At 40.0% G+C, this 72,089-nt stretch overlaps 1 protein-coding gene across 1 annotated transcript; it reads right to left on the minus strand.

Moving 5' to 3' along the window:
- Positions 1 to 15,395: 15,395 nt before the first annotated feature.
- TMEM47 (transmembrane protein 47) lies at positions 15,396 to 39,136 on the minus strand. The gene is made up of 3 exons (XM_058018824.1): positions 38,697 to 39,136; positions 24,952 to 25,092; positions 15,396 to 19,170 (listed from the first exon to the last, which is right to left on the minus strand). The coding sequence occupies exons 1-3, from the start codon at positions 38,920 to 38,922 to the stop codon at positions 18,992 to 18,994; spliced, it is 546 nt and encodes a 181-aa protein (XP_057874807.1). The 5' UTR covers positions 38,923 to 39,136; the 3' UTR covers positions 15,396 to 18,991.
- Positions 39,137 to 72,089: the final 32,953 nt, after the last annotated feature.

Below are 72,089 nucleotides of genomic sequence, written 5' to 3' on the forward strand. Positions count from 1 at the left end.
GATTTGTTAACCTTATAACACTGACATTTTAAAAGTACAGATAATTATAAACAAGGTGACAAAACCCTACCAAATGGGTTTAAGTGGAATACTTATAAGGTCTCTTTTTTTTTTCCAGCAGCTAAATATGTACTAGACAACTTTAATGAGGCAGCACAAACAGGAACTATCTCAAAAGACATTCACCCAGAGATAACACAATCCAATTTCTGTTTGGTACAGAATTTAACTCACAGTAGCAACCACTTATCCTGTTTAATTAAAAGAAACATTCATATAAGGAACATTAAGTTCTTGAATATGAATTTAAATATAACAGCCTAAGAAAGCAGTTAAGATTAAGAATGGACTACAATTACAAGTTAAATTATCTGCAATCCTTACACTTCAGAAAATTCAATAGCCATACAGATATCATAAGCTTGAATACAAGGTATCAGATCTCAGCTAATGCAATCTGTTCAGATCAGTTGATAGCATATCTTTGGCTCTTTGTATGTATAAGGAACCTGAAATTATTCATACTGGAGTTGTGGCCAAATCCTCCAGTTACCTCTGCAGTTATGTGACTCCTTTTACCACAAAGCAAAATGTGGTTCTACTCAGAAATAGCTCAGTAGATTTGCTCTGTCAGTGTTTAGCCAGATTTTGTGACTTTGGTACCAGTTTCTTAAACAACACTAAAACTAAGGCTCAAAAATAAAGCTTAAATTTTTGCTTCCTTCCAGGCATATCAAGAAGGTGTCTGGGAACAACCAGACAGAATTATCAGAAATGAATCATATTTTACCAACCTGATTGCCTTCTACCATCATCTACCAGCTGGGATGACTGGTAGCATGGATGATGGGAGAACTGTGGATGTGTTTATCTTACATTTATTAAGGTCTGCGAAGTTGTTTATCTTGGATTTATTAAGGTCTGTCCATTTTCCTGCAGCAGCCCTATACCAAAATTAGAGAGATACAGATTAGAAAAACAGACAGTAAATAGCCTTGAAATTTGCTTGGACAGCCCAGCTCAAAGGTTCATCTCCAGACTTCAAAGTCCACCTAGCGGCCATTAACCAGACAAACTAATTCTTCAGGAGCCAGAACTGGAACCAATAATGTCCAGTAGTTTTATTAATTACCTAGATTATAGGACAGAAGGTGCTCTCAGCAAGTTTTCAGATGACACAAAAGTGGGGAGAATAGTAAAATACAGTAGGGAGCAGGGCTTCCATTCAGAAGGACCTCAGTAAGGTAGAGAATCTCACTAAATTCAACAAAATCAAAAGCAAATCCCTGCACCTGGGATGGGACAGCACAATTCACAAGAGACAGGATAGGAATGACTGATCAGGGAGTAGCTTTGCTAAAAAAAGCCTTTGAGTCCTGGCGGACAAATTCAACATGACCCAGAAATGAAGACCGACGAATGAATGAAGACCAAATGAATGCTGAAGACCAACAGCACCCTGGGCTGGTGCAAGTGCAACCAGGAGGTCCAGGAGGGTGGTCCTTCACCTCTGCTCAACACTTGTGAGAGCACAACTGGAGCTCTGTGAGTTTTGGGCTCCTCAGTAGAAGACAGGGACATCCCAGAGCAAATCCAGCACAGGCCAGCCAGGGTGGTCCAGGGCATGGAGCATTTGGCAGAGGGGATGAGCTGAGAGATGTGAGTTTGTTAAGCCCAGATAAGAAGACAGGTCAAAGGAACCTACTGCAGTCTAAAGCTAATTACTTGCAGGATATGAAGATACGAACAAAGATGGACAGTGGAAAGATGCAAGACACCATGGACATGCTGGAATACAGGAAATTAGACACAAGGAAAATGGGTGGTCAAACACTGGAACAGAGATCCAAAACTCCATCCTTGAAGTTACTCACTTTTCAGCAGGGCAACTTTGTCTAGCTGACTCTTTTATGAGTAAGGACTGGACTAGTAGGCTTCCAGAAGCCCACCCAAAAACCCCATGATGACCATGATTCTGTGATTCCAGCTGTGGATTCAGCAAACAAAAGAAGTAAATGCGGTATATCTCAGCATATCAGCACCTTGATGTTTCTACCTAAAATATCTACAGATTTTTTTTTCTAAAATTCTAGTTTATGTTACTCTTAGAAATGGTCTCTGTCTGCTGAAATAATCATTGGGCTCCCTTTACTTTGCTTATCTGATCATGTGGTGTATTACAGCAACCTGATGAAGGTCTCCAGGGTGAGAGAAGGATGAGAATCTTGTTTCATGATCAGAAGGCTAGATTAATTGATATGTGATATATAATACATTATAACTATACTAAAAAGAATAAGGAGAGAAGTTGCAGAGGCTGCTAAGCTAAGAATAGCATAGAAAAGAATGAATAAAAAAGTTCTGTGTCCAGCAGAAAGCAAGGACAAACTCTCCTGTAAGTGGTCAGCAAATCCAAACACTCACAGAAGCCCAATCACCGCTGCACCTGTTGCATTCCACACCAGCTGATAACAATTGTCTACATTCTTCTTCTGGGGCCTCAGCTTCCCAGAAGATGAACAAATCCCAAAGAAAGGATTTCTATGAAAAAATGTCTGCGACAATGCTGTATATCCTCTTACTGCTGCCTCCTAAATTAATTATTTAAAAAGGTACCAAACCATCACCCCATCACAAGAATGAGGAAGAAAAATGTGAAAAGATCCAGAGATGCTCACAGAACCACACAAGTTTTTGGGAAATCTTGGAATTCCACACATGCTCTCTGAATCTTTAGTGCAAACCTAAACTTAAAAGTGTTCTTTCTTCTTCAGGAGGTGAGAGTAATTTTGCAAAGGTAAAGAAACTTCTGAAAACCCACAGCTCTCTCAAATTACCCAAAAAGAAGGCAATTTAGTGTCAGATTACTGTAGGTGACACTGTCTGACTACCATGGCCAGCGTGCAGGACTAGAAAATGAAGGTAGGAATGGAAGTAATGAAAAAGCAAAGTGGAATGAACACCATAGGACATTGCACATATGGCAAGCCCCCATCATATACTTTTACAGCATTTCCAGAGTCCAGTCTCATTTTAGGCTCTGTGTGTTGAATGAGCCAACCAGTCAAGGGTGCCCCTAGACTGAGAGCATCTGTTTTAAAACAAAATCCCTGTGTTTTGACTCTGCCTTTAAAAGGGGTGACTGGACCAACCAAATCCTGTGTAGCTCCATCCTTTCACTGCACCAGGTAATGTGAAAAGCTCTTTAAGGTAAGCCTACAGCTGTTAGCTAGCAGTGATAAATGCTTTGAGTGCATTAGCATGAATATATTATCCTCACCCTCTGATTCCCACAATAAATTAAAAACTGGATCTGCTCAAATTGCATGCGTGTGGGGAGAAAGTTCAAAATCAGCAAAGTGTGACTGTATTGTAAAGTTAAATTTGTAGGTAGTTCTCATTTAAAGTTTTATGGGCTTGCAAAGATTGGATAATATGTCAGAATAGTTAGGAGGGGACTGGGAATCCTATTTGCAGTTCTCCAGCAGGCTCAGTCCTCAGGCTGATCTGCTAATAAAGGCAACCCTTGGACCATGGAAGAACTACTGAAGCAAAGAAAGGTGTAATGGTCAGATGCAGTATTAATACCAATTGTGAATTACATATTACTTTGGCCAAGTAGTGATATAAAAAAGGATGTTTCCTGTGCTGGCTAAATGAGGAGAGAGAAGAGGAAACTGCTGACTTTAATCATTACTTGGTATGCTTGGTTTCTCTGTTTATGAACAACAGGAAAAAAATATACATTTCTCACTTAAACTTATTCATACAAAAAAGGGAGGCCAATAATGTCAGGGTGCTACATGAAAGACTGCTGAATTATTTCAAAAAAGATGATGTACTACTAGGAATTCAGTTAGAGCAAGGCAGAGACAAAGAATGATGAGAAGTGGAACCAGATCAAAGAGGACAAAGCTTAAAACTGTATTATCAGTAAAACACCAGCAGTATCTTTACTATGTACTTAATATATGTGACATTAGGGTTAATCATCAGTGTGGGGGCTTGCAAGGAATCCCTTGACACTCGCAGAGGGACCTGTCCAGCCTGTGGTTGGAGACAAAGGAAACACCTAAACAAAGGCAATTCCCCTCAGTGTGCTGTACTCTGGTATTTCACTTCACCCAGGGAACATCAGGCTCCTCTAAGCACTGTGGTCCTTGCACTGTGCTGTAGTAGAAAACTTATAAGACTCTGCCTGTGCACAAAAAGGAATTTGCACCAGACTTTTATGAAAAAAAAAATATTCCCAGCTCTAAGCAAGCAAGCAAGATAGGAGAAACGCTATGGGATAAAGATTTGAAACACTGCACAAAGCACCAAAGCTATAAAATCCTAGTTAATATACATGGAAAAATAATTAGTATGCATTGAAGCCTTGGGAAGAAAGCAGATGCACAAGCATTTTTACTGTAGATAAACACAGTGTGGCTGCTGCTGAATGTAAAATACAGAAGATAACTTTTTTCCTTCTTATCCCTCGTCATGCTTGATGATCTTGCAGCAGTTTGGGATGGTAATTAAGTAACAAACTCGTGGAAATTAATGTTTTACCTAGTCCATTTAATCTCATTCCTAGCCTGTGAATGTATGGGATGAAATCAAGTATCCCTGTGGTGTCCCTGTTGTCTGAAGTACACTGTTGCTCTATGCTAAGAAAAGATGCAGGTATAAGGATTCTCTACATTTGGATATGAAAAATTGCTGTGAAGTGTGTGGAGAGGTTGTGTACTAAAGATCTGTAATTAACTCTGGAAGTCTTCATCAGGCATATACTGTTATAAAAGGTAATAAGAGGTAATAATTTTAATGAAAGGTAATAATAACAATGATTTCCTTTGTTTTCTCTTCTTTTCTTGTTCATTCTTTTCCTTGTTCTCCATTGCTCACATTGTTCATTAGTGATCTTTTGAGGGTGGTTCAAGACCATCCCTGTCCAAGAGTTCCAGCTTCTTGAATTAAAAGTAGATAAATCACTCTAGCCCTAGAAAAACCTATGAAGAAAATAATTTTCTTTACCTTTCCCAGAAATTAATGTGCAGACTAGACCAGGAATAGATACTCTGAGAAGCTGCTATTATCTTGGTATTTGAGCTTACTAGAGATATTCACAACATATGGGGTCAAATATAAACTTTCTCATTTCTCTTGACTGTCACTATTGGATCCATAACTAAAAAGAGGTTGAGCCATAATAGTTGCTTTCTTATCTGGCACTTATAGAACATGCTAAGCAAAAGCAGGATTTGACTTGATTCAAGACTTGAAGTGCAAGAAACTCATTACATGTCATAGCAGTGTGAAATTTTAAAAGTAAATAGAGATCCAAAGATGCAGCCTATGGCACACTGAAATACTCAAGAAATATGGAAAAGCAAAAAAGGGAATTAAAGGTTTGGTCTATTCTCTGTCATTGTTGAAGAGACATCAAAGAGAAAGGAAATGTTGGGTCAGACTGTAGCTTACACTGGAATTAAGGTGATTGATTTTATATCATTTGCAAGTGCTCATGTTTGAAACCCAAATTAAGTCTTGAGGTGAGGAGCTTCCATGGACTCTCCTCTTGCCTGGTGAGGCTGCCCAGCATCCAGCGCACCCAGAGCTCACTTCTCCCACTCAGGACTGATGGCAGTGCACTGGAAGAAAGGGACAAACCAGCAGAGACAAAGGGCTTTTGTGTGGAGACAAGAAAGAGATAAAATGTGATTCTCTGACAGACTGCATAAATCTGACCATATCTCCAATTCCTTAGCAGCCCTGGCGAGGGGAGCAGCATCAGAGGCTGAATAGGGGATATTGCCCAGTCTCCTGTGAAAAGCTTTGCCTGTGCCACCCACAGTCCTGCTGAAAACCAGCTCTGAAATGCAATCACTCCTCTTGCCAAAAGCATCCTCTTCCCCACAGGAGTCCAAACCTTCCTTCTCTCTCCCCTTGTCATTAAGCAAACATTACAAACCAATTCAGCACTTTCTATTGTTGCCAGAAGAGCATTTCTGCTACTGACTTGTACAGCAGAAGAGGCACAAGTAGCCACATGTTCATCAGACATCTTAATTTACACTCCTTCCAAAACCAGCACGCATCTGAGAGCTCGTCAGTTTCTAAAACAAATTACACATCACTTATGACATATCAAAACTGAAGCAAAGCTCAGCAGGACTTATCAATTCTCAGCAAAGACTAAATAGCATGGTGAGAGATTTCTAATGCCTGTTTAAAGGGTTTTTTAAAAATATGCATATGGATACCTTTAGCTAGAACATTTCATCATGACTATCTAAAGACAAACTGCAGCTGTCAAAATCAGAGGACAAAAACATCTTTGTGATTTTTGTTGTTTAATGATGAATTTGTCTCTTGCACACAGAATATCACATCTGTCTTATCTTGCTGGTATTTCAGGGCACATTATTTTACCATATAGGAGCTGAATTCCACATTCTTTGTGCCCCTTCAAGTATCAAGACAAATTTGTCTTTGTCCTGCTGCTCTGGGGTACAAAGAATTTTCCAATACCTTGAAATAAAATTGCAAAAAAAGAGAAAACCAGGTGAAAGAGGAAAAGAGCTATCTCATGGTCATTGTGTATGTATTGCAAAGAAGAATCTTCAATTTTAATTCAAGTTGCTGTTAGAATCAGATGCAACCAGAAGTGAAATTCAGTAGCTCTTCCAAATATTACCTAACGTGCATTTGCTCTGGAAAAAACAATCTACCTCAAGATATCAGTGGAATAAAAAAGCAACAGAACACATATATTTAAAATCAATGTCTCTGCAGACAGCATCCATTCTCCATTGTCTGCACTTTGGCTTGGGAACTCTTGTTTTCCTCAGTGTTAGGCTTACCTTCAGACTCTTCAAACACTGGGGAAGATGGCTGAGAAAATAAATTCCTGCCTGCTGGAGATGTTCTAACCAGACTCAATCACAGGGGCAAAGGATACCCCTTCTGATGGCCCTCATTTCCCTTCCAGCATCCAGTGACTGGTCTCACAAATACCATGATTTTTTCTTCAACTATATTCTAAGTGCTGTTAGTCCAGGCACAACCCATTTGGTATAATTCAAATTAGCATTTAAGGTTAATTTTGGGGTCACACCAATATCTGGGAAGTCTCATTCTAAGGTGGTGGACAAATTTTTCCTCTAGCATCTCTTTCTGCCACAGATTCATCTTTTTAAACCCACGTTCTACAGGCAGCCGTGGAAGTCAAGGCTGGAGGATACAAGAATGCATCTCTGAAATTAAAGACTGCAGTTTTGTTCTATGTGATGAGGTTCATAGAAGAAAAGTGTAGGAAATTGCTGCAGTTCATTTGGGACAGAGAGAGAATATTCTTCACTTTGTTCCAGGATTGTGCAACCAGTTTACATGGACTGGGCAACTTACACTTCACTGATGTTTGCTGCCCCTAAAACGTAAAGAAATCTTTTCATTGACTTCAGTGGTTTTGTATCCAGTTCATACTCTACAGTGCAATCTGTATTTCCCACTCAGATCAATAAAACACAAAGCAAAATATTCACTGTGTCGTGTAATCCATCCTGTTCCAGCTCTGTAGCAGACAAATGAGATGTCCTTTATTGAAGCTCACAATGAATAAATGAGACTTTCTGCAAGTTTTATATGTTCATCAATGATCATTACTTCTCAATTGATTTTCTAAGGTCTGAGATATTCTTCTACCTGCATTTAATATATGCCCTTGGTTTAGTTTTTTTTGACTGCAGTTGAAAGTCTCCTGGCTCTGATTCCAGGCTGAAAGTTCCCTATTTTTTATGACTACAAGATGAAATAGTACTACTTGCATCCTTCACTAAAGAGTGGATACCTTGTCACTCATCAACATTTTACAGGCAAATGAATGAGCTTACTGAACAGAATATCTCTATTGAAAAAAAATTCCAATTACTGTTATAGAATATTCACAGAAAACAAGAAATTGAATCCACCCATAGGGTTGAAATTGAGAAATCCTTTTTTTATTAATCTTGTGCATTGAATCAAGGAACAAAAATGGTGGCACTATGAGTCACATTGATAATTTAAATTACCTTAAAATTCCAAAGCCAAACATTCAGAATGGCCATCTGACTTGCATTTTTCAGACCAAAGGCTGCAAGAATTATTAACTAACTATTTTGAAATATACACTAGTTTTCACATTTTCATCCACGGTACAGTTTGTTGAGGCCACTGATGCAATAACATATCCGTAAGAAAAATGACAGGTTTCCATCCAAAGTGAGCCTTTGGGGAGAGTATCTAATGGCCTGTTGGGTCAGATTGTATCAGAATACCTGATTCTTGTTTCAGACACTGATTTTTTGCTTTTTTTAACATTTTACAAAGCTTCTGTTTCATCTGCCCAGGGAAACAGACACAACCTGGGACTTGCAACAGCAGCAGTGAAGGAACAGCTGCTGTCCTGAGTGTCACAGCAGAGGCTGGGGTGTGACAAGGACAGGGCACCTGCCCAGCAATGCGGCCACAGCTCCCTTCATAGACAGCAGCAGGCACAAATTCCCAAGGATCTTTCCTGGGAAGGCAGTGAGAAGCACAGAGAGAAGAAGAGGAAACAATTCCTATCTCCATTCATTGCTCCCGTTTTTGCACATGTGGAATGTGTTATGAAGGTTGTTTACCCAGAGTGATTTGGTTAATTGGATATGGGTGAAAGTGATTAGCCAGTCACTCAGAGCCGTGTCCTGGCTGTCTCAGACAGTCACGGGCTTTTCTTTACTACAGTGTATTATCTCCTGAGTATAGTTATAATATAGCATTAGTGTAATATAGCATAGATTTAATAAAGCAATTGTTCAGCTTTCTGAACCATGGAGTCAGAGCACATTATTCCCCACATCAGGAGCTCCCTGTATCGATACAGGAGTGCAGCTGGGGCCAGTTCTCCCCTGCCCACCCCTCCTGGTGTGCTGCTGCAATGGTCAGAGCTGACACTTCCCAACCACTTCACTGTGCAGTGGATCACTGAAATTATTCACATTTACCATGCAATCATGGAAAAATATTGTATTAGAACATCAGAGGTTGTGGTCATGGTATGGTGGGCAGGAACAAGAAGCCAAAGGAAAATATGGCATTAGAGCCTTGAAAACAAAATCTGCTGCAAGAAATCAGGAAAGACCAGAGGACCTTTTTCTATATTCTCTCTTTTAGCTCAAAAGGAATTTTTTCCTCCAGATGGTAACTAATTAATCCCAAGTAAATGTCAGTAAAGGTGGCTAAAACACTTTTTGGAGCAGCCATTCCTCACACAAGTCACCCTTTTTTCTTTGACCAGCACTGCCCTACTTAGAGAACAAATCTCACTGCCATCTTAATTATGAATTTGACTGGAAACTCCACAGTATAGAGGGACTGGAAATTTTCAGGGGCTCTCCTTTGGTGTTGGTTGAGTTCTAACACAACAGAGCCTTAGTCTCAGATGGAATGCCTAGCTATGATGAATTTACCAGTAACTAAAAAAATATTAATTTCAGTAATAATAGTACCCTTATTCTGATTGACCTCAATCCAAGAATACAAGTCCCAAAGATACCAGAGGAAAATTTAAACACTCTTTTTTTAAACAGTGCTGTTTTTTGCCCTGAAAATAGACTCTTACAGATGCTATAAATACACTCAGCATAATGGTCAACAGTTTCTAGCACTGCTCTGTGAATCCTTTTAGCTTTGCTGCTGACTCCTAAAATTGAAACCAATTTAATTTTAATTTTACTTCATTGTGCTCGGAAAGATTTTTCAACATAGGGTTTTGGGTTTTCGTTTTGTTTTGTTCTTTTGTTGTTGTTTTCAGTTTTTTTAAAGCACTGCTGTTTCAGGTTTTGCTGACAAATAGTGCTGAACTCATTCAGTCTGTTTGCCAGAGTTAAGGTCAGTGCAGCTTTAGTTTTACAAAGAACACAATTTCTCTGTTTCTCTGCTAATCTTGGCCTGAAAAGACCACACAGTTCCCTTCCCAGCTGAACAGTTTAGCCTTTGTTCCTTTGTTTGGGTTGTACTATTAATCTGCCAGGTCGATAGCACAAACGTGTGAGCTGCTGGTGCACCAGATGACTGACAGGCAATTAGCAGCTTCCAGAGAGCCCTGCTCTGAATTCCCCAGATATGTGGCTGTGTTGGGAGGCAGAGGCTGCTGATCTGACTTTTTTTGTAAACTTTTGCTGCAGCGCTAAAAACGAGATCTGTAAAAGAACCAGTGTAACTGTTCTCAGGAGCTACAGCTGCATGAGACCCACAAAACTGGACCAAAGGTGTGAAAAACTTAACTGTAAGCAAATAATTAACCTGCATCTATTTAGATTTCTCAGACAATAAGGTTTGCAAAGCAGCATTAGTTTTAATCTTTGCCCAAAGAGCAAGTAAAATTCCTCATTAAAGCCCAAATCTGAGAAAACATTCTTCTCCAACTTTGTCTGAAAAGGTATGTAGCCTGTAAACAGTGAAACTTTTACACTTGTTGCTCGTGAAGTTCTCATTTTTTGTCTTCCTGTTGCTAATTTCTTATTAAGATGATCACTCACTTTATGTTCTGTTAAGCTCTGCTAAAAACTAGTAGTGGGAACAACATTCTATAATAGCATTTCTGTACTCTCCAATGATATATATTCTGGTTTTTTTAAGTTTATACATTTGAAAGCATGTAAATGTGTTCAATGCTACTCCAGTTCTCTGTATTCCAATGATATATATTGTGTTTTATTTAAGTTTATACATTTGAAAGCATGTAAATGTGTTCAATGCTACTCCAGTTCTCTGTATGTAGAATAAGTCTAAGACATGAGAGTTGCATATCCTTCTCTGCCACATAATAAAATATTTTATTTCCTCAGAAGATTTTTAATGTGTATAAAACTTCATCAACTGAAGTGTGTGAGTGTAGGTCATTTCTTACAGACACACGTGCCCCTGAGAATCGCCAAGTGACAATTTTATCATTTTTTGACAGGGTTTGGACTTGGTCAGTCACCACCAGAAGATCAGGTGACACCTTTACCAATTCACAGTTAATGTGCACAAACCCTCACGGAGCCAAGCAGGGGAAAATCTGCCCACCTGTGAGAGCTGCTGGCCAAAGGGGTCCAGGAGCAGCAGTGCTGGATCACATCCCCCTTGGAGAGCCACATCCACAGACATGCACAGCTCTGCAAACCACTGCAGGGACACAGCGGGAATTTGTGATGTGAGAAATGCTACTCACTTCCAAAATTTAGAAAAGTTTATTAGAACCTTATCAAAAATACAACAGAAGACTGGATAGAGAAAATACTACGGGGCCAAGAGCACAACATTTTCCCCACCATGTGCTCATCCACACAATGGAGGTTTCGCTTTTTAACCCTTTTGCCCCCCAAAGTTCTGTCCATCAACTCCTTTTCTGCCATCCAGTGGTGGAGTTCACTTCCTCAAATCCTGATGGGAGGTCAGATATTGCCATAGTGACAAGCTGACCCTCCCAAATGTCCCAAACCCAGGCTGCCCCCTGATAACAACATAATAAAACACAATTATAAATCTGTAAAACTTTTCCTAGCATGTATACATGATATTTGCCTTTTAATTGTGAGAGTCAATCTTCATATTACTCATCTGTCACAGTGAGAAGATTGGAATGGTTCCCTCCCAATCCCCCTCCCACATCTGCTGCAATGATTGCTTCTGTACAGACACACAACAGCCAAACTCTTGGGGGTTTAGCTTTAGTCCGTGAGGCTCGAGAACCAGAAGATGCAAAGAGCATCAAATATAGATGGATAGTTATCATTGTTATAAATGGATAATGAGATGATTGGCTCTCACAATTAAAGGATAAGAATTGTGTGAATATTAATAAAAGCTTTAGTGATGTATAGTTATGTTATTGTAGTTTAGATGTCCTCTGCTCTCCCCATAGCTCCCTTTCCCCCCTGTATTGTTGCCATCAGACAGCCTGGGTTGCCTAAGACAGATAAAAAGAAGGTGTGTACAAATTCCCCTTCCTGAGGGCAGGTGGGAATGGCAAAGGTTGGTGCTTAGGGGGTGAGGCATGGCAACACCTGACCTCCAATCCAGTGACAAGAAAGCAGTTTGCACTGATAAATGGCAAAGAAGAGCTGACTGACAGACTTTGGGAGGGGCTGATGCAACCCCCAGGGGTATAAAAGACTGAGCATCCAGCTTGAAGATGAACTGGCCATGTGGTATGCATGAGGTAGTTCCTAGCGCTGTGAATTTTTCCTTACATAGACCTTTTGTTGTATTTTTGTCAAGGTTTAATAAACCTTTTTAAATTTTCAAAGTGAGCAGTTGTTTCTCACAAAATCGACTTTGCCAGGATAAAGGCAGGAGCTGAGGGAAGTTTGGATTTGTGCCTTTGGTTCCCAAGAGAAATGGCATTCTAAAACCTGAGGCTGAAACATCCATGTTGTCACACTCTTACAGCTTTAAAAACAGCCATAAAAATAGGCTGTGCTGGAATTGCAAGATGTTTGGAAGGGAGTATAATAGCACTGCACTTCCATCAGGTAAGGGCTGTTTTCAAACAAATGGAGCACAATCTGTTCACTCTTACGCTTCTCAGAATATCCTTGCCTGTTGCTTTTGTGAGCTGCATGATATTTTATGTTAAAATGCCCATGTGTGAAGAGATTCAGAAAAATTCATCAGTGTTTCTTTTAATCCAACATCTGCAAAGCTTTTCAGATGTTCCACAGTGAAAATCATTTTCTCCAGCTAGAACTTTCTGTTTCATTACATGAATCCCTTTTGGCTTTCCCTCAAGCAAATTTTATTGATGTAATAATTTAAGTTGTTTCCAATTAGGCCTCAGAAATTAGGTATTCTAAACATTTCCATTAGAAATTCCTGATATTAGTTTAACAGCTACTTTGTTAAACAGCTTTGCAGCAAGCACACTTACTTCAAAAGATAACCAGGACAAATCCTGAAATAAATTCTTCTTTTCTTGTAGCATCAAGGGAAGAAATGGGAACAGATAGAAACAAAGTGTGTGTGTTTAGGAAAGAGAGGCCATTTTTTCTCAGTTTCTATTCATTTCACCATTTTTTAAGACATTTTTATTACAGAGCTATCTGCTGATACAGCTGAAATTAGCCCCCCCACACTCCTGTTATTCCAAGATAAGTGTACTGCTCAGCCTTGCCCTCCTATTCTCTTAACTTCCAAGTGGCTCAAATGTTTCAGCTTTCTTTTTCTGATTGATGTGAAAAATAGATAAGTAGTAGAAAGGGAAATAAGAAACCAAAACCTAAAACAGATGTACCAGCCAAGAAATTATTTTAGAAGAGATGAAGTTTCACAACCTGAATACATCTAAGTATTTTAAATCATTCCAATATTATTAAATTTCCTGAGAAAAAAACTTGACTTGCTCTCAATGAAAAAACTTTAAGAAAATGGCTCTGATTCTGCCTCCTGTGACACCAACATGAAGACAAAGGTATTTTAAGCCCACAGCAGCTCTGAGTCAGAAAGTACTCCTCATCATTGTTATATACCAAGGCTTCTCCTGCTGCAGAAAATCTTTTGTACCTCTTGGTACCGTTACAATTTATCTCAGTTCCAGCTGGTTTCACATTCACCAGGAGTCCCAGCTGCCTGCACCTAATCTTCATCTGTGGGATCCTGATTGTGGCAGGGCTGGGGAGCATCCCAGAGCCCTCCATGTCCTGCCCAGCTGCAGTGTCCCAGCACAGTGGGACAGGGCTCTATCAGTGATGCACAGAGCAGTGCAGAGAGCTCTCACAAGGTCCTCAGTGACCAAAGGCACCCACAAGGGCAAAAGCACCACAGGGAGCTCACATTCAGTGGGAATGCATCAAGGGTTTCAGCGCACAAAAGCCTCCAAAGCTGCTTTGCTGTCCAGTTCCTCTCAGGGGATTGAAACTTAGACCTTTTGTGTGTCTTTGTGACCCTCGAGGCTCAGCTCCCCAGGCAGGAAGGTCACTTACTTCTCCCAGGTGTCTGTCACCTTGACCTGAGCCCGAGGGCTCCCTGTTTAATGCTCACTTGTGCTCCCGTTGTTTATTGTACCCCAACTCCAAATCCTTATCCATGCCTGGCTGCCTGCAGGGAAGGGCAGTCTCCTTTCAGCAGAGGATTAGATCCCTCACAGAGTGCTGAGGGTAAAAAGACAAGTTCTCTCCCTACTGTCCTCTTTTACAGACCCATTAGTGTGACATAACATACATGGCACCACAAAGCAGCCCCAATCAGGTACCCAAAACAGCCCAGCTGCCTGTCCCAATAGCCCCACTCCAGGTGTTTTAAGTTGCACCACTATTCAGCAGCTTTGACAGAGTAAGTGCTGATTTGTTACCTCCCCTCTCATTGGAGAGAGGGAGGAGGCTGCAAGACCTTGTGCCAACACATAGGAACACAAATTAGCTAAAATTTGGGCATTAAAATAAGGTCAAACCCTTGGGTAATGTGCCCCTAAAGCCACACCTACAAGAATTTTAATGCAGATTTCAAGAAATATGCCTTTCATTACCCCTGACTTGATCCCTCAATCCCAGTGGATTCATAGTTCCCTATGAGCATCCTCTCTCAAAGCATTTCAAAGGAGAGCAAAGCTTCAGACACCTCCCATCCTTGTTCACCCCCATCATGCTTGTTCCCTGCTCTGAGTTCCTTTCCTATGAGTTGATTTCCACTCTGGGCACCCATCCTGGTGCCTGCACTCACTCAGCACTCATCTGCTGAAGCCAAGCAAGGCTTTTGCCTCCCATTCTCCCCTTGGTTTCTGCTGGCAGCCTCAGGTTGCTGCTCCCCCACTTGGGGGATATCCAGTGATGCAGTTTTCTACATTACCCAGTAGTAGAAAACACAGTATCATGTCCTTAGTGCTTTAAACGTGCTTTTCCTTTTTTGCAACACCACCTTTCAGGTTCGAAGCATCTGTGTTTTTTCACAATGAAAAGTAACACAGCTTTCAGAATCAAAATAGACAAAAGCATAAGTTATTGGAAATTGAAGAACAAAACCTGTGTGTAATGAATAAATCCCCCCACTAGAACAAGGTGCTCGGTAGTGATTCCCATTTCAACACAGCCTTGTTATTTACATTTAAAGCATTTGGTTTTCTCATGTTAAAATACTTGCATCTTCATAAAGGCAGTGTGGGCTCTGTGACACCCAGAAACTCACCCTGTGCTATTGCTTTATGGCCAGGTGAGATACAGGAACCTACAATGACACCCCTCCATCTCTCCCTCTCTCCCTCTGTGTATTTTGATAAGATTCCTTCAGCATGTAATTAACTGAATACCAGGAATATTCATTAGCCTAAGGAGCCTGTTCCTCCTCAGTAAACCACACCACCTGAGCTGCATACATCTTCTATTCAGAGCAAAACAGGCACATTTTCTTAGTGTAACAATTTTTTTTTTTATTTCAGTTACTTTTTCACATAAAACTTTATGTAAGCTACAAAAATCGTGAAATGCAGAAATGGTATTAAAACTGCAAACTTAAAAGTTTAGATAAAAAAAAATCAGTCTTTCCCTGCTAACAATGACCATTTAAAACGAACCATATTTTGATGGATTCATTTAATAAACATACCATACACTTCTCAAAAATAAATAAAGAACAACATCAGAAAAACCAATACTATCAACAACATGAAGCATTTAATCATCTCTTTTCTTTTCTTTGAAAGACATAAATGAAATTTCTAGGCACAGTTTTAGGCATTATAGAGGACACAGAGGCAATAGGTTAGTGTGCACTGCGCTGTACAAAAATACAGTCTGAATAAATTACATTGCTAGCCATAAGATTAGACTTCACTTACCAGTCAGTTCATTGCATGTTTAATAATATACAGTTACATGCTAATCCATATATATCATTTATATTTCAAACACATAGGTCTCTCTATATTTGTTTTTAAAATTTACAAAAGCTAAACGAAGTTGTGCAAGAAATCCAGGAGGTGCTGGGTATTTGTCAGCACCGGACGGTATACTTTAAGCTTAAAAAATACAAATAACTAGCCCTGCTTGCAAGTTTGCTATATATATATATTTATTCATATATATTTGGAAGAAAAAAAATGGATTTGTTGTGGGAGAGAATCATTCTGCCAGTGAGATAAAGTCCAAGAACTGAAATAATGGTGACATGACACAAGCACAACATACAAAATTATTAATTTGTCGTACGTACACTCAGGACACAGACTTGCATCTTTTCCGTGGCTAAAAAAAAACCCAAGAATCAGCACAGAGTTGCATTTACCTTTAGTTCTGTTCTGAGAAACAGAATGCTTGCCAAAATTTGCAATGGTAAAGAGGAAAAAAAAGACACTGCAGTAGCAACCTAAGCTAAACGTAGGTACCTAAATCCATATACTGAATGCCCAAACACAAAGGTCCTGAGGAGTCTGAGGTGGGTTCTAGTGGACTGCATCACCCTCAAGAGGAAAAGCAGACATTGGGACTGAAAATCAGATCTCTGACTCAACTGTGAATCAAGAACCTTGTCTTTAGGCATTCACGTTTGTAAATTGTTGTGCCAGAACGCCTTTCACATTAACAGCCAGTGCCTTGCAGAGCACACACCATTCATCTGCATCTGCCTTAGGCCTGGCAGCTGCTTTCACTCAAACTCTACATAAAGAAAAACAATTTGATAAATTAGTGGCTACGATGTGGGTTCAGCATTGCACCTTCTTGTCAGCACAGACAAGTGCCACAATGCTGGCCCCAAAACACCATCTCCTTAGAAAGGTACAGACATCTTCTCACAGTGGGCTTCTCTGCACTAATCTAATTCCCATGCCAAACTACAATGTTCTCCATGCTGCTAAATAAAAGCAGAACTACACAGCTGTTCAGAAAGATACTGAGTGAACTATATACTGAATATCTGCCTCAAGTCAGTTTCAGGAAATAAAGCAGAGTTGCAAATGCTCTCTTGGTGCCTGTGAAATAACTGGAGCCAAGTTTTCCTCCCATCCTTTTTGTTCTCCAGGCATTGCCATGCAGTCCCTTCCATGTCAAGCTGTCATTTTGCTCCATCTAATCTAATTAATCACCACTGCTGATTCTGAGTATTCTGCCACAGTAGTAAAGACTGAACTCCAGAGCGTGCCAGAGTTTTATAAACCATCTCCACAAGCCAGCAATACTTGCACAGTGACCTCCTAAAGGCAGCCCTGTGGTCATTGCAGACTCTCAGCACCCTGGAGATGGTGGCCCAGCAGAAACACAAGAGATGCCATCTTAACACCCATTATTTCAGGAGCCTTTTCCATGGAACCAGCAAAACCGTTTGTGTAGAGGTGGATGTGCAACCCCAGCATATCTGCTTGTGTAGAGGTCCACAGAGAATATATTTTAAATTTCTCCATTAAAAAAAATAGTTATTTCTAAAGATTACAGTTGTATAAAAATATGCTTATAATTAATTGAAAATATCCAAATAAGCAAATTGTAAACAAAAATAAAAGTGATGCGGATTAAATTCATGTGAAGGTTCTCCCTATTTTATATTGGGTTTAATTTCATGAGTACAGTCTCTGGATGTTTTAAATGGGAAACACACTAGGCAAGGAGTAATCAGATGTAGATAATCACCAAAAAGTCCATTAGAAACACAGTTTTTAAAAACAAGAGATTACCTCCTGAAGTGCTAATGTTTTAATATGGACATGATGGGGTCTCAGCTGTATTCTTGATGATCAGGGACATTCACAACCTAACCAGATTTTTAAAAAATGGCAGTTTTTAAATTTGCAACACCCTTAGAAAAGTATTTTCAGCAAGTATTATATTACACATGGAATAGCAAGAAGTTATTTTTCTCCAGTTCTACCTTAACTTGATGTGAACTTTTAAGCATTTCCCATAACACAGAGTCTGTACAAGGGCATATACAGAAGACAAACCATTGTGTGTTTATTTTGTAACACCAATCAAAATTGGGGGTACCAATCCAAGACTTTCAAGAATGTGTACAAAGTTAGTATTTTAACCACTGCATCACAGGTCATATTAAAATTTTAGGATGAATCATTTCTCTCCCTCTGCATATATATTTGCATTATATATATTCATTTATACTAACAAATACCTTTCAAAAATATAACTGAACTTGTTCCATATGCATTCGTTTCATGACAATGTTTGCAAGTTAAATGGTTACTCAGGACAACTGCAATTCATTCACACATTTTAGATGTCCCAGGGACAGAACAGGTCTTTTTCTATTCCCCTTTATCTTCACCCCTCCAGCAAAACACTGAGAGCTGAGACAACTTCCAACTACACAGTCAGAAGCACATGTCTCTGGGTTTGGACTTCCTTCAACAATCTGCTACAGCTGGCACGGTGATGTCGATTACTAATTCATGAAATCCTGTGTGGGTTGGTGGCTTGTTTGGGTTTTTCTTTTTTTTTAATTATTCCACCAGCAGACTGTTGAATGCAGATATTAGACAAGTCATTAACCAGTTACATTCACTGCCCTCAACACAGTCCCTTGCAACTAATTCCTTAAGAGCGCTTTTGAGCAAGTAACAAGGGGCCAACTCAGCCTATTGTACACGATGCCATTGCCTGCTTATCAGACATCTGAATCCTCTATGATACAGGGAAACTTCTAAATGGAGCCCATACCAGCTGCTCCCCTGAAGGCAATAGCAGATGCTGGCATTGCATTCTCATTCCAACTAGTTTTCTCACAATGACCGCTGTTACGTAGATCCTTTTGCTTGTTGTCAGGAAAAATGAAGTTTATGTATCAGCAGCTTGCAGCATCTGCCTATGAAAGATCAGCAATCCTAGTGTTTGCAGTTCTTCTAAATGGTTGTAAAAGCTGGTTACAGTGTTCACACCCAAAAGGCAAAGGCTATTTTATCAACAGAGCAGACTGTTTGGTGCTCCACAAGTGTTCTAAAAAAACTGTGAGCTAGAAAAGATGGGGTAATCCTTTTTTTAATTTTTCTTTTCATTAAATGATTCTAGTAATAGTCTTCATAGTTCTTAGGGTTCAGGCAATAAAGAATGGCACCCCCAAATGAAAATATAGTTGCACCCCATGCCAGGCCATAGCCCCAGTTGAATTCATGGTATATTTTCAAGCTGACCGTTTCGATGAACTTGATTGGGTAAAGGACTAAGCTGCAGACCTGGAGAACAACTGAAAGAGAAAAAAAAAAATACAAATGTCAGAAGAAGCCTTATTTTGCTTCCCTAAAACAAAGAAAATATCAAATAACTAAAATTCACATTTAGAATGCTTTTGGAGATTCTTAGCTTCTAAGTGCTGCCCTTTTTAAACCACCTTCATTTCATTCACAGACAACAGAGCAGCTCTTCCATACTCCCTTGCTGATCAACAAATATTATGGCTGTGATATAATGATGATCCTTCAAATGTCCACAAAATAAACAGTGAGAGTGGCATTTCCCAAATTCTTTTCAGTTTCTCCTTTGTATTTGAGTTTGCAGTCATTACTCCTTCCATAACAGCAAAACTTGTTCTATTGCCATTATAAATAAGTCAAAACGAGAAGCGAGAATACGTATTAAGAAATGTTGCTGAGAATCAAATAATTTACTTAGCCTAGAAATAATTCATTGTCATAGGTGATATATACTTGTGCTCAGTAGAGACTCAGTGAATCACATATTTCATATTCATTACTGTGTTCTGTAAGCAGAATTAATGACATTCTTGCACAGAATACCAAGGAAACTATAAAATTTGATCAGTCACTAAACTTCAAGCCAGCAAACTATTATGAATTTAGGGGGTGGATCAGAAATACTGTTTGATGAAAGAAGATAATAAAATAGGTCAAATCCAAGACATTAAAAAGCTTCAAAATCAATACTTCCTATAGCACTGCCTCTGAGATCTACAGACACACATTGGTCATTTCACTCACACACACCCTTGCCCAACTGGCCCCTTTCATTAGCCCTGGAGACAAATGCTCACCTGTCCTGAGGAAAGGGCTGCTGTGGGGAGATCAGACCCCATGTTCATCAGAACCTCAGTGATAAAACTCTGTAAGACACTCACTGGAAATTTCAGCTCATCTACCTTAGCCTACAGAGTAGTTTTTGGACCCTTACTTGAGACTGGCAATCTGAGTAATGTTTGCACAGTGGATTTTCTAATGTGGATATCAAAATCCTCAGGACTTTTATTTAATTCTACACTTATTGAAGTATTATTTAATATTATTCCATTCGAATATAATTTTTTGTCTGTCACCTCACAAAATACTGTGCAACATTTGAGAAACTCTGGCAGGCTACACTGGGAAAAGCACCTACTCTTATGAAAAGATTATGCATTCTAGTTCTGTATAATAAGAGCATCTTTACATCCAGAAACACCTCAACATATGCTCAGCTTTCAGACACATCTTTAAGACCATTCAAGGTCAGAAAGGATTTCTGAAAATGTATGGAAATATATGAGTTTTTCTTTAGTGCCTTCCTGCACTGGGGATGCAGCACCTCTGCTGAGTCAGTGCAGAAGCTGCTCCATGTGTGTCTGTGTCAAGTGCAAACCAAGGAAGTCTCCACCTTCCACACTGTAACATATGAAGTATGCTTAATTTCAATCTACAGATTGGACTTGTCAAAACACAACCGAAAAAAAAGTGATTCTCTTGGAAGAGGAACATGTTGCTAAAGCAGCAACACACACACAAGAGGGTTTTTTGACATTTCCATAGTGAGGGTTCCAGCTTTCCCTACGATTGATCCAGATTTGCTGTTGTAGAACTCAGAGCAAGTGCTGGCAGCAAGTGGCTGGTGGGAGCAGCCACCCTCCACAGCACTGTCATCACTTTGCACTGATTTTGCCTTCTGTCATTGTTTTTCCCTGTAGAGCAGCAAGGGAGCTGTGCAAGCTAGAGACAGCAGTCAGCAAAGTTATGAGAAATGACCAGCATGACCCCAAAAGATGTTGAAAGCAATGCCTGTAACTTCTGATTTATTTCTAATGAATTTAAAGGAACTCCTGCTAAGGGAAGTGTGTACTATCCTTCTTCAGAAGCACAATTCTTTTCCTGTAAGAAAAGCAGACTGCAAAGGAAATCTTTAAAAATTGGCTACTCAAATGCTGTTCAGAGAAGACTAATCATCTCAAACTTGATTGTTCACTCCAAATGTAGACAGATTTTTATGAAGCACAATGATGTTTGTAATATAGGAACAAGAATACCAGTTTTATTCCATTCACATGAAATATAAGCAATTATACATACTCATCATATTAAACATGCAGAAATCATGAGAAATGCTTTAAAAGTAGGAAAATATAATTTCAGTCATGCTTTTTTTTCTTTGTACAAATGTTTGACTGTAAATTTTGACATCAAAAAACCCACTTATGATGTGGCTTTCTAATTTATCTGTAATTATGAAAATGCTGGTGCTGGCTAGTAAGTTCTGTACTTCTGTTCTCTACCTCCTGCTCATTTCAGATGAGTAAAGCACTTCATTAATCAGTGCTGGGTGTTTCAAAGATTACCTGAAAAAGTAGCTGCAACAATGATAGGAAAAAGAAAATTCCTCTTTGCAGTGCCAGGCAAGCTGGCAGTAATGAGAGTGGACACTAATCTCAGAGATTCAGGATGGACATCAGCAAGGAAAAAAGTATCACAAGGAGGGCAGCAAGGGCCCAGGACAACATGCTTGGAAAGGCTGTGACATCTTCATGCCTGAATTTCTTCAAAACTGGGCCAGACAAAGCTGTCACTGTTAGAGACCATGCTGCCTCAAAAAGGAGACTGGAGCACATAACCTAAAGAGTATTATCCCCAACAGTATTTCTTTGATATTATGACTCTTTTTGCTGCCTTGTAGCAACCTGAACTACATTCTACTGAAGTCAGTCCTACTTTTTCAGACCATTCCATCAACTTCATGAAATCAAATTCTGGCTTTCAATGTTTTTGCAATTTTTCCTACATCCATTGTAAAATTGACAAGTAAACTTTCATTCTATCTTCCACTAACTTTCATTCTATCATTATGAAAATAGGTGATAGCACAGAACTAAGGATGCAATCCAACTGTGCTCTCTCTATCAGAAGTAAAAGATACCTCCTTAAGTATTCTTCAGTTATTGTCTGGCACCATTTTATATTACTCTCTTACCTGTAATATTTTCACTTAGCCACTGTTTTCCCTATCTTGCATGGAAAAGCACCTTGTGAAATGCATTAAAAGCTCACTAATGTCACCAGGATAGTCTTCAAAACACTGTCACAATTTTTGAAACAGCACCAAAAGGCAAGCATCTTTACTTTTTCTTTTGTTTCTTTTATGGACTTTCAGCAAGCACACTTCCTATTTCTGCCCCTAAGTTAGACTTGGTTAGCACTTAGTTAAACAGTAAGTGTATCATGAAACTCCTGCACTGACAAGTTTGTGAGCCTGCACTTTGAGGGCCAGTTTGATTAATGAGCTCTAAGACACCCAGCAGCTCCATGAGCTGGAGACTCCACTAGAGCACAGAGGCACACGAGCCGAGGTGGCTCCATGCAAGATTTCCTGCCGCTGCCTCCCTGTCTGCTCCACATTTTTCCACCACCTGAGGTGTTCCTCAAGTTCTCAACATTGAAATACATACTGTCAGCTCTAGGAAGACACATTCACATCTTTTCATTACTTGCTGGCTTATTTTCAGCATCTAGGTTGAATTTTGGTTTTTTTGGTCCCTTTCTTTGTCATCTCTTCCAGTCCCACTCAGTCAATCTTCTCCCTCACCTACAGAGTTGCTAACTGAAAGCTGAAGCTGAGGGAAAAAAAAATAATCAAAACTTGAAGGAAAAAAAATAGCCTGGAGCCAACTGTTTAGACTCCTATAAGGCACCTGGAAATAACTTTTCCATTTTGTCCTTTCTTCCACACAGAGACCTTTTCTACCCAACACCCATACATCATTAAATGTCTCTGGGAAATTCATACTGTGCCCTTTTTCCAGAGGCAGCTGATACACTCGCAAGCACAGTTACACAGAATATTTGGTCTTGCCAGCACATTCACAGGTCAGGGTGATGTTTATCCTGAAAGATTTGTGAAATCCACAGATGAAGGCTTGAATCCATGGAAAGCTGCATAATGCACAAACTGCTACAATTTAACCTTCCCCTCTTCAGTCGGGGATTCTTTCCATAATTCTTTCAAGATACATCATCCATATTCATCTCTACAATTGCTGACATCAAAGATAAAACCTGTAGGAAATATCTTCTAACAATGTAAGTGTCAAATCCTGAAAGGATTCTCCTCAGATTTGCTAGATAATGAAGAAGACTGGGGCAGGTTGTCTTGGGCTCATCATCTCTCCTCCAAAATGCTTCAGGTTATGGCTGCTCAAAACGCACATGCACACACATAGAGGCAAAGGGAAGATGTAAACACCATCAAAAGCTAAAGAACCAACTTAATTTCCTCTTAGATTCAAGTAAGCATTAAAAGCCTTCACCATCAACCTTTTGTAGTAAAGACTAGAAGCAATTTTATGCAGAGGAGAGCGCATGAAGAGAAACAGTAGGATTTGAGGAAATCTTTTCTTGTGGAAAGCAATTTCTTTTTTTAGTACAAACTTAACTACTGAATGAGCAACACAGCAAGACAGGCATGTATGGCTGAATAATTACCAAGTTAACTATACGATGTTATGAGAAATGAAGCCAAAGGCCAAACAAGAAACCACTACAAAAATTATATAACCCCATTTTCTTCAAAGTTAACTGCCCAGCATACCATATAAACCTCAGAATTAACACTTAATTTAAGTACTAGTACCTTTATTCATTTAACCAGTACCTTTATTCATTTAACCAAGCAAGCAATGCAACACACAGAACAAAACCAGATGATTTCCACTCAGGTAATCTGATCCTAGGTTGCTTTAATTTCCTAAAAGCAAATGAAATGCAGTCTAGGAATATGTCCAGAGCACATAAAAGCGCATCTCGAAGGGCTTGGTTCCATCAAGGCAATGTTATCAGCAGGGGGCAGCAGGAGCCTTCCCGGAGTTCTGCTTCATCCCAAACTCCTCCAATTCCACATTCTCATCCTCTCATCTCCCTCTAAGTGGCTTTTTTTAATACATCCCAAAGGTTCTGTCATCCTCTTCATTATGGGCTATCAGAAGGGGCTTAAGCTGCTGGCTCCAATGCAGATGTGAGTGACAGGATGAAGGCAAATCATGGTTGGTGAGTCTCAGGAGAATCTGAAACATCCATGCTGACAAAGCCCCAAAGCACCAGAATATATATAAAAGGAGATGATTTGATATTTTAATTGTACCTCACTGGACCAGTCTTACAGACAATTCAGATTCTTAGGTCTCCCTTAAGATTTTGTGATAGTTTATATAAACTGTTCCATTTTTATGTTTTTAAAACCAAACAGGGACTGCACTGTGACAGCTTGTTAAATTAATAACCAAGTGAGATGACACAACAAAATTAATTCCTTATGGCACAGGGGCATATATAAACACCTTGAAAGATAATCCCATTTATTTTCACATGTAGAGCTTCCAGGGCTCACCTTTGGGTATTAATTTCCCTGTTTTAAAATTGCAAAAGAGAGAACATTAAAATAAAAATGGCTTTGCACGAAGAATAAAAATGGGGACATCAAGCAGCACAAAGTCACAGATTAAAAATGGTATTTTAAGATTTATCCTCTGTAGTTTCTCCTGCTGCATGTACTTCATAAAACAATAAATATAATGCAAATAAATAATTGTTTATGAACTAATAATAGTGCAACTGCAAAAATGATTAATGCTGTGCAGAACTTACAGCCTGAGAAACCTCACTGGAGTTAAGACAGAAGTAACCAAACACCTCTGAATTAGTATGCAGAACGAGGCATATCTCCCTCCGTGAAGGTTCAGCTGCTCTCAGGAAATGTTTTTAATGATGCCAGTGCTTACCTGCAGCAAAGAGCATGACTGCAACTGGTCTGTAGAAGCGCCTCCGAGATCCCACGCAGATGGAGATCAGCCCAACCAGGAAAGCTATGAGAATAATGGCAGCACCACCCAGCAGGAGAGCCAGAGTAGCTATCTGCCAGTCTAGGGGGAAAAAAACACAAAGAGGTGAAAAAATAATTATATAATTTCAGTAAAACAAGCCCACAGGCCTGACAGAAACGAGAGAATATGAGGAACACAGAGGCTGCATTGAGGATTGAGTAAATAAAGAGCTGTGCCTTGAATTTCTTTTTCCCCTAATTACTGAATCACCTTCATAAAGCAGATGTAACTCAGAAGCAAAGTGCCACAACCTCCCACGCTTACTCAAGCCTTAGTTGGCTTCGTTGGGATTTTGTCTCAAGTAAAACTGAGTAATTTGGTCCCCTGGTTTTTATCCAATTTAGAATGAGAAATTGAGGCTGGCTCAGAATTAGCTGGTGTTATGTTAGCTGTCCCTCAGTCTGCTGTAACTTTCTCACAAAAGAGAGTGAAACTCAAACCTCTGCATGTGAGATCAGGATGACACAGCAAGGGAAATGCACAAAGCCCCATCATACACACCTGTCCCTTGGGAAATACCAAGGCCACAGTATGAGTAACAAAACTGAGGAGATGCTCAAAGGTTAAAAGAAAAAAAAAATATATATATATATTTTCAACACTAAAAGATAACTGCAAGTCAAGAATTTCTAAAGGCAGTAACAATCATTAGCTGCAGACCCAGTCAAATCTCAAGACCATTTTAAAATGTCTGTTATCCTCAAGAGTAAGTTCTTCTTCCCCCAAAAACAACCTCTGCACTTGTCCCAGACTATTTTCTAGTTATTCTGATATATAATGGATGCAGTTATAACAAAATATTTGCAGTCTTAAATCACATAAATCAGAATCCATTTGTAAGCTGATGGCCATGATGCATGCGTACAACTTCCAAAATCTAACTTAAGAGCTTCTGTGGGACTTTAGAAAGGCACAGGCACTGGGTTGTCTCTTTTCCCAAAAGAATATCTAAGACCTTTCCTCTCTCCAGTAGCAGGCATAAAGAAAAAGAATCAGATCACTATTTACTGCTTATCACTACTATTTACTAGTTCAAGAAGATGATATAAATTCAGCTCATGGGAAAAGCATGTATGGATCCTTTGCATCCCACTACTTTGAAAATGCCACCAGTCACGTGATACTCAGAATAAAATGCCCAAGTTCACAGAAAATAAGATTATTATTTCCAAATTAAATTTAGGTATCTTAAGGTTACTAAAACAACAACAACAATGAACATAGTCTTTTGGGAATGAGTAAAAAGCACTGTTTTAAATAAACATTGGATCCAGTTTCAAGAGGAATCTAATCTGCTGAAGATACAGACAGTGCAGCTGTGGAGTTTGGGAATGGAATGCTGGCAGCTATTATCACCAAAAAGCCCTCACATATTACATGAAACAAAATGAAGGAGATTAGAAGAAGAAAGTGGATAGAAGAGCTATAAAAGCATTGCTTGAAAAGAAAGTGATTTTAAAGGTGTGTTTGTGCAAGTACACACATTTATTTTCATTCTTTCCAGAAATCCAGGCATGTCCTTTACTAATAATTTAATTACTAAGTACTCAGCCTTCCAAGATATTTTACTCCGTGTTTTCTTACTGGACTAAACCCCAAGGCTGGGAACAATCTTTCATCCTATCATCAGCCTGCAATCTCTAAATATCTAATGCCAGTTTGTTGTGTGTCCCACTGCTACACCATCACTATTGGGATGGAAATATGATTTTAGGACTGGACAGAGATGTTTCAGTGAATGGTTTTTAATATTAACATGAGCCTTCAGAAACACCAAGAGGTTAGTGTACTGATGATTTAGAAAGGATTTTTCCAATACCAAAGTGCATTACAGATACAAAACTCAGAAATAAATAAACAGAATGAATCACTTTGGAACAATATGAAAGGAATCCTTGCACTGGAAAACTGCACAGATACAAAGACCAGCCACATAAATCCATATCACACCAAAGTTAAAAGACACATAAAATTGATGAAATAAATCAAAGGGCCAGACAGGAAAACTCAGAAACTAAAATGTTTTGAAAGTCACCACAAATAATTAAATATTAATTGTTGTCTTTGCATTGATCAGGTGCCAAACTCTAATGCAAAGGGATGTGTATGACACTGGAGTAGCAACTAAATGGAAAAAAAGGTTAAGCATCCTATTGCTTTCCAAAGCAACACTGGAAAAATCACCAAAAAACTGATAATAAATTAGGCAAAGATGATATAAGTGCAGGGTTAGAATAAAGTTTAACTTCCAGGACAAATATATAGATTTTAGAAAGGTTAAAAAATAAACAAACTACCTTACTATAGCACTGATGTGGGAGGTAAAAGGACAAATGAGTGTTGGGAGACACCTACACTCCTAACTAAAAAAGAACTGCCTTGAATAAACAAAATTAATTTCTTGAGTAAGACAACCTACTCAGAGATGCTGACTGCAGGACAAAACCAAGGCTCTCACTGCTCCTCACTACCAGCTGGGGACCAGGAACTGAATGCTGTGCTCTGGGCACATCTGGAATTGCCTGCTTATTTTAGTCCCTTTCACAGGAGCACACAGTGCTACCAGCCTTTGCCTTAAGCTGCAGGGACTTTGGCTGAAGAACATGGTGAAAGTCAGACATTAGTGCATGAAGAATACAGGAAGAAACTTTCCTATAGTGCCTGCCATAGTAACTAAATGTTTAGGTTTCCTTGTCTTCTCTGAAAAATGTTAACTTTCAATTCCAAAAGCCATTTATTAGGTGACAAAATAAAGCTTATGGTGGACTAAGAAAGCAAAATCTTCTGCATGGGTCTTCTACTTAACAGCAATTTTTTATCTTTTATTTTTTTTAAATCCAGGCCATTGGTCTTCACACAAAGTAAAATAAAAATCCAAAGAACCACTACCTCTGAAGGCAGAGCATCCTGTAAATCAAATATCTATAATATAAACACATAGAGGAAACAGAATTTTTCTACAAAAAGATCTGTAGTGTTTCTCAGACTACCCAAGAGTGATTTACAGGACACAGCACCAGAATGGGATCAGGAGATTGTTCTGTTACACAGTGCTACTGGTACACAGATCATAAACATCACAAGCCTACTTTAGAGCATCCAAAATATGCTTGTATCTCTTCTAGGCATGCACCAATCTTGCAAAGAAGTTACTAATAAGAACTGTAAGTTCAGGAGCCTCAGCAGTTCAGTGAGACTGCTTGTTCTCCCAGAGACAGAAATATGTAAAAACAGAGGTAAAATGGGCCTTACAGATGATAATTATTACTTTTCTGCATTCAAAACACAATTGGTTACACTTGAAGAGTACACATCAGTCTTTTTCACTGTACACCACTACAGGTTTTTAAACTACACATCTATTATCTAAGAAAAGCATTAGGAACTAGCAAAAACCTAGTAAAACTCATAGAAATGCTAATAAAATTTTAGACTTGAAAAAGCACTGTGACCTAATATCATGCCCAAGTAAGATTTCCTTTATTGGTTTAGATAAACTAGATTTTTCAAATGTTCCAACATTTTAGCAATACATTAAGAAGTACACTAGTAGTGCCATCTATCCCATGCAAACTAGAATTAAGACATTTTTGACAATTATTAGGTAACTCGAGAGATTTCTTAAGGAAAGTCTCACTTAATGTATCCTATTTTTAGGTCTGAAATTCCCCAAGAAGCATCCCAGAGTCTAGAACCATAAGAAAGATATACTGCAGTTCTGACAGGGATTACAGTGTTTGCATATTTTTAACTGTAACAATCTGCCCGTAAGTTTGGGGACATGGGCTTCAGTATTTGGAAATATATATAAATATGAACCTAGGCACTTGAGATCTATTTTCAATACATATTTGGTGAAAAAAATTATTAAAATTACCATCTTCAGTTAAAAAAAAATAAAAAGCCACCAAACCATGATGATAGAGTTTATTTTCAGTTAGTTCCTCATACAACAGCCTTTCTGGGGGGCAGCTTGGTCTCCTTCCTATTTGGAAATTCTGCCTGTTTCTTAGTGACCCAGAGGCACAGTGTCAACTGTACACTGACATTTCTAACTCTCCTCGCTTCTTTCCCCAAAAGAAATGACCCAAGGCTTTGAGCTGTGATTTTTAATTAAGAGCAGTGCTATTTCCTCAATTCCTTGCACAAAATAATACTTCGCCACTAGGAAAAAATCAGGGAAAGGCATAAAAGAAGAAGAAATCACATCAAAGTCCTGAAATGTCTATTTTAATAACTAGGTCCTTTTTTTAATACATGGAAAATCAATGCAAAAGGCTAGTACAGATGTCATGTTTTCAGTAAGGCACCCCAAAATTAAATTTTTTTTTCAACATGGTATTCTACCAAGTAAAAGAAGTAGAAGAAGTGGTGAAGCAAAGTGTAAATGTGAAGCATTTGTGTATAGGGCTATTCCAGACAGTGCATGTGAAGTGAATTAATTTCTTAAACAATCAAATACTCCTTTCTTCCATTCAACAGCTCTTCATCAAGTCTTCTCATAAAGGCTGAAGTACCAAAATGCATGCAGCTTCACACATGATGAAGGGAATGCCTGACCTTCTAAACAAAACAAAATCTGGGTAAGAAACGAAACCATAACACTCAAGTAAATTTTTCTGATTTATTGCAATGCTTCTATTTAACAAGTACCTGTTCTCAGATAAAATACTCGAAGAAATTGCAATATAGCATTTAAAATCAAGAATAATGATTTTGAAACAATGGGTGAAGCAGAGAAACCTGAGGCACCCACACATAAGAAATAAAATGTAACCCACTGAGTATCATAAAATCAACTTAAATAAATAGGATAGCTAGAGATATTCCCAATTGCTTCATATTCAGACTTAAATATCAAATAGCCAACAAAACTTTGAGAAGTGTAGTGCATATATAAAAACATAAAGACAAACTCTAGTTCCTAGAAGTGCTTTGGTTGCATGATCAATGAGATTTCTTCTTTCTTCAGCAGGATCCTGAGCACAGGCCTCCGTGCAAGGTGAAGGGCCACTGAGTTCTGTGGGAATGCTGAGGAACAGCAGGGGCCATTAAGGACTCACATCAAATTACTCCACAGAGGTCACCTCTGGAGCCCCAGCCTGAGGCAGAATGATGGTGTTCAAAGAGCTGCTCAGAAGAATTCTGCCCTGGGTGAAGGGGATGCTGGCCAAAGCTGGGAAGTGCCTGTGAGTTCCTGGGTTCCACACTCTGCTCCTGTAGAGCCAGCCTGCAAGTGCAGTCCTTTGGGATCCCACAATGGACACTTCTGCACACTGCGGGCACAAGTGCTTCCTGGCAAGATCCACACCAAACCTCCATAAACTGCTCTAGCCACAGCTTTTGACATTGGAGCCTTGTACAAAAATGACAATAAATAAGTATTTTCTGTTCACTGATTAATATAGTATGCTTACTAGTGCTGGCTGCTGCACAGACATACTCTGGCTTTTGTATTTTTCTTTTTATTTTATGGATTGAGAATAAGATTTTTCTGAAGTAGGAAAATTACTTGTGCACGTGGCTATTCCAGTCACTCGGACACTTGAAAAGCATTAGCATTACCAGAGCTACAGAAACCAGCCAGCTCTGGCTGAAAGCACAATTTCCTTGAGGAAACTCACTTTACACCAAAGCTTTCTTTTAAAAGCCATAAATTCAAACAAATGAAACAGCTACATTAAGTCATAGATATGTTAAAAAGAAGAACATGACATTTTCCCTAAGAAATCTGTCTTTATCCACACGCAGCAGCACGTGGGACAAAGCCCTGGGTAACCCAAGCGCTGCACAACACCCATGGGACCAACAGGAAGACTTTGCCATAGCTCCAATTCAGCAGGACACTGACAACACCCAAAGAGAAATTTAAGCATTTAACGCTGGATGCCAAAATCCTTAAGTGCCTCCTAAGGATAATTCAGAGGCTCCACATAAGGCATCAGTCATTTTGCATTTACTGTACAAGAGGCTTGTAGGATGGTTGAGTGTTCCTGATGCCAAGTGAAGAGTCACTTAGAATCAGTCAAAGAAAAAGAGAACAAGCAGAGAGAAATCCAAAAAAACAGCTTTCTGCTGCAGACCCTGCGTCTTACAGAGGTGCAGAATGCTAATGGATAATGAGGGCAGGCAACCAGTGAAGGAGGAAGGGCAGAGAACTCCTCAGCTGCCATACCCAGGAGCTAGAGAGCTTTCCAGAAGCTGCAAGGCCTTTGCTTCCCAGCCCTTGCTCCAGACTCTAATCTCACACCTCTGCTCCCTTTTCCCAGTGGGATTTCCTGACTGCTAGGGCAGGCTGTAACTGCCCTCCTCTGTCTGCTGGACCCAAGGCACAAAAATATTTATGAGGTCCATGAACAAATAGGCACAAGGAAGCCCAGATCTGAGTCTTGCTCAAGAGAGCCTCTTATTTAACTGGTCCCTTCCAACGCTCTGTTGCTGCTGGTGCACAGGAATGCTGACCATCACTGGATGGTGGCCCAGACTCAGGGCTCTCCCACCTTTGAGGGAAAAAGGCCTTAGCAGCTCCCTACAGAGCTGCAACCCTCTCACCTGGGCTCCTCCTGTGGCTCTCCTCTTCTCAAGAGCAAGGTAACTTGTCACTATAAGACACGAAACAACACGACTTGGACACACTGCTGCTCTCAAGGTAAAAAGGGAAGTTGATTTTCTGACTCCAACATTTATAGATTTCCAAAAGTGACAGTGGACTGGAGGGTGAAAGTGCCACCTCTCCAATGACACTGGACAAACCAACAGTCCATCAAATTTTTCCTCCTCCATAAAAGAATGCAAAACAGTAAGTTATCTACAGAAAGTGTGTGAGAAAGTTTGTTACAAGAATGCAAACATCAGAAGGCTTAGAAAATCTTAAAAAATCAGGGTGACAGTAACTGAGAAGAGAGAGGAAGAGGTTGACTATTGCAGTCAAGATAACAAACAGCCCACTGGCAGGATGCTCCAGTGCTCTCCTCCCAGCTACCCTCCTCAGCCTGGAAAGGATGTGCTTGATAGTCTGGGGGAAGAACTAGGCAGCCACTATGCAGACTGCTCACCTCACCATGGAAAGCAGTGTCCTCTGACCGTGTTCACAGGGGTTCTTGGAGAAGGGAAGAGATGAAGGATCTGACTCTATGTTTCAGAAGGCTTGATTTATTATTTCATGATATATATTAAAACTATACTAAAAGAACAGAAGAAAAGGTTTCATCAGAAGACTGGCTAAGAATAGAAAAGAATGATAACAAAGGCTTCTGTCTTGGACAGAGAGTCCGAGCCAGCTGACTGTGATTGGCCATTAACCAGAAACAACCACATGAGACCAATCACAGATCCACCTGTTGCATTCCACAGCAGCAGATAATCATTGTTTACATTTTGTTCCTGAGGCCTCTCAGCTTCTCAGGAGGAAAAATCCCAAGGAAAGGATTCTTCATGAAAAGATGACTGCGACAGTGTCCCTCACCTTCCACCCAAAGATGCCATTGGGAGTACAGGGGACAATTTGGTTATATCTGTAAAAATATGGTAAGCAACTCTACTGCTGTGTGAAAGAGACAGCAAGACAACAAACTGGTCTAAATGCCTGGGGGCTGCAGATGCATGAGCAACCTGAAACACAGCAGGTGCTTGCTCATCTGCCCATGGACACACACCTCTTGTGAAGAATCAAGCTTGAATTCCTTGTTTATATGAAATATAGACACTTTGCAGAGGTGTGGGTTGGGGTGAGGAATGTTGTATGTCTGCTCTGTGGTCCACTTTTATTTCTAAAATCACCAAGTCCTTTAAACACAGCACAAGTTCAAATAAAAAATTAAATGGTGCCATTGTATAGATCTTTATTTTACCATTTATAAGCAACACACATTGCACACTACTTTTGCCAACAGAGGACTTGAAGACAAGCACAGCATTACAGAAAATCATGTAATCTATAATTCATTCACAGAATAGTACAGCATGTACTCAGGCATTTCCTCTATTGGATACACAGCATTCTTCTGAGATTTGCTTGTTACTATGTCATTTTAATTATTGTATATTCATTCATTCAATAAAAATAATAAAAACCCTCAAACAACTGCACACACCCACAACTTTGAGAACTTCACAAAAACCTGGAACTCTTAGAACTCTACCATTAGGAAAGAAGTGTGGGAGATGTGTTATACAAGCTTTTCACAGTAAGCTCAGTATGTCTGACCTCTTCTATAAAAGCTACTACTTTTTAGCAATCTGAAATACTATGCTTTGCATTGGAACTGGAAGTAACTATTTTCCACAGTTATCAATGTTCTTCCAGAAGAATGGCAATCTTCTGCAACTTTCAAAACACATTCCATTGTTCCTTCAGAAAAACGATTAGCATTTTAAAGAGTTTGAGTTGTACTTTCCATCAGAACAATGACTTTAAGTGGAACAAGTGAAATACATAAAGCAATACAGCTGGCTGGACTTTACAGGTAACCTCCTGTTACTCTGAATCCTATGTGGTCATCTTGGGCCACAAATCAGTAGCAGAGGCAAGGCCACGCTCTATGCAATTCTAAATATAAAAATCTCATCAAATATTAAAACTTCTTGCATTATCCCTAACTCCAGGGACATCATATTTAATAAACAAAACTTAAAGCAACAGGATACATTACTGATTTTAAAATTGCAATGAACAACAGCAGCAGTAATAACCCACTATAGCTATGAGTCTTTATTTATTTCTTTTAAGAGTATTATCACTGATAAGGTGTGAGGTGCTCTTGCCCTGATGACACAAACATCACAGATGAGCTCTAACCATGTCTTTTACTGCTTGGAGAAGAGTGGCTGCAATGGCAGCCTCCACCACACTAAAAGGTCCACACTGAACAGGATCTGCTGCTCCCATGGCCTTGGGTCCATTTGTAAGAGAAGGAGCATTCCTTGAAATATTCTATCAGGGGCTGCTGAGAGGGGTAGTTAAGCCAATTCAAGGCATTCTGCACAGTTTGAAAAAGCCAGACAGACTTCAGGCATTAACAGAGTGTCAGTCATCACAGAATCACCAAGGATAATTTAGGTTGGGAAGGGTGTCTGGAAGTCACCTAGTTCAGCTCCCCATGGAAAACAGGGCTAACCTTCAAGTCAGACTCAACTTCAAAATTAGATCAGCCTGCTGAGAGCCTCAGACACTGAGTGTGAAGTAGTATGGCTTTTGATTATATATCCATCTTCAGATACAATGCTGGGGATGATTACAGAGTTAATACACAAAATGAAAGACTACAGTATTCAAAACCAGAAGGAATGCTTTATTAATTCCTCCTTAGATTGTATGAGCCTCTTTTTTCAGGTAAGTAAAATCACATTCATTCTTCTGTTATTTTATAGCAAACTACCAGCTTTGCTGAGCTTTTTACAAATACATGTCAACATCAAATCTGAGCAATGATCCAGATTTTCTAATGAGGAAGCTGCTTTTGAGCTAGCAATTTCCCCTTGGAACAGCTCCTTAGATTCTGAACAAGGAGATACCATCCAAGACTATTCTGGCATGTCAATTCTGATATCTGCATCTAATGTGTAATTAAGGTTAAGCCCTTGAAGTGCTACCGAATGAACAGCCTCTGATGATGCCTTTATTTTAAGAACAAATTAGAACAAAATTACAAGCATAAAACTAGACTCAATTTGTTTACTGCACTGTGCTACAGGCTAAGCTTACCTTCACTGTTTGCTCATCACAAAGTTTAATACACATTCAGAGACTCTGTTGCTTGTATTTCCTGGAGATGTTTTGTTTTTCAAGCATTCATGGGCAGTTGTAAAAGGGCATAATATTCTTGAAGAAAACTGAATGTTGCATAAAGAAATCCACAGGTTGTAAAGTAACAAAGCCATATACCCCACATTCTCCAAAATGAATACAGTTAATCAAAACCATTCAAATGTATTTTTGTATGTGCTGTTTTCACAATAAACTGAAATGCTGCGAAGGAGCCATTGTTTTCTATGAATAGCATATACACATATTTAAGTCAAAATAGACAATGTTCACCTGCAGGTCAGATTCTATGGAGCCCTTTATTTCTTCTACATTACATTTGTGTATCTTTCATTTAAAGAGCCATAGTGGCTGCAGTCTGTTGCAAAAATTCAAATTTACTGTTAATTATCTGCAGGAAGAAGAAAAGTACCTGTGATGGTACAGATATTCCAGGCAGTTTTGTATGGAATGCATTTAATTTTAATGCTGTGACAGGAATAAATATTCATATATAACTCTTGATAAATCTGCAAATAAACCATCACAAACTAGCTATAACGCATTTCAAATAAGGTCTAAAAAAATTAATTTGTTTCAAGACACACAAGTTTAAAATACAGTGGGTCTAAAGACAACTTGTGCATTAGCCAAGGTAAGCTTTGATCACAAAGAAAACAGCTATATGCCAAGACAGGTGGTGAAACTTCAGAGCTTTACAACTGCAATTCTGAATTTCAAGATTTTGTAATGAAGCTTTCCACACTGGCAACTTTGTTATTCATCTCCTGAAGTTGCTGCTAGTGGGAGATTTACTCAGATCCTAAGGACTCCAAAAAAAAAAAAAGGCAAATTAAGATGAGACATTTTATAATTTTCAGATGTCAAAAAATTAATTTGACTCACTATTTTACATACTTGAACCATAATTATTGCGAAGTACTTCCACAAGTTTAAAAGTAGTATGTGAGCAAACAACACTTGCAAGTTACAAAAAAGCCATTGGAACAGTGAAAGAAAGAATGCGAACACGTGCTCCAAGCGCTAGCAATGCTCCAGGAAAAATGAGATTATTCCCTGCTACAACAGCCAATGCCACCATGCTCTGTGCATTTTCCTTCTCCTCTCCACTACCAAGCTGCCCTTCTGACAGCAGTCAGGGGTCCTACATGTAATTACAACAGAAGTTTTTAATTAAACCTCAAATAGGCTTTAACAGCTTCCAGTATGAGCATGCCCTTGATGGTGCCACTTGAGGTGCTCTCCTTCAAGGGATGATGAAGTAAATCTCTTAAAACCATGGCTGAAGATGCCTTTTTTTTCCTGTGTGTGCTGCTGCTTCTCACAGCTAGCTGCAAAGCTGCCTGCACTGGTATCAAGCTAAAAGAGCTTTCCCTGTGGGAGCTCTCCACTATCTGCAAAATCCTGCTTGCTGGATTCACAATGTAGGCGGAAAGTGCACTTAAAATATTAATGCCAGCGCTCAAGACGGTCTCAAATATGAGCCCAATCCAACTTGGTGAACTTAGCGGGAGCCCTCCTATTGGCTTTAATGGCAACTGTACCACAGTAGCAAAAGGCAAGAGGAAAACAGTGCAGTTTCTCACGTTACAGGTCTAGTCAGAATGCAGTACTCTGTGCTGAGCATGAGGAAAGTGAAGGGTTTATCCCAGTCACCTCAAGTAAAACAACCATTCCCTTCTTCCACAGTAGCTTCTGAAATTTGGCTCTACTAGACTGGAAAGTACTTGAGGAAAATGGGTAAAGCTCATTCAAGGAACTTGAATAAAACTGGATAGGCGGGAATTTGTGCACGATAGAAGAAGGCACCAGCAGAGGACAGACCAGCTTTTCAACACACAGCATCCAGCGAAAACTACATCTCATTCCTATCCATCCTCACCCATTCATCTTCCACAGACAGACAGGTGACCAAGAGAGGAACAAGAGAGATTAGTGTCCCTTTATGCTGTTCCATGAGCTGTCCTGCTCCTCTCCCCATCCCACTTTTGTGTCTGTCTGTCTGTGTGTGTCTGTACAGACGCATGCGTGACGGGAGATGGATGGAGCGGGGAGCCCAGCAGAGCGTGTGGGGCTGGGGGGCACTGGAAGCAGGTTCTCATTCAAGCCATCTGAAAAGTCTTTCTGTAATCAAGGGGATACTATTTCAGGAGACAGGGAGAAGGGGCAAAGGATTCACGTTGCTAAGGAGACACGTAGAAGCTGACATTCCTACATAAATTTCCATTTATACCAGGGAAGGAAAAGAAAGCACTCCAAACTTTGTGCAGACACCCTAGTAACTGACTGAAACCGGCATTTCTTTACAATTCATTTTATATTACTTAAAACAAAATCTCAAACAACATTTTAACCCTCAAATATTACAGCACACGACAAAAAAAAAAAAAAAAAAAAAAAACAAAAAAACAAAAATAAGCACAGCAGCCAAGGAACCTGTGTAATTCCAACTCAAACTGAGATCAGTTTTTTCCCAGAACCTATACAAGGACCTCAGAGAACACAGGGAAACAAACACACCAAGAATATAGTCAGTCCTTTGCTTTCCCTCCCAAAACACACATCTTGTCCCTGCACGATTTACCCAAAGAGCACAGCAATCCAAACAGATGATTTATCAATGCAAGTGTATGCAAGTGTGTCTGTGTGGACAGGAATGGGGATAAAAACGATGTGGGGGGAGGCCGGCTGCATTTGCCAGTGTTTCTCTTGGGGCTCCAGAAGTTGCTATCAGGCATAAAGTAAATAAAACCACCCATGAAAACCAAAACAATTATCACACTACAAAAGAATTTACTGAAAAATATTCAACAGGCAGCTTGTTTTTATCATTCACAACCCGTTTTTGAAGTACCCCAAGCAATAGTGAAATGACGTTAAGAAAAACAACAATCTGTGATCAAAGACCTAAAAGGAGAAGTACGAATGAGCATCAAGAAATCACAATGGGGAGTGTGGCATGAAGGCAAAGGAGCGTGAAAGACGATGGGGAGATCAGTACGTGATAGAGAAAGACACACACACAAGCACACCCGGCGTGATGGAGAGAGTCCAAGCCCAGGCGTCCCCACTCAGGACAAAGCAGCAACCGGTTTGGGTTTAGGAAGCCCCAACTTTCCAGAACCTGAGACTTCTCAGATGGGGGCGGAGGGACAGTAAAAGATACTCGATCCCAAACAGTTTCTCCGCGGAAAAAAATAATCAAAACTAGTTCAAACTCGGGATCTTTTGTGACAGTACCACGGCACATAGGGAACCAGTCACCACCATACGTGATTCGTTTCGCTCACTGAAGCCTCGCACTTCCCGCAGCCCGAGCACGATCCGAGCTCGGCACTGCCCCTCCCGCACACGCCGCTCGCCGGGAGCGCCTCCGCCCCAGCCCGAGCGCCGGCGAGATGCGGGTCGGGGCGGCTGGGGGAGGACGGGGAGGAGGAGGAGGATGGGGACGGGTGAAGAAGCTGGGAAGGGAAGGGAAGGGAAGGGAAGGGAAGGGAAGGGAAGGGAAGGGAAGGGAAGGGAAGGGAAGGCGGGCGGACAAAGGTGCAGGCAGGGGGCTCCTGCCTGCGCTGGGAGCCGGGCGGGGACCGGGGCGGCAAAGGGCGAGGCGAGGAACCGGAGGGGGCAGCGGGACACGGCCCCGGGCACTGCTCCGGTCCGGGGGGACTGGCTCCAGGAGGGCTGGGATACACTCCCGAAGGAGACTAGGGTGAAGGAGAGGCAACTCGAGGGATGCTGGTGGGTCAGCCAGGGCACGGCGAGGGGAAGGAATTCTCAGTGCCCGGGGTGCGGCCAAGGGAACGGGAGGCGGACGAGGAGGGGAAAGCCGCAAGGGCTGGCGGCGGAGGGGAGCGGGGCAGCGGGGGCAGCCGAATCTCACCGCTGTTCAGCGTCGACTCGCAGAGCCAGCTGTCCAAGTTGCCGGGCTTGCGGCAGGACTCCCAGAGGGACAGGTAGTACTGGTGGTCCGCCGTCACCCAGGCGGGGCTCAGCACAGCTCCCAGGTCCAGGCACAGCGCCAGAAAGATGCACACCAGCCCCACCAGCTTCAGCGGGGTCAGCACCGAGACGCGCACCTCCTCCATGCCGCTGCCGGCCGAAGCCATGGGGCCCAAGGGAGACGAGGAGGACGCGCAGCCGCCGGCCCCGAGGGGAACAGGAGCGAGAGCCTAGCTCCGCGCAGAAGGGGCGGGCGGAGGGAGAAGCGGCGAGACCAGCGCTGTCTAACGGCGGCGAGAGGCGTTCGCAGGCGGCGGCGGCAGCGCCGCTCCCTCCCGCCCTCCTCCGCCGCGCTCCCGCCCCGGTGTATCAGGTGCAGCAGCTCCCCCGGCCCTCCGGCGCCGCCCGGCCCGGCCCGGCCCGGCGCGGAGCGCTCCGCCCCGAGCCCGCCCCTGCCGGGGGAGGCCGGGCCGCGCTCCGCGGGGAAGGGGCGGGGGCGCGGCCCCTGCCGGCCCCGCTCCGCCCCGCCGGGGCCGACTTTGGGGAACTTTCAGCGGCCGCAGGCGGCGCCCGGAGCCGCTCGCATCGATTCCCGCTGCCCTCGAGCGGCCTCCCCGGCTTCCCTGGGAGCCTCACCGCGCTGGGAGCGGGAGAAGCGCCGGTTCTGCCCCGGCGGCCCCACAGCCCCCGGGTGTGGCCGGCACTGAGGGGGTCCCGGGCCGGCACACCCGGCCCCGCCGCGGCATCGCTGCAGCGAGGAACCGGGCGAAAGGAAAGGCCGCCTCGGCTGCAGGATTAGCCGTGCCTCACCTTGATTCTTCTTCTGGAGTGACCTTTAAATCACAAGATATTAGTGGAGGGTTTAAAAAAAATAATTCAGGGTTTCATTATTCGTGTGTGGGCTTACCTGCGATTCGCGCTTCCGTCTCCCGTCAGCGCCGTTGCTGATCCCAAATTAAATCTTTGAGGAAGGATAAGTACTTTGCCCGGTTTCCATTTAGTCTCTGTTTATTTTGTTTAATTAGCGCTAGGTGCTGAGAATGTCAAGGGCAAATGTTTGGGTTAGTTATTAAACAAGGTACTAGTATAATTCACTGTCTGAAGCAGCTCTTCCTCGAGATACAAACACACACAGGCACGAAGGCGGAGTGTAATGTCCATAAAGGATTATTGAAAAAAGAAGAGCAGGAAGAGTCAACCTGCGGATTTTAAAGTGAATGCTACTACTTACGTTTGAGGGAGAACTAGAGAGAAGGAAGATAAAAGTTAAGCCAGAAAAGCCATTATCTAGTGAAGAAACAGGGAAAATCTCGTCCATGAGTGCTAATTGTTTTATCCCTATTAATAGTACTTAGAGGGTTTTTTTACCTTCTAAGTACTATAGGGATGTTCACATTAATCTCAAAAGGTGCAGGATTAAAACCTAGTGGTTTGCACAGCTTTCTTCCAAGTTTAATTTCATTCTGTTCACAGTTTAAGGCTAAAACAGAAAGAAAAAATATTATTTACATGACAAACTTCTCGGAGCACCAACAGCTTTGCTCTTACAGCTGCTCGTAGGAGTTAGCATATGAGGTCTAGTCCTGGTTTCTCAGTGGTGTTATGTTAGAGAACACTTACAGCATATTGCAACAATTTCTCTTTTTCATTTAGACGTCTCCTCTGCTAGAAGCACAACCCCCAAAGCTCAGTACCCTGATTCCATAGCAGGTGTATCACAGTGCATATAATACTCCGAATGTTAGTGGAAGTTTGGTTTATTTCTAATGGACTTTTGGCCATAGGTATCTGTGAATTCAGCTACCACCAGTCTGTCATTAATTCTGAAAAAGAAACTCATTTCCTTGAGCTGTTGCTGCTAGAGCGTGGAAATAAATTAGAAATTTGGAGGTGGAATTTTGTGGAGTTTGTTGGTTTTTGGATTTGTTTAAGGTGTGGTCTTACTTCGCTAGGTATGTACCAGACACATGTTAAACAATTTCTTTGTTGGAGTCATGTTTCTATTACATCCCAAACATAAAGTGTTAAGTATTGGAAGAACGTAGCAAAAATAATTAAAAAAAAAAAAAAGGAGAAAGAAAGGAGTTAAACAATAATTTATAAAGAACGTAGATGTGCCAAGCTAAAGACTTCAAAACCACATGAAGTGCAGAATCATGGTTCTGATCTAGTATTTCAAATAAAAGGGAGAGAAAAAGTAAACACTTTGCTAGAATATGTGAAAACTTGTGATATTATATACAGAAATAACACTTGCACCTATAGTTAATGTTGCCAGTACTTTCTGGCAGTAAAAACTCAGTTTTTTATTTTTTATAAAAATATTTTTTATTTAATTAAACTATTGCTGTTTGTGCTGGAGTTGCCTATACAAGATACCTGCCTCAGGCTGATTTTCTTGTTTAAGAGTTACAGCTAAAATTCAGTCATATGTAGTCTGAAAAATAGACATTTTCACCATCTACAAAGAAAAATCCCAAAGATTTCAGCACTTTACTCAGTGAGAAGCAGAAGGCTGACATATAGCCTGCCCCAAAAACAAACCCAAGCACAGCCTGCACAGCTCAGTACAGTGTGCTGTGCTCTAGGGAGATGCTTTGGTATCTCACAGTCTCCAAATTCATCTGAGGTGAGTGTGTGGAATCCATTTACAGCTTCTCTGTCTGAATAAATGATGTATCAGCAAATGGACGCTTGGGCAGGCTCCAGCCTCCACCTTCTGGCCTCCCACTGTTCCCAAAGTACCTCAGAGAGTGCTGGAGCCACTCTGGGAGCAAAAAGGAGCAGGGACATGTCAGCCCGCCTCAAAGACACTGCTCACAGATGTTATTATAAACAGCCCACATGGTGGGAACACTTGTCCTAAGGCACCTTCCAGCATTGGGGGTTCAAGGGTTAGGAAAGCCTGGGCATCACAAAGGGCAGGGAGGGCTGGAAAGAAGGCAGAGGCAGTATAAATGTACAAGGAAGGTTAAGTGAGAGAGGCAAAATGGGAAAAGAAGCGAGAAAGCCAAAGTAGCAGAGTTCATAACAAAGTAACAAGCACCATTGCTTCAGAAATTTGACTTAAGTACTGCGACTCTTTTCCTATGGTCAATGGATGTGAAATCAACTGCAAAAGTCAGCCCTGCCCCCCTGGGTGGTCAGTCCAGAGAAGGAGCAGCCACTGAAGCTGTTAGTTGAAGTGATAAGGATCTCCTCTGTGTCCCCCGGAAGACCTGACCTTTGCTGATTACATAAGTTGTGGTTCAGTGCAATTTCACACGGTGTGCCTCTCATCTGTACAAATAAGTTATTTTTTGAAATGTCTGAATGACTTACCTGGTTTCATTTTCGGAGCTCAAACTGGAAAATGAAATCAGTTACAAGGATGTTTCTAACATGTAAGATATTAAAAGCTTGTTGAATATTTCCAAATACCAGGTGCAAAGCACTGCCCATTCTTACCATCAGTGGGCAGTTCCAATGAATCTCAGTAAGTCTGTACATGGAATCTCTCTCAGGAAACAGGGAAAAATACACCATCTCTAAACCTAACAGAGATGTTCATTACTGTGTGGATTTTCTGGGTCCCCCGTTGGAGGAGGAAATGATGAATCTGACTCCATTAGAAAAGTTAATTTATTATTTTATGATATTATATAAAAGAATGCTATACTAAACTATACTAAAGAATAGAGAAAGGATATAGACAGAAGGCTACAAAGAATGATAACGAGAATTTGTGACTCAGAGTCTGACACAGCTTGACAGTGATTGGTCATTAAGTTAGAACAATTTACATGAAACCAATGAAACACTGACCAGTTGATAAACAATGTCCAAACCATATTTCAAAGCAGCAAAACACAGGAGAAGCAAATCAGGTAATTATTTTTTTCATTTTTCTCTGAGGTTTCTCAGCTTGCAGGAGCAGAAATCCTGGTGAAGGGATTTTTTTTCCAGAAAGTATGACCGTTTATGAGAAGACACATGCTAAAGTCAGGAAAACCATCAAAGTATTTCAAGATAATTAATACTGTTGTATTCAATAAAAAGTCAGTATAGAGATAAAAATTCAATGAATTTATAGTAAAGGTTCTAAGCCCTACTGTCTGCTTCATTTCCTTGGAGAGGCAGGGATCCTTGGGAAACATAGCTCATGCTCATGTATTAATTAGCATGCCACCATTTACATTAGTCAGAGCACATGTAGAAACAGCTGAATTAAATCCGTCTAAATCTTGTCATTCCCTCACTTCTAAGTGCCACACTTTGGAGCAACAATATCTTTCAAAGTGCAATGTATTATTCTGCATACAACTTGAAATGGAACAATTCTAATTTAAAGCATTTCCAATGAGTACTATTTTTCCAAGATACATGTTAAGAAAGTGAGCTGCTACTACAATTACTGTTGTACTAGTTCATGTGTCTGGCAACACCATTTTTGTGTCTTCAGATCAGGAAATAGTGAGATCTTCTTAAGCCTTTACTTCTCCAGGCTCAACGATCCCACTTCTCTCAGCTTTTTTTATATAGATTGCTCTGACCATCCTCATTGCCATCAGCAGGACTCGTTCAGCATGACTGTACCTTTCCTGCACTGGGCAGCCAAAATTTTGGACAGAGCTCTCCAGAAATGGTCTTACAAACCTGAATAGAAGTGGTGAATCACATTCCTGGACCCGCAGGCTGCTTTTTTACCAAGGCAAGCCAGGATGCTGTTGGCTGTCTTTGTTACAAGGGCAAGAGCTTTAAAATTAATGACATTGGTGGTGCTTGCTCCCCTCACTGCCCATCTTGATCACTATGTCATTTTCATTCAGAGCTGATGCCAGCTGTTCATACCCCAGCCTGTACTGGTGTGTGGTATAATCCTCTCTGGGGTGCAACGTTTGGATTTGCATCCTTGACCTTTGTGAGGTTCCTGCCAGACCATTACTGCAGCCTGAGCAGCTCCTTCAGAATCCCAGTGCATTGGCTGCTCCTCCTCTGGCTCAGTGCCACCTGCAGATTTGTGGAGAGTTGCTCTTCATGCCATCCTAAGGTCACACACCTTGCCAAGGGTCCTTTCAAGACAAAGAGCGTAAGGAATTGGCCTGAATATGATGGACAATGCATAGGGAAACGTGAGGGATTCAAGCTTTTCCCTGTTCTGTCACGAACACGACTCTTACAGGAGAGCAGTAGCAAGCAGTCAAAGCCTGGTCCTACAGCTGCCTCTATTATCAGGTTTTTGCAGACTCAATAGGAAAAGCTGTGTGACAGAGGTCCCCTGAGATGGTTCCAGCCTTGCAACCTTTAAAAAAGGATCCAAGCAAGCAGGATGTTGGTTTCTGTGGGACTTCTATTCTGCATAGTGTCTTAGCACCAGACCCTGTGATAATATCAGGAGCACTGAGGCAGCAGCTGAGTTCTTTTTCTCTGGAGTGGGGTAGAGTCTGAATTATGCATGGGCTGAATTCACTGCTGCTAACATGCTTGGTTTTAAATTAGACTCCAAAGCCAAATAGCACCCAAACTGGGAAGTACAGCACCACCTAAGAACTGCTGCATTTCCCTTATCCACAGTGAACCTGTCACTATGTGGCAGGAGAAAACCTTGGGTGGTTTAGTATTGGCTGTGACACAAAATGCACAGTCACTATGAAAAAAATGAGCCAGATACTGAAAAAGCATGTGAAAAGTTTATCTTAGTAGGAATGGAAAATAGTGTTATGTCCATGCAAGAAAACAAAATGTGTTTTGAAAACTGTGATGAAACAGAATATGACATATCAAAGAAAATAAAAAAGGTGAATAGAAACTACTCTTTGCACCAGGTGGTACACTCGTACCAAGGGGAAATATATGGTTAAGCTAGTGACAAACAGAAAATTCAATGTGACTGATTCATCCAAAACTAAGAAGAGGAGCATCATTGCTGCAAATTTTAATATCCTTTTCATTTCTTTTCTTTTTTTTTTTTCCTTTTCTGCAGAGGCTGGGATTGTAGGAACATTATTTCCTGATATATTGCCACCTCATATGGCCGAATGAGCTACTGTGCAACCTCCCAGACATCATATCTGGGAAAGTATATTTGTTCTGCTTGTTGATGCCTGTTGGAATTTCTTTCACAATGTTTTGAATCTTTCCCCAAATCGTTGTCATTTGTACATCTGACTGAGTGCATTTCCTCACTCATATATTTTAACACTTTTCATATGCCCTCGAGCATCAACAGAAATGTATTTTTCATTGGCTGAATTGATGTTGCTGTTTCTTCATTGCATTTGTAATGTGACATTCGTGTTTGTTTTGTTTTGTGTTTTGCTTTGTTTTTTTTTCTCCTAGTACTCTACTTTAAATGACAAAGTATTTAAAGAGAGCAAGCTGGTTCATTCTACTCTCCTATATTAAGAGAGTGCTTCTAACTGTAGAGTTAGAGCTAATCTAATTAAAATTAATGACAAAACTCAGCATTTGAAAAAAAGGGATATATTGCTGTGCTCTTTGATTACTTTGGTTAACATGAAGGTCACCTAGAAAACCATTCCCCCCCACCCCAGCATCCGTTCTGTTGTTCTAGGTCTCCTGCTAATGAGAAGAACAGCCAGGCCTGGAAGTTTTGCTGCTGTTCCAGGCGTGACCATCCCAGTGCTGTGCTCCCTCAAGCTTTTTTTTTTTTGCCTTTCTGTGGTCCATTTGTCGTTTGACAAAGGCACCAGGTCCGTCCTCCAGCAGCATTCCTGCAGTTCCCTCTCCCTGAACTCCAGCCCTTCTGTCCCCTTGCATTTCCTCTCTCTCTGTATTGCCCTTAGAAGAAATGCAGATGAGGAACGGGAGGGCTGATTGTTGAGGGCAATCCTATTACTAATCTAGCAAGGCTATTTCATTATAATAATATGGCAGAATTTCAGTCATAGTCTTTGTGCTGCCTTCAAAGCAAATTGTTCAGATCTTTCTCTTAAATGAGGGAAAGGACAGCCATCCAGCTGGGGTTTTTTTAAAACCCTGTCTGGCATTTTTTTGATTCCCTGAGAATCTATAAAGTGTTTTACACCCATTTTTTGTAATCTCCTCTTCTGTCAGACAAACTTCATGCATGTTTGACATTTGAAAAAAAGAAAATTGAGACCTAGCAGTTCCCTTTCCTCTTTCTCCCTCCTCCACACTGTACACTCACCACTTGTTTTTAGCCAAGAAGTGGTGCTTCACAGCTCCAGTTGCTTTGTTATTCATATTAAGACTGCCAGTAAAAGAGTTTCATTTGGCTTCTGTCAGTCATACAAGAAGTAGGGAAAATAAAAGGGAAGGGAAGCTTGCAATCAGAAATACAGCCAAAAAAGTTTTGCATTGAGAAGTCTCAGAACTTCATTTCTTAACAGAATTGAATGCAAAGCAAATAAGGTGATAGTTTTTTAGACGATTGAGAAAATAATGGATCTTTACTAAGACTTTTCCCTAGATCTATTTTAAGTGTTTTTTTTTTTTTCCCACCAAAATGCTTTGTTTTCAAAAGGAAAAAAAACCCAAAATCATAAACCAAGATTCAGAATGAAACCGGAAAAATTATTTTTACTTAAAAAATCAGTTTTAGACAAAGAAACAAAATTAAAACTCTCTCATGGAAGGTGGCTTAAATTTTCCTTTAACGTGTATGTCTCTCCACTAGCTGGCCAGGTAAATTGCTCAACCCCCTAGTCCACTTAATCTGGACAGTGAAATTCCACTCTTAAAATCACTGAAAAAACAGTGACTCATTTTCCTAAGTCTGTTTACCACAGTTCTCTGTTTCTTCCTTTTCTGGATGTCTCCACATTAAGAAATATGGGGAATGAAAGAGGCTGTCATGGTCTATTGAGAGATGTCAAGGCACCTTTGATGTTTTCAGTATCCTTGTTCACTTGAAGGAAAACATTAGTTATGAAATGATGGACCAAAGAGCTGGTGAAGAATGTGAAATTAGTAGAAAAAATAGTACAATGCATCGTACAAAAATTAAATTTGTCATTCAAAAGAAAAAAATAGCTCATTGTGATGTTCAGTGTATTAAATCTACCTTCACTAGAGCACAAAGCATGTCAATTACTGATTAAGGGAAAAGCTATATGTCAAATATAGTATATGATAGATTGAAGAAAAATCACTTTGACTAGCATGAAAATTAAACCCAGTCCCAGATTCTTTGCATACACCAATCTCTTACTGAGTTGAGTAGATGAATACATTAGGAATGCACACTAGTTGGGAATGAGCGCTGGTAATAAATAACCCATACCCCAGAAGGAGTATGGGTTCCTTTCAGTTCATTCCTTTATCCCCTCTTATCCTCTCACAGGGGCAAACATTTGTGTTTTGGTGTTCATTACATAAATCAATAATTTTTTTAAAAATTCAACTTCCCTTTCAGTTGGAGGAGTACAGGGTTGCAGCAAGGCTTTCCCTATTCATTTATCATTTACAGAAACTTTATATAATCCCCACAGCTTTCTGTCCTTGTGGGACCACAGTGGGATGGCAGCCAGCTGCTGGCAGCAGCCTGGCTGGTGCTGCCCTTGGCTGTGAGCAGTGCCTGCACAGGCACACACAGAACAGATGTCTGTGGCATGCTGCTCTTTGGAGATGAACCATTATAGACCTTTCACACTGCTCATCCAAAATGTGGGTTGGAAATTGCCTCTCTGTTTTGAGTGGGATTCATCTGTCTGAAGAGCCCCATTGGTGCGAAGAATGAAGGGTCTGATTCACAAGCAGATGCAGCCTGAATGCACAAGGAGCATTAGGAAGCCAGGTAGCCAAGTGCTGAGGGCTTGCCTCTGCCTGAAGGCAGCTGCAGGTCTGGGGGCTGAGAGGAAAAGGTTCCATGGTCCTGTTACATTGCATGTCTGGCTCTCAAAAAATGGCATTCGGGACCAAAAACTGACTAGAAACAGCAACATGATACTGAAAGCAAATTGATTCCCACCACTGTGAAGTAAGGGTGTGTATTGTATTTGCCAGGATGCCCCGACAAAGGCAGGAATGATGAATCTGACTCCATGTTCTCAGACGGCTAATTTATTACTTTATGATACTATATTATATTAAAGAATACTATACTATACTAAAGAATACAGAAAATATACTTATTGAATGCTAAAAAAAAATAATGAAAACTTGTGACTCTTTCCAGAGTCCCAACACAGCTTGGTGGTAATTGGCCATGAGTGAAAACAACTCACAGCGGAATCCAATGAAACAATCACCTGTGGCTAAACAATCTCCAAACACATTCCACATGTGAGCACAACACAGGATAAGCAAATGAGATAAGAATTGTTTTCCTTTTCTCTGAGGCTTCTCAGCTTCCCAGGAGAAAAATCCTGGGCGAAGAGATTTTTTTCAGAGAATGTGAATGCCACAAGTGTGAGATGGGGGTAGGTTGCAAGAGTTATTTCTTCTTTTCAGCCTACATCACACCTATCCCACTGCCTTGCCTCCCCACTGAAACAGTGTGCCTCACAGGGAATTCTCTGTGGGAATGCCAATGATTTTACATCAGTTTCTCATTGAAACAATTCACTTTGTTTTGGTACAGAAAAAAATACTGTCTAGCCTCTTTCTGTGCTTTATAGCACCAATTCCCACTCTGGAAGGAGTACTCACATACTTTAGGTTAGATGTGTCTTCAGTGCCCTGGCAGACAGAGGCAGATGTTTCCCTCCTTGTGCTCCATCTGCCAGGAGAACAGGGCTGGAACCAGTCTCACAAGCTGCCAGAAAAAAGCTAGCAGAGAGCAGAAACTTTTAAATGCTGCAAATTTGTGCCTCACTGTTACCAAAGAAAACAGAAATTAATTTCAAAGTATTTTCCCATAAATCTCTATTCCTTGCTATTTTAAGTGAGCTACACTGTTTTGTTGTGTATGACCACACAAGGTTTTAAATTTATGGGGTTGTTTTTTCTGGTTTGTTTTTTTTTTTGTCTTTTTTAATAAGTTTCAGCTTTATGGAAATTCTATGACATCCTTGAAGGCTGGGATCAGATCCAAACTGTCTGTGCCATAATTATTTTCAAAACTATCTGAATTTTGTGTCAACTTTAACTCGACGCCAATATTTCTGTTTCCCACAAAAGCATCAGATGGTGCTGTGTATGAACAAGTGCATGTGGACATGATAAACTAGCACCTCCATAATGAATTGGAGTGACTCCATGTCCCTAGCTTCAAAAATATGCAAATTTGGGTTTGTCATAGTGAATTTTTCTCTTCTTCCCACTCCAAGAAAGAAGCAAGAAGAATGTGAATTTCAAAATGTAGTAGCAAAATGTGTTGGTTTTTACAAATTGACTACTTAATTAAAATGGATGAATTCTATGGCTAGAAAATTACTTCCCAGTGTGAGGAAGACACAAAGGACTGTTGTGAAAATTAGAAATAGATATGCAATTCGGGGACAATAATTTCTGTCCAATATTCAAGAGTCTTCCTATCTCACATCCCTTTGAAATGATGACTCTATGCATTGGTTTATTTTTTGTACTAATGAGCCATATGGATTTGTTCTTGCTTTTGGTTGCTGTTATATTTGCATTTGGGAACTTGAAAAAACAACTTAATGTGTAGCAGGAGTTTAATAAGATTTTATGGAAGCTCCTGGATCAGGCTGACCTTTCCTACTCAGGTGTCTGGGAACTCTGCCTTTTTTCCATGCTTGAGAACCATGTGTTTTTTCTTTGGAAAGAGTCTAAAGAGAAATTAAAAGAAAATACAACAGCCTTCCAAATACCTTTGCATTGTTATCTGTGAGGAAAGCTGAAGAAATGTTGGGGAGGTAATAGGGAGAAATGCAATGAAAAGTTAAGAAGGCTGGAGCGGAAGGTGAAGATGGGTGGGGACTAAATGTCAAGGATACTGGCAGAAATTGTAAAAATGAAAAAAAATAGAACGCCAGAAATACCTTCAAAGTGATGAAAAGAATTATTATGTTCAAGGAGGTATTCCGACTGTGCAAGAAGTGGCAGCAAGGTTGAAGTGCTAACATGAAACTGCAGAAATGTCACTGCAGTACAATGGGATTTGTAATCCCCATCACAATGTAAGTGTAGTCAGTTGTGGAAACTCAGATACCCACAGATGTCACTGAATTCCAAGGTTGGACACCTGGTAGTCTGTATGCTATCACTGACATGGAAAATATGGATTACTCATAAAGACACAAAAATTAGTAGTCATTTAATAGGTATATCATATTAAAAATGTAATGTTCAAATGAGAATGGAATGAGCAAAAAAAAAATGGACTTTTTTTTTTTAAATACAGTTCACAGTGAGATCAAACTGTGAGTATAAGGCTTTAAGAATAACATGGGCTAGGACAGATAATAGATGAAAGTCATCCTAAGTTGTCAAAGTCTAATACTTGTGAAAGCTGTAATTCAATTGAAAGTATAAAATAAACCAAAGCAACATAAAAATGCAGCACAGGATTGTAAATGGGACCATCAGAGGAGATACCTCACCTGATAACAGCAAGGCTGTAAATATGAGGATGACAGAACTGAGAGAAGCAATGGGACTAAGCTCATATCATGGCAATGAAAAGCCATAAAGTGGGAGGGCAAAGAATATTTATGGGAGGAAAGACATTGAAAACTGAAAAAGATATGGGATGACACCATCCTATATTTTAAATAATAGATATGTCATGCAAAAGAGGCAGAATGAAGGAGATGAAATACTGCACAATAACACATCCGGGTCACCCAGAAACCCATGGAGCTGCTGTGAATTAAATGCTGTTACTGGAGGATTATTCCATATTCCTTTATCTGGTACCAGCAACAAAGAAGAATGACAAAAAATGAGTCTGCATTTAGGTAAATGGGATTAAATTTGATTTAAAATATAAAATTGCAATCTGAACAGCTGTTAACGACTATCAAAAATACCAGCACACAAGGAAAAAATATGTAAAACCCCAGTGTGACTATTCACTAAGCCATTAACAAATTAAGTTTTTGTCAGGCTTTCAGAATACCAAGCAATGTGGCATTGTCTATAAGATTACCACACATATAAATTCTTCACATATTCCCTTAAGAATTTACAAGACAGTATAAAGTGAAATATCCAAGTGATATGTGCAAATCTTTCACAGGTTTGAAAGAAGTGGAAAAAGAAAGGTGATACTATCAGCACTGTCTTTTCTTTAAGCTTTCTTGATTTCTATAATAAAGGTGCTTAGAATAGCATTTTAATACTAATAAATAAAATATCCTTTTAAATATCTTATTAAAAATTGAAAATTATTTTATTCCTTTTGCCTAACTGAGGAGCTAAAATAAAAGGTAAAAACGTTTGTAGAATTAAAATGAAATTATAAAATTAAAGGGTCTTCAAGTCCTTGGAAGATAATTTAGGATTGATAGACATAGATAGAGTGAGGGACAGGAAGGAACCTTTTACAAAAATAGGAAGTTTCTTTCTCAGGGGAACAAGAGCTACAGACTATTTCCAGTAACTTCTTATCTTACTAGAATGAGGCCAAGAAATAAGGATTAACCTCTTAGCAGAAGACTCACCTCTCTGTTTGAAGCAGCCAAAGAAGGCTAAAAAGGAGCAGAAATAGGAGGAGAGGAAAATTACTATTAGCTGCATATGCCAAATTTCTGGAAAGCACATTTAGGCTCCCTTTCTATATGGTGAAGAGATCAATGTAATGAATACTTGATTTCCTTTCAAAGGGACTATGAAGTCTAAATGACATTTTTAGCCATCCTATATCTCTAGATCATAAAGCTTCTGACAATAGCCATCTAGAAGATGATGAATTGATAGATTTCAAAACATTGTAATTGAAATTATGTACATCCTATACAGCCAGAGAAGAGGATAATGCAGCAGGAGCTTTTAATTAGAATTGGTTTTATTGCATTAACAGCTTGTTTAAAGAACTGTGGTTTCTTATATTACATAAAATGAGACCTCTGTATTATCCATATTTTGCTATATTTAAGAGTGATAATACAGGGACAAAAACCAATGCTAATTTGTTAGTCCAAAGTCTTTCCACAGCAGATAATGATGTGTCCTTCCTAAGAGCTAAATGTTGATTCTGCTCTGAAAACAGACTTGCAAAAGCCCTCAGTAAATAAGTATTTCTTCTATTGACTCTATGCCCTAAGAAGCTTCTGTTTGCTATTTACTGCTACCTGCATACTGAATAATTACACTCAATAAATTCCTTCCTGCTATACCTTTCTCAGATGGTTGGATAAGATTAGTCACAGCAGAAGGTGCCTTCATCCTTTTAAAAAGGCAATCTATTTTTTCCCAGAAACAGGCATTCGTTTAGATGTTGCAACTGCCTTATAATTTATTTTAAATTACAGGGGGTTTTTAAATCACCTTTTCACGTACTTATTGTTGTGGAAAACGGTGTAAATAAATGGAAAATTTAATATTTTATAGTTTTACCTTTTTTTTTTTCAATGTATGTATGCACATGCATATAAAAGAAAATATAAATGTAATATGCTTATAAACTGTGTGGATATATGTGTGTACCACACATTTTCAGTGGAGGAAGAAAAGAGTCAGAAATTCATGTTCTTCTGTCTTGGTTAAAGCCCCATATAAATGCAAAATGTAGAAATAATTTAAATAGCATTGATGCCCACTATTCCTTTCAATTTACTTCATTGTGGTTCAGAATCCAACATTTCATTTAAGCACTGGTAAAAATGAATGTCTGCACTTCAGCAGGGAGGTTCTAATGGAGCAACATGTACCCAGCAGCAGGACCTGCTAAAGGTTCCTCTTTAACTACCTGTCAATTTTTTGGTAATTATATCCATAGGCAATGAGACTTACTATAATTCTATTAATCTTTATAAACAAGATAAACAATTCAAGATAAACAAATCAAGATATATGAGCCTGTATATAAATGACAGAAATTTTCACAATTGACTATTAATTTTGTAACTGTGCATTTTTATGGAACTCCAAAAACAAGATCAGATATCTTGTAAAAGAGCTCAGTTGGAATGAAAGTAAACTTTAGTTTTCTTGATAGTGGGATTATCATTGAGTAGTTACCATCCCTGCGTATTTTAAAAGTGAGGGATGGAAAGCACATCCCATGGGATAAACTGAGAGGAATTGCAGTCCCTTAAATGAATTATTAATATATCTCCTTGTGACCACCTTGGTACTCTAGTCCCACTCAGATAAGTTTAGCCACAGGAAGTACAACTATTAGCAGGGATCCTGGTATTGTTATCTTCTATCAGACTTTGTCTGTCAGCCAAAGTTCTTTTACAATAGTTGAACTATTAATTTTAGATCTGAACACTGTGCATAGATTGCTATCAAATGGTTACAATGAAGAAATAGATTGCAGTGCTCAGCCATGATACTTGGTGTGGCAAAAATTAATCATCATTTCTGCTAAGTGTCAGTCTCTAAAACAGTTGTTCCTCTCAGATCAAAGTCCTTTCTAAGTGTTTTTCCCCATGCTAGAGTCCAGTATGCCAGAGAAATAACAAAAAGTACTTTGAGTACAGTTAAAGAGGGTCACAACATTGGTGCATCTGGACTTTATTTTCTTTTTAATGTCAGTAATTCTGTGCAGGTAAGAGAAAATACATATATTCTTGTTTACTGGTGCTGGTCATACATACCACCAATGGTAGGCTCATTAATGCATCTCTTTTCAAGATTTTTATGTTCTAAATCTTTTTGCAGCTTCACACTTCCTCTAGTTAATTAAAATCAACCACTCAGCAGAGGCTTGGAAGGTCTCTGTGTATCTCACTTTAAAAACATTTGTTTGGGTGTCAGATATTTATACAGTTGGAGAGGATTGGATTAATACAGTTGGATTAAGAATATTATTTCTTTAAAAGCTTTCTTGTAGATGTTTAGAATCAGACTCATCATGATTAGGGGTCTAAGTCTGCTAATTTTCATGGCAAAACCCAATTTAAATAGTTGGAAAGAATACCAAGTCCTGGTGGCATTACTACAGCTTATGTATATACACACAGAAATTGCTTCATCCATCACTGATGCTCAGCTGTCACTGTCTGTCTAGAGCTGGCATCATCACCAGCAAATCAGGGGTTTATTATTTGTCTTTAAGGGCAATGCCCAGACTTCTTGCTGGATTAGTGGTTGCTGTATTATCTCCAGTGTTATACTGTCTTTAAGTGTACATCTTCCAATTTGAGATATGATACTTTCTCTCAAAAAAACCCAAAAGTTGAACAACAAAAAACTAAAATAAAATTAATCTCTTCTGGAAAAAGAATGGAGTATTTTTCACTGTATAAAATAAATACAAAGAAGGTAACCATGTCTGATTATGTGAATGCTAACACTGGCAGGGAAATGCTCTATTTAGTTCCCCATAGAATGAGGATAAAAAGAATTTGCTCTGAGCATCGTCTACACATTGGGATTCTCCTTAGAGAGTGCAAGAAACAATTCTCAACCAACCCTGGGCAGCTTTAAAATTATGGGTTAGCTTTGTGTTGAAGGGAAAGGGGAAAAGTGGCCCAAAAATGCTGCTGGGTGAAGGCATCCCCAGGCAGCCATGCAGAGAGGAGGAGCTGCAGGTGCTGGTATGGAGCTGGTGGCTGTGGCTGCAGCCCCTGCTGAGGCTCAGAGCTGGGAAAGGAAGCAGAAATCCACTTTTGCTGGCGACGGCTCTCTGTTGGAGGGGCAGAGCATTCTGCCCCAGCAGGAATACAGCAGCACATCTCCTCAGAGAGGTGTCTCCAGGTTCAAGCTCCAGCCCAGGGCTCTCAGGCAAACACCGCCAGCTCCAGGAGAGAAGCTCCTGGGGATGCATCCAGCAGCTCATGGGGTGCAGGATTGACCCCCTCACAGCAGCAGGCATGACTTCGCTCCTTGGAAAGGATGACTTGTTTTATAAATCCAGCTGTTACCAAAACAAAAGGGCTGTTTCTCTGTAATCACTTGTCTTTTGTCTCAGTTCTCATGTTGCAGCATTTACTGTGGGGTTTTTATCTTTTTTGCTGTGTAATAATTATCCTTCATCTGAAAATTAGAAACAAGCTTCTTAAGCTCTCAACCTCAGCTCCACAGGATTAGATATTATCACTAAGTTTTCTGACATCTATTTCAAATGCTTCCTTTTTTTTTTAACTTTTCTTCTTTGAAACCAAAGGAGAAATTTTTGACTTCATTTTCTCCTCCACTAAATGAAGAGTAATACATTTAAGATTAATGTCCTCTTGGGTCAGGCAGAGCAGCCAACATTCCCATGGCTTTGGACACCAGATGTTCTCTAGGAAAATGTTGTGACTTATAGGCACATTTTAGTCCTAACTATTATGAATTTAGAGAAAATACTGTGATATAAGCCTGGGATCTAAAATGAGAGCTGAGCAGGGTATAAACAACCACACTGGCAGTTGACATCAGGCAATGCTTGTAATCACTCACTGAAATGGGAATTTATAGTGTTCTACAGCAGAAAAAACCTTCATTTCCTGCCTATCATTTAAAAGGTTTCCTGCAAAATTTTTATCACAATGAAAACCAGTCATAAAAGATACTTATTATTTCCTGATTTGATATCGTCTTTAATTTGCAACTTAAAACACACAGTTCAAAGACACAGCTCAGGACTTGAATTAGAGGTTGGTTATGCATTTTCTAATTCCTGCTTTTGTGAATTCTAATAGTTACAGGGAGAATTCAAATGAATTTGACAGCTTATCACAGGATTTTGTGCTAATAAATCTAATTTAGTAGTATGTTCTTCAGTGCAAATACATAATTGAGATTTCCAATATTTGGTCTGTCAGAGTATTTTGAAAGTATCCACACAGATCTAACAAAAACTACATGTATCCTTCACTTCAGCAGAAAATGCATTATTTATAAAAGGTTGGATTTGGTTCCTATGTCTAATACTTTTCTTTTGACTACTTGGGAGATTTTTCTAAATCCAATATCTGTCCAGATTGGGGTTTTTTTCATTTTTTTTTTTTTTTTTTGTGTGTCAATTAAATCTCAGCTATGGCAAAGGTGATTATCATATATCATAGAACTGGAGCACTATGTTGGCATTACTTAATAGTCTTTGAAGCTATTTACCAGTTCCTTACATCTAGAAGAGAAAGCTAAAAGAAAGCTTGCTTTCTTTTTAGAAATCAAATCAGAATTAACTGTTTAAAAATAAAAGGTCAGAATTAGATGAAAGGAAACATTTCTTAGCAGACAAGCAATTAGATGATGGAAAAATGCTTTCTACTGATGAACCTGAGTCACTTTCACTAATGGTGTTCAGAAATAAGTTAGGTACATTTCTTGTTGGTTTTCTGTACATTCTGGAACATTGTGCTCCACACAGGAGGTGGTACTGCGTGATCTGAGAGATCTTCTCCAGCTCAATAATCAAAGCTTCTGCAAGAAACAGGAATCATTACAGATCTGTGAGTTTTCTTCATTTTTTTTTCAAGTGGAATATAGTGATTTGCCACAAATACTACTTGAAATAATCTCAGTATTTCTCATTTGGCTATTAAAAACTTTTGCAGTCCTTCTATATGCATTCACTGCTTTCAGCTAAATTCTTGGTGTAAATTTAGGGGTCATAACCTGTGGTATGTGTATAGTATTAGTGATACAGAGGTGATTAGCTGATTCAGAAATGGAATAAGGCCTGACATGAAAACCCTAACCTCATTGCATGCTGCCGTCACTGCTTCTGATGGTGAGAGTTTGCAAAAAAACCCAAAAAATCTGCAAAATGTTACAGTTGGAAATGAATATGCTAGTGTGCTGATTTTGGCTGGGATGAAGTGAATTTTCTTCCCAGTGGCTGGTACAGGGCAGTGGTTTTGATTTGTGCTGAACACAGCGTTGAGATATTTTTGTTATTGCTGAGCAGGGCTTACACAGAGCCAAGGCCTTTGAGGCTTTTCACACTGTGCCACTGGTGAGGAAGTTGGGGGTGAGTGGGAATTTGGGAGGAGTCCCAGCTGGGACAGGTGACCCAGCTGACCAAAGGGACATTCCAGACAGGGTGGCATCATGCTCAGTGTAAAAGGCGGGACCTCATCTGTGTTCAGAGGGGGGCTCTGGCACTGGGCAGTGAGTGGCAAGCAGTTGTTTCCGAGGGTGATGTTATGATGCTTGTATCCCCATTCATGTGTTCTATTATGCTGCATATTTTATTCTGTGCCTTTAAGACTGGCTCTGAAGAGTGAAAGTTTTGTTTGGGTTTTCTTATCAGCCTGGCGGAACAGAGACAGGGCAGTACATGGTGCTGCTTTTGCTTTTCGCTTTGCTCTCTTGCTCTTGCTTCTGCTTTGCTTCTGCTTGCTTTTGCTTCTGGTCATTAGCTGGTTTAGCTAAACAGTCCAAATTTCTTCCTGGACAGTTTCTCCTTTCCTTTCTGGAACCAGCTTGAACCTGCTCCGGGCTGGGCCCTGGGAACACCGAGAGTTTGCACCCTGTGGCCCAGCGGGGCCTACTCTGGGCAGCAGCTGCCCCAGTGCCGGAGGGACTGAGAACAGAGCGACCACCCCCAAGAGAGACTTTTTGAATTTGTCATCTTTTTCAGAGCGGTGACAGAGTGGTGTCGTCCTGTATTGTTCATTTTGTGTGCTGGGGGGTGCTGTGCCTGTTAAATAAACAGGTTCTTTCCGCTTCTCTCCGAGGAATCTTTCCTGAACTGGTTGGGGTGAGGGGCCGTGTGAGTTTGCTTTCTGCAGGGGCCCCCTTTGGAGATTCTCTCCCAAATTTGCCCTAAACCAGGACAAGTTGTATTGTGCATCACTTATTGTTCGCTTTTTTCATCATTCTTATTATCATTTACCATTTTTACAGTGTTTTACTTTGTTATTATTAAACTCTTCTTATCTCAAGGGAAAAGTTTTACTTTGATTCTTCTCCCCATTCCAGTGGGCTCAGGGGAAGAGATGGTGGCTGAGCAAGTGGCTGAGTGTAGCTTAGTTTTCAGCAGGGCTTAAACCATGACAGCTGACAATTTCTGTTACTGACGTCTCCTACATTGTAAAAAGTACATTATAAATGTGATATTTCCAAATATCCTGTGCATTTAGAAGTTGAAAAAATGAAGTATTGGAGACTCTAGAAGTTCTAATCTTTTTGTTAACTTGTGTTATGCAGTAGTGACTTAAAGCCTGTCTGTCAGGAAGAGTGATGGAATTAAACAGAATAATAACATTTCTTTGCGATAATTCTGTCACTGGGTTTTTTTTTGTGTTACAGTAATACAACAGAGATACATTTCTAAAATGTTACATATCTGCTTTTCTTTCCTCAGTCTTTTGTATTTTTAGTTTTACAGCCAGGTATGGTGCTTAGAAAAATTGTGTGCACTAGCCTGCTTACTTATTATTTTTTGCTACTTGGTGAGCAAGAATTCAAACTTAGACTCCTATGGGAACACACAGTTTTTGTCCTCAGATCAGAAGGAATAATTTTTACACATTTTACTCTAGCGCTGGGTGTTTATATAGATCTAGATATATGTGCAAAAATATGATTTTTTTCAGTATTTTATAAGATATCAATTATGTGATTTTGCATAAAAACCTAATTTTCTAATGTTCACTTATTGTATGTGGTAAGCTACAACTCCATTAACTCTTATATTAGATACAACATGAGTACACAGAAAAGTAACAGATATAAATAGAGCTAAGTTTTCACTGTAAACAGGGCTATACATTTAGCAATTCAAGGGAAAAACAGCAGCCTTCTTCAGTTTTGGAAAAATTGTCTTCCTGGGTTTATCTTCCTTTGTGAATTATAGGAGAGTAGAGTATATATAGAGACAGATATAGATACAGATATTTTCACTTCTGCTTAACTATGGACTGGATGACTTGTCCCATTTAAAAATTGAGAAAGTGCACTGAAGCTTCCGAAAGCTTTCATTTCTGTTTCATAAAAAAATTCTGGTCTGAAATCCTGTGTCCACTGCTGGAACTGAGTAGCCACTTCCAACTGAAGTGAACAGAAAATCAAGGCACTGAAAGGAAGGTCAAGACCAAAGTGAAGAACTGAATTTACTCAGCAGGAAAATCAATTCTGGGGAAATCAGGAAATAATTTGGTCTCAGGAACTGAAGGAGACTTGGAGCCTCCTGATGCTGGCCTCCACACAGGTGGGAGACAGGGCCCTGCTGCAGCCCCTGAACTCGTCCCTCTCCCAAGTCCTGCATCCCCTGCAGTGGCTTCCCATTCAGCCTCTCCTTTCCCAGCACAGCCACAGCTCCTTGATGGAGGGAGGCTGCTGCCCCAGGCATGGTCTGGCAATAAAAGTCTCTTTCCTTTTTCTAGATCAGCCCCAGGTTAAGAAGTTGCTCAAGGCAAGGAACTCCTCATCAGACAGATATTCTGTGCCCCCTGTCTGGCACCTGCAGTTCACTCGCCCTTCTGTTTGCACAGCAGAGGAAACTGCCCCAAAACACAAAATCAGTCTTGTTCAGTTGCTTATAAAATGTGGCTTGTTAATGCACACATAACATTTTTATAGGCAAATGTATTATTTACATGGCTCTGAGAGTGAGCTGCATTAGTTGATCCATACCATGCACAGCACATTGCCTTGCAATACCTGGGGTTGCAGACACTTTAGCAGCTCTGCTGAATCTGTGGTTGATCACAGTTTCTTCTGCTTTCTTATCAGTCTGAGGAAGATTTTAGAATAGGAATTACACGTGATTTCTTCAGCTGGAATAGCAGTTCACCTGAGTCAGCCCTAGAAAACAGGCACAAACTGTGGAGCCTTTAAAGCTGAAAGCTTAAAACAGAGTAGCTCAATAAGCAAACATTCAAATAAAAAGCAAAACAAAAAACCACAAGAAACCAAATCAGTCTGAACAATATGGGCTGATTTTGGCTGGTTTTACATGAAAGCTATGTGAAAATAATTCATGATTTGAGTGGAGTGTTATGAAATTGCTATAGCAGGAAGCCTAGGAGCGAGGGGAGGAGTTAATTGTGATGTTAAACCCTATAGCCTGGTCCAAAATGATCAGGGGTGGAGATTGTATTGGACATGCCTTTAAATTGTTAGATAGTGTAGGATGTGAGCATGACATAAACGGTGCAGAATAAGGGGTGGAGAACTTTACTCCAACCAGAAGCAGCACAACATCTTTCCTGAGCCAAAATGTATTAAGCTAGGGCAAATCTGAATTATTTTCAGATAAGGGCAAATCTGAATTTTCTGCTAAGCACATGTAAGGACTTTTATATTTCTTTTACCCAGATTATGCTGGGGCAGGATGATAAGGTCAAACAAAAATACTATCAATATACACACATGGAAGATTAGTCTCTGAATACAAATCTTTAGCTCCATATTTAGAATAGAATCATTTTCATATTTTCTTCATATGCATATATACAGAGACACAGTCATGTGCACATATGTGCATGCACACAGTTAGTACCCATAAATATTTAAGAATTTCCTTATTTAGATGAGGATTTTTCATATAACAACACTTTGCAAACCATGTTTATAGAATTACATCTACAGTGTAACCTGCAGCAGGACTGCTAATCAAGCAGGGAAAGAAACCATCTAATATTTGGTGATGAAAATTACTTTAGAGTGACTGATTGTGCTAATCAATCTTCGTCAAGTAAATCACCACTAAAAGATAGTCGATAATTATAGGATCTTTCCCTGTAACTGAGAAAGAAGTGGAATAAAAATAAACTTGCACAGGAAAGCTGTCCTCTTCAGTAAACACAGTAGTTTGCTTTGCTTCCAACATGTTGGAAAGAAATTTGGAAAAACTGTCCAAGTTGTCTTAGCTTTCAGAAATATAATTCTTGTGTTGATTGAGCTAACAGTGGTAAAAATGGCCATTAAAAATAATGTGTGCAATGATCCACACAAGACATCTACAAACAGGTTGCAGTCTTGCTAATTTCTTCATGATTCACAAAACTTTGACAGCTTTTATAAAAATGAGTCCACTTCTGGCATTTTACAGTTTAAAAAGAAGAATTTTTCTATTCTCCACTCTTCACAAAATTCTTAGATAAAAGTAATTGTTGGAGACCAGTTCCAGTAGGAAGAAAATACATTTTCTAAAATTATTATGCAGATTAAGATTAATAAGTACAAATAAATCAGTGAGGTGATAAACTCAGAAAAACAAATTCACAGGCTTCAGTCACAAAAGATGCCCCAAGGAAAAGGATTATTTGGATTGCCATTAAAAGTACAGATCACCAACGAATTGTAGGAACTTCTGCAGACCAGAGCAGAATCTCATGTGGGCAGGACAGAAACTGCAAGAGCTGCAGCAGTGTCGGTTTCTCGGCTGTTTTAGGTGGCCTGGAAAGGCCCAGGGTGGTCTTGGACAGTCCGGCGCTTCAAAGGACGAGAAGAGACTTCTGATCTTTTCTCGGTCTCGGTGTTTATTAATTGTTTATCTAAAAGATTTTCTTTCAGCCCAACAGAGGTCTGCACAGCAGCCAGCCATGAGCACACTGAGAGCCCCCGGGGCGGTCACTTATCTTTATACCTGAAGTTACGTATACAATATTTATAATTTTTCCCCAATACCTTCTACCCTTATTAACCGGTGCACTTTTAGTAATAACCAATCCCAAAGTGCCAACATCACCACAGAAGATGGAGGCCAAGAAGAAGAAGAAGAAGAAGAACAGGACACGCCCCAATTCCTCCATCTTACTTCTTTAGACCACCCTGTACAGAAATCTTAAACCCTGTGTCTCACACTCTAATTAACTTATCCCTCCACCATTCACCCAGTGAAATCCTCCCATCCTCATACAGGTGTCGTCTCCTGTGTAGGATCAAAGTCCAGCCACCAGACACTTCTGGCAACATTCCAGGACTCTCGAGCCCCCCAAGGGTGGTCTCAGCCACTCTGCACCTCCGTCCTGAGGTGCTGAGATCCCACACAGCAGGGCAGTGGTCTGAAGGAATTGTGCCTGTGCTCTGTGACTGGTGGGAATTATGCCCAGCTCTGCAGCTCTCTCACACTTAGCACAGACAAAATTCCCTTGGTCAGGCACCCGGGAATGTCCCACAGAGCCCCATTCATGTCCATGTCCCAGCACAAGGATTTCCAGTCTGGGTGGTGACATTCAGCACATCAGGGATGGAAATGGAAGGAAGTTCATACATGGCTTATTCCTGATCCAGCAGGGCTGCTGTGTTGATTGTTCTGTGAGCTTCCTGCGGACTTCTAATGCCAACCTAAAGTTCACTTTCAACAACTTCAGCAAGGCAGGGTCAAACTAGACAAGTCTTTGACCATGATGTGTCAAGGTGGTTGCAATCTTGTGGGAAAAGTTAAGCTAAGGAGCCTGTTTCAAAGTATTCAAGAGAGGAAAATGTATTATTTCAGCTGAAATATTTAGTTGATAAATGAACTTCCAGACTAATGATGACATTCAGGGTGTGCTGCAGGATTCTCTTTGGAGCAGATTTTCCCCCATTGTTAAGCTAATGGGGGATAAAGAAAAGTAAAAATGGCATGTTTACCAAAACCAAAACCTGCTAAAGGGGGAAGCAGGCTCCCAGTAAGGAATTTATTGTGCATATATAATTATCCAGAGAATGTCACAAAACCTCTAGGAAAAGCAAAAGCTCAGAGAAACCTGCAAGCTGTATTGGCCCAAATTCATGGAAGTGTCACTGCTCTTTTGTAGTAGTGGTATTTTTTTGATGTTGTAACAGGTCTGACTTTATTGCATAGTCATCCATTACAGTGAAGTAGCAAAACTTCTAAAACTTATTTTCTTAGACCAGCTTCAAAGGTGGCTACCACCCCTAACATTAAAATGCAGATAACATTTTTCTGGATGGATTGCTCACACTGCACTTTTGTGTTGCTCCATTAGCCCACTTCACTTATCTATCATTCCTGGAGATGACAGGAAGGTCATATATCTTATTCCCAGCTTCAGAACAAATGCTGCCTTGGCATCTTTGGGCATCTCCTGTCTCCCCTTGTAATTTGTAGCTCCTGAATTCCACTACCTTGTGAAGATACTACCTTGCTGTGTGAGGGGAAATTTCAAGTACTGATGAGAAATATTTTCCACAGGTGAACCATCTGTGGTGAAAATTTTGAAGTGTATTGAACATAAAAGAGCTTAGCATGTGTCTTGACTCTTAGATTAAAAAGCTATTTTAAATAGGTGAGTGCAAAACTTCTGCCAGTTTATTTCTAAGAAAACTACTTTATTGCTCTTTCTAGCTTCCATTTGTGAAGGTGAGGAAAACAAAAGCAAAGTTATTCTTTTTTTTTTTTTTTTGCTGTATTGGACTTGAAAGCCTGCATTTTCCCTTCAAAACATAGCAGAATTTCCCATTTCTGTTCAGCTTGGGATATGAGAAATGATGCATATTTCCCCTTTGTCCTTGTGGAACAAGCCAAGCATCGTGTTTAAAAGCAATTCCAGTGCTGACAAGACTTTTTTTTCCCCACACTGCCTTTTCAACTGTCATCAGACACAAGATCCTGGTTACTGCTTTTGGATGACAGCACTGACACTTTCTTGGAAGCACCTGCTCTGCTCTTGAGTTTCCACTGCTGCTCACTGTCCTTTGTCAAAGCTGCTGCTGAAAACTGGGTCTGCAGAAAAGGTATTTTGCCAGAAATTTATAGCAAGACTGCAGCTCAGATTCCATTTTCTTCAATGGACCCTTTTATCCTCCTTCAGCTAGCTTTTCTCTGTGCCTCAAAGTCCAAATTTCATCTCTCAAAGCCAAAATGATTTACATTTTTAGAGATCAAACCCCACCATCTCTGGAGACTCTGTTCTCAGTGTACACAGTAATAAGTGGTGCATTTCCACCTGTGACAATCAATTACATGCCCTTGTCAATTATCAAGCTAATCCTGCTGATATTGGCAACTAAGTCAAAAAGACCATTAAACCAGGCACCAGTGGATGCTTTAAAATGAAAATTCTTAATGTGCAACAGATGGTTGATGTTGACTTGTTGTTGTTATTTATGCATCAAAGAAGTACATGAAAAGAGTTTTAAAAGCCTGTTTGACAAAAAAAGCCCCAACAAACGAGAGATGAAAGAAATTCACAGCTAACCCTGGGTCATCCACATGTGAAACATTCTCCACATAATTCTCCACATGCCTCAATTTATTTGCATGATCAGATTTTGGCTCCAAGTCTCCAGAATTTTTTGTATCTTGTGCCACGTCCTTATATGATTGCATAAAATATAATCCCAGGTAAACAACTTTCCTTGCAGGCAACAACACAATCATTGCAGAGCAGTCTAAGACATTTCCTTTCTCAAGGGCTGAGCAAAGCCTGGAGTGTCCTTAACAAGATCAAGAGACAAAGACCTGTCTCTCTTATGGCTGCTGAGAACAGCAATCATCCAGGCACTAGAGGAATCTGCCAGGTTTTAAACCGTGCATCAGATTCAATAAGAGGCTATATTTTGCTTTATGAAAGATAACCATATTGCCTCTGACTTCTTTAGGTCTTTGTCAGGGAATTTACTTCAGCTCTGGTCTTCTCTGTTTTAAGATTGCATTCTATTTTCTCAACACAATTCACATAATTCCCAGAAAAATATTTCCGTTTTCCCTCTGAATGTTTCCTTGTCTCTTAATATACTGACAGATGAAAATAATTCATATGCTGCAAGTGGCAATTACTAAACATTCCAGAGCTATTTAAAAATCACAATTTCAAAACTTATACTACAATTGTAAATTTGAACATATAGAATAAGAATAGATTTGCAAACTGAAAAGCTGAGTAATATCTGAAATCAGATAAATACATTTATCTTTAATCAGATAAATAAATTTGTCTTTTCTGATAATCTGATTTTAGATAAATCTGAAATCAGATAATCAGAAAGCAGATTAAGATCTGTTCCATTCAAATTAAGAATCCAAAGCTAGACTCTCATCTTTCTGCTTAAAAGCAAAGGCAGGAGGTTTTCAAAATCAGTGGTTTACTAGAATTTTCAGTTAAAAGCAAAGCATTCTGAGTGGACTTTAACAACTTCTGTAGACAGATTCCAGTGCCTCTGAAATGGAAAGTACTGGCTATCTGACAAGGAATTCTAGTCCCTGCAGAGCTGTGAGCTTTTGCACAATACCCGCTCAACATGACCATTCCTCCACTTGATGGCTGAAAAGTCCAAATCCCACATCAGGTTTGTGCCAAGGGAGCTGCATGGTGGAGGTGCTGAGGACACAGAAGGTCCCAGCCCACAGGTGGCACATTCCTGAGAGGAGCACCAGGAGCCAGTGCCATCCTCACTGCATGGTCACTGTCACACCATTAGCTGGAATTTCATAAAAGGCCTTTAATCCAGGGATTCCTGTTACTGAATTACCCTGAAATTTATTTCCAAATATATTTCTGCTTGATAGACACGTCTGTCTATCTGCTTAAACCTAGCTGGGCTGTGCAATGCTTCCCTCCAGTTTTGGGATGTGGTGGTTCTGAAGTGCAGCCATTGAGAGAGGAACGGCTTCAGTTAATATGGAAACTGACGGCTCTTAGTTTATGAATAAAAACACAAATTTAAAAAATATATTTTGTACGGAAAATATACTAAGCTGGCAACAAAATCTAATGTAATGTGGACCTAACCAAAGCTTGCCTTTCTAGATTTAGCTGTCTTTTCCTGGTGCATTCTGCTCTTTCCAAATCCATAGCTTCTACTGTGCTGTCTCTCCTGCCTTTCTCATTGTGCTTTTACTCTGTAGTCTAAAAGAAATCAAGGTATCCACCCACCCACAAATCACCCTGCTTCTGTGTAGATGCATTTGCATTCTAATAAAAATATGGAGAAATTAATTACGTTTTTACAGCTTCCAGACAAGTAATCATAATTTGGCAGAGTGAGGGATATATAATGTGTTAATATGTGATAATAACAAGTTAATTTATTTTGCAGTGAATATCTGAATTTGCTGGTCTACTCTGTTATCTGTCCTTTGGAGGTCACTTAAACACTAAACAGCCTAATAAGCCTTTTTTCCCTTAAACCTTTTAAATACTCAGCCAGCTTAATATCTTATTTACATTTTTAATTCCCAGGCTTATAGAAATTATATTAATAGTAATAAGTACAGAAAGTAATTAATAGCTCCACTAAGTTCATCCAAACACAGCTTTTGAGGTGTCATAATGAACTATTTAACAACCAATATGCAATCCTTTAAAGCTTAGATTTTACCCACTTTTAAGTTGTTATTTGAATGCAAAATCCACTGAATTAATTCTAAAAAATTACCAAAAATAGTGCCAAAAGTAGAAGACTACAATTTAAAGTGGTCAAAATATCAGACTTGATAGACAGAGCCTAAATGATTACTGTCCTTTGGCTTTCAGAGTTCTTTTAGCAATAAATCCTTCAAGAGTGGCACCTTTTGTGCATATCATGCATTCATGTGAAAACAAAAACAAAGAAAGGCCCCCCCAAACCCAGTAGTTCACCAAGAAACACAGAATATATTTCAGTTTTGTACATGCTGAGAGCTGCATGGCTGCTGTTTCAATTTTCAGGTTTATACAAGAAAGAAAAGCTTTCTCTATGAATAATGAGTCCCTTAAAACTGTAGGTTTTACAGGTGTTGATTAAAGACAAATGAGCTTAGAGGCCTGAACCAAGCACCTCAGACTGAAGAGCAGAATCAAACCATTGCAAATTATCTTTATTACTATTGTAGTATTTCATATTTATGGATCAGAGCATACCCTAGCCTGGACATTTTCACAGTCTGTACCTGTAAGTAACTCCCTGTCAACTTGAACATATTTTAAACAAAAAAAAAAGAATATGAAGTTTTGCTATGTTTTATATAACAACGACTGGAGGATTTTTTTTTCTCAAAAATTTTAACTCTAGTACATATATACAAAAATGAAACAACCAGTTGGGAGATAAGCCAACAAAATTATTCTGGAGCACTTCAAACCTCTGTAGAAATGAACTAGAGCACAGTACAAGCGATGACACCATGGCATAAATAGTTTTGTGATTAAAGAATTAAAAATTCTTGACTTTCAGTTTCCACAATAAGATGAATAATAATAAATTAGCTACAACCAACAGTAATTAACATGATCTTCTCACTAAACTTGCAGGCTAAGTGTGTTAGAAAGCAATATGCTTATTAAAAAAAGGTGAAAAAGTAAAAAGCAACAAAAGGAGATGGAGTCAGTAAAAAGTGCTGCAGGGCAGATAGCAGAGCATGAGAAGATGACAGCTACACCCTGCAGTGAGGTACACTTGAAATATGCTTTTGTAATAATTTGTGTGCTTCATGGTTTTAATATTCTTGTCTTAAGGCTTCTTAATAATACCAGAATTGAACACAACCCAGGATCCTTCACATCTAATGCACATGATAAATTGGCCAGTATTCTACTTGCTTTAGGGCAAAACATGAAGACCAGGTTCCAATATTTTGAGTTAGGATACATGCAAATAAGCCGTTGCCACATCTCATTTAGGAAACAAAGCTCTTTTGAACAAACCAAGTCAGCCAAAACCCTTAAATTCATGTTTAACTTTCAGTCCATGCAACTCCAGTAGGAAGTAAACACATACTTAAATAAGTTGATGAAATGCAGCCTTTATGTGATCCAGTTGCAAAACTACTGGCCAGCTAATGCCTTAGAAAACCATAAAGTGACAGCTGATCATTTATATTTTCCCTCCACTCCAAAAGCACCTGGAAATATGCAAGTAATGTTCACCTTAATGTCACTCATTGCTAGCAACAAAATGAACAAAAACTAACCCCCACCTTTCAAGCTAATTTCTCAGTTAACTAGTAAAGGCAAAAGTTAATAATTTAATGTTCTCTACACTTGGTGTTATCCTGTGTGATGGCTGGCTTCATGCAGATTATTGCTATTATAAACCATACTCAACTGTTCGAAAAATCAATAACATATTAAAACACCCCCAAAAAAACAACAAACCAAAACCAACAGTAATATGTCTGGAGCAGCTGCTATGGCAAATTGATTGTTTTCCCAGACACAAAAGGTGGGATTTGTTTAACTTCCTTTACAGTGTAAAGTTAACTACATGTATTTCTAATTTTTATGGTTTCCTGCTATCAAAATACCATTAGACACACCGTGAGGTCATATTCTTTCAGGTAGCAAAATCAGTTTGAAGTAATGGGCTTTAGAATAATTGCAGAAAATTACAATAGCAGAAAATTACAATAGCAGAGACAAATTACAAAAATCTATGTGAAGCATTTTTTTCCCAAGAGAAAAATCTGTCCAATGCTCATCAACGTGAGAAAAAAGTTGTCAGCAATCTAATGGTTAATCAGAACTCCATGTACTTATTTAATGCAACATTTAGAAAGTGTGCAGGGCTGTGTAGGTTACTAATTATCCAGGGGGGTGTGGGATTTGCATTTTCTTCCCTTGTACTGCTTCAGTTGTGTGCTGAAGCATTTTGCCTCTAATTTAGGTTAAAGTGTAGTCTAAAAGCTATTGCATCTCCTGCCTTCCGTGTTAAAAAAATCATGAGAACTGTATTTCACCATCTATCAGTGTGGTTTTTCAGCCAGGCAGATGTGGGAAACTCAGTACAGGGAAATTTGTTTCTTCCCTCTGTCTTTTAAACAATTCAGAAAACAGAAGAGGCATTAGGGAAGTGCAAAGCACATGCAGCTGGCTCTCACAGACATGATGAAATTTTGGCCCTTCTAAAAATTACTGAGACTTCAGTCAACAGTTAAAATTACTTTTTGCCACTTATTCATAAAATGTAAATACTCCACTAATGAGGGGCAGTGACAGCACAGTGTATATGCCCTTACTGGGGCTGTTATTTATGATGCTATTTACACAGTTGTCTCAGAGCTGTCAGTTGTGGAAATGCAGGCTCGAAAAACATCTAGTAATGATGGTTTCAGTGTGACAATACAAGCCATGCTTTGTCAGAGAACATTGAATCTCTCACCTTTAAAAGAAAATAATGCAATTCCTTTCTTGTCACTAGATGACGAAGCAGGAGGTATTCATGATTAGATGAAATTAGAATAATTATTCTCTTCCAGTTAACCTGTTAAATTAATGGCCTAATGAATATATAAGCATCTGTAAATCATGAATTGAACTGACTAGTTAGAAAAATGAGATATTACCTGCATATATGTTATGATAAGCAGGTCTGTAGGTATGTCTGTATTTCTACATTTAGTAAATGTGCCTATATATTTGAAAAGAGCACTTCCAGCACAGTATAGCTTACTCATGTTTCCTTCATAAATTTTGATTTCTGCCTTTGATAAAAGGTGACAGTAAAATTGGTCTGAGTCAGCTGGAATTGCAACCTTCCCCTAAAACCTGCTTTCTCTGAGGCACATTCACTCACTTGCTCATTCAAGAACATTCACATGGGAACCTGTGACAGGGACTGATCAAAGGGACAGGCATCATGTAATGGCAAATAGCAACAGAACACACTGAGAGTTCTGGATGCTCCAGACTGAGATATCTCCCTCCCAGTCAGGGATGCTCTCAGCACGCACACACTGCTGGGAGTAGAAAAGATGTGGGTACCACACAGGGAGGGAGAGAGGGGAATCAAACAGGGATTCTGCCTGGCTCTCACAACCTGTAATTCACCCCTGAGTGAGCAGCGCCACAAGCAGCAGGTGTTTGGGAGGCTGGGGCTGGTTGCAGGCCATGGTTTCACAGCACTGAGCCACAGCTCTGCTCTCCTGAGGTAAGGAAGGGATCAGTTCCCACCCACCACCCCCGGCTCGGAGGCTGTCTGCTCCCTTCTCACCCTGCACAGCTTGGCTGCAGGGGATTTGGAAACCTCTAGACCTATTGCAAAGAGAGGTTACAGCAGGACTTAGGGTTCTGTGACCAGAGCTAAGGCAGATGGCTCAGACAGCGCAGGGTGAGCAGAGTCGGGGTACATCCCCACCAACAGCTGTGTGATGCCATTGAGCACCAAGGCACACACGGGACAGGAGGGTGGCTGAGCCCCATCCGGCCCCTCTCCTCCATCTCCCTGTCCTGCCCTGGGCTCCTGGAGGAGCTCCAGGTAGAGATACCGGGACAGTGCTGCCCCCACCTCCAGCTGACACCAGGGTCCCACATGGGATTTGGCTGGACCAGAGGCAGAGCCACCCCAAACAGGATTAGACATTAGGATTGCCATGCTGGAAATGCTCTTTATGTGTCTGCCTGTCGGAACCCAGGACATTCCTCTGGCTGCCCTGGAGGACTCCAGACCCTGGCAGGGGGCTCAGAGACCTTGGCATGGAGTCAAAGACACCTGTGCCTTCAATTTTAACCCATGGAAACAATTACCAACTTTGTGTGAGGAGTTACAAGCCACAAGAGTTTGAATAGAATGATAGTGAATTTATCACAGGGTGAAAAAGTAGAATTTTGGGGATTTGGAATGGGGGTTCAAGAGGCAAGATGGAGGAATCTGGGTGTGTCTTGTCTTTCTTCTTCTTCTTGACCTCCATCCTCTGCTGTGATGGTGACACTTTTGGATTGGTTTAGAGTAGAGACAAACTGTCTAACATAGGTGACAGGTATTGGAAAATTATTGTAAATAAAGTACATGTAGGTTTTAGTATAAAAAGATAACACTGCCCCAAGGGTGGTCAGTGTGCCTCAACCCAAGCTTCTGGACAGACCTCGGCAGGTGATAGAAAGAATGTATTTGATAAGAGAAAATAAACAACCTTGAAAACCAGAGCTGAGGAATCTCAACTTCTTCTTTGGTTGCGGGGTTGGGAAAAAAGACTTTTTAATACCTCGGGAACCATTCCAGCAAGACAAAACCCAAGACCTGCCTACCAGGGGAAAACATTTGGGAGGATGAGGATGGGAAGATGATGCAGATACTCCTATTCCAGTCTCCGTGTAGGGTTTCAGTGCAAATGTATTTAAAGCAACTAAATTTCAAGTGCAGTACATGTTCAGCAGTCAGTAACACTAACTGCCTTCATTGGAGAAAAATAAGTAATCACCAACTATTTATCAGGTTAACTTGACCAGGAACTTTGCTTTTGGTTGTCATGCCTTTTTGATCAGAATGCATCTGTTGACAGACTTGTTTTAATCACATTTACATTTGGTAAAAATGTCAGAGCTGTCAAAATACATTGATTTGTCATTTTCAGAAAAGAAAAAAGTTGGATTAATTGAAAATAAAATTATCTTTTATTTTGAAGTTTATTTCTAGTGAGAATTAAATCAAAGCAGAGAAAATATGACTGAAAGATCCTTATATTTAAAAATAGTAGACATCTACTCATTTTGTTTTATGATATTGTTTCACTATTTGTAGCCCAGAGAGAAAAATCAGGTGATAGTATCGTATTCTCAGGGATAGGTAAAGATGGAAACAGAATCTACATTTATTAATTTTGATAGGTCACCACTCAGCCCTTTGCATCCTCCTCACTCATTGTACAAATAGGTCTATGCCTGTTCATGGGTCTCTACTAGATAAATATAAACGAGTTTCTAACATAAATAAAAAATACAAATTAGAAATCCACCACCTCCAGATTTCATAAATCTAGTGCTGAAAGGAGTGTTTTTTCAAACCCAGACGTCTGTACCGGCATTGGAATCCTGGGGTTTGCTCAAGTTCTCTGCATGATTGCTGATTCTTATGAGGTGCAAAAATATATATCAAAAGGCATAAAACCTGAATTTTAAGACTCTTAGTATGACTTATGTAAAGTAAGTAAAAAATGATTCATGACTATGCCTCAGTGTAATCCCCCAAAAGAAAAGAAAAGCCCTATTCACTGATTCCCCCGAATCGCTGCCTGCATGCTCAGGCTTAGGAGCTGGTGCTCAGTGCCTGTGGACACAGAGATAACGCTCTCTCAGCCCTCCAAACATGTTGTGTCAGGTTGCATCACATCACATGTGAAATGACTTAATGGGATGTGACACAGTGTAGACCAGCACTGCTCCTGGCCTTGGGAGCTGAGGAGGGAGTGGCAGTGACTCTCAGCCACACCTGGGGCCATTTGAGCCTCTGGGTCTGGAGGCATGGTGTGCCTCAAATGTGACATGCATTTTAGGCAGGTATCTCTCTAATATATCATATTATCCTTATGGAAATCCATGGTAATACATCAAGCTGGTGATGGATATTTGCTCCTTGTGAACTTGCCCACATCATCTCCTCCACTGCAGAAACCAGAGAATAAAGGGAAATCACTACATCACTTTTGTACCAAAACATGCTGGGCACAACATTTCTCTGCTCGCTGAAGCAGCAATACTGTGACCCTACAGAGGAAGCTGAAGGTTCTACCTTGAATGCAGCAGCACCTTACTTGCATCATAACTGTCATGATTAC

The sequence above is a fragment of the Melospiza georgiana genome, chromosome 2, assembly GCF_028018845.1.
Source record: "Melospiza georgiana isolate bMelGeo1 chromosome 2, bMelGeo1.pri, whole genome shotgun sequence".
In the NCBI taxonomy this organism is placed as follows: Eukaryota; Metazoa; Chordata; class Aves; order Passeriformes; family Passerellidae; genus Melospiza; species Melospiza georgiana.

Excerpts from the sequence above, each read along its gene's own strand:
- TMEM47 (XM_058018824.1), bottom strand. The coding sequence starts at position 38,922 with ATGGCTTCGGCCGGCAGCGGCATGGAGGAGGTGCGCGTCTCGGTGCTG. Across the intron at positions 25,093-38,696 it reads CGAGTCGACGCTGAACAGCG|ACTGGCAGATAGCTACTCTG; the intron begins GTGAGATTCGGC and ends TTTTCCCCCTAG. Across the intron at positions 19,171-24,951 it reads AGTCATGCTCTTTGCTGCAG|TTGTTCTCCAGGTCTGCAGC; the intron begins GTAAGCACTGGC and ends TTTCTCTTTCAG.